We start from the raw sequence: 72089 nt of genomic DNA, 5'->3' as shown, positions 1-72089 counted from the left end.
CTAGTAAGAGAGTAAAGTTTACAATTCATTTAAGTTTAAAAATAATGGAAGAAAAGGCTATTTACTGCGTGTAGCCTCCCTGCCCCCATTCCACATTCACATGGATCAACCTGACCACAATGCCTGCTTCAATATACGCATACACTTTCGGCCATTATTCATTTACTCAGTACCTGGCGGAAAACACAGTTTGTCCATGGTCCTGTGTTTAAATGTGCCTGCATACCCAAGAATTTTAAAATGTGATCTCTGATTTATAAGCTCATACAGTAATGGAATACTTTCAAAGCCAATTAATTCCGTGGAAACAAATGCATCTGGAATGAATGGTTGTTCATAGTAATATCAATTATAATCCATATTAACTTCACCCTTCAAAAGAATTTATCAGATATCTAAGCAAGTTACAACAGTTAATCCCAATAAGCATATATTAACACCTGGCGGAGTAAATTTTCCGAGGCTCCTTGCCTAATTAGGGCTCCATAAGCAGCATGTGGTGGTAAGAAAATTGAACTTCCAAACTTGAATGCTACGTTCAACAATGTCCAATTTTCCAATGGCCAAGTTGAACCCACTTGTAGCCCCTTCAAACTCTCATTTAAATATCTAAATTATGACAACAAGATCCTGTACTGGATTTTCCATCTTTGGGTGAGGCTCTGCCCACAAATGGTTCCTAGCGCATATAAAATGGTCTATTACTGTTTTCTCTGTAGAGATTTCAGAGGGATTTTTCTGATTGATCATTTTTGTATAGCTCAGTGGACATGCTGCACATTGTATGAAGGTTCCCTATTTGGACATTTTTGCTGAAGCATGCTTTCTGTTCCTGTTGCTGGATCTTCAAAGTCCCTGCAACAGCTTGAGCCACAAGCACCAATGTTGTTATCTCCAGTTTGCACTCTGTCAACTCCTTATTCCTTTGAGGGATTGGCAGGAGAAGGAACTTCTGAGCCTCATTGGACCCTTGCGTGGTGCTGGGTCACTCAACTGCATGTCCCACAATCTGCATGGGAGCAGTCCATAATGCGTTTCTGATTTGGGCAAAGCCTGCCATCACTGCTCTTTCCAATGATCATCAATTTAACTCAATCAGATAGAGACAGACTCTTGTAACTGGATGCCCAAGGTCTCAATGGTTCCAGTTATAGTGCTCCTGAAAGAACTCTGTCTTGTAGTTATTCCTTGTGTGTTTTGGGGTTCCCCTGCAGAGGGCCACAAGGATGTCACTCACTCATGGTACTGTGCATTTGAGTAAATCCCCCCCTCAGGTCCTCTCTGAGTGAGGGCTGGGGGTTGGTCAGTAGGAATATGTGTGTGTACTAGGTCCATGCAGCAGAGCCTGGTCTCCAATCATCTTGGATCCCCTTACCATTGGACCAAGACCCTGCTCTGTCAAGTTCGTGTGGTAGCTGGTGTGCAATGGCTGCCCCATGTTAAAAGAATTCACGCACAGGCATCTTTCACCCTTTAAAATTAATTTCTGGATCTGGAACTTCAGGATCCTCATGAACAACCCCAACAGCGACAGACCGGAACGTCATACTGCTATCATTGCCCGGGAACTCAGAAGCTATGATATCGCCGTTGTGAGCAAGATACGGCAGGAAGGAGAAGGTCAGCTTAAGGAACAAGGCGGTGAATACACCTTCTTTTGGAAAAGCAAATCAGAAGAAGAACGCCATCTTAATGCGGTTGGCTTTGCCATCAAAAATGAGCTAATTTGGTGCCTTAGAGATTCCCCCATGGGATAAACGAACGCCTCATGACCCTGCGGCTCACCCTATGCCACGGTCATCAGTGCTTACGCCCCAATCTTGGAAACTACGGACGAGACCAAAGTGGAATTCTACTCCAGCCTTGACCAATCTCTGTCCCAAGTCCCAACAGGTGACAAGCTGATTATCCTTGGCGACTTTAATGCCAGAGTTGGAAGGGACACAGACCTATGGAGAGGGGTGATTAGCAGAGAAGGGGTAGGGAAAACCAACTCCAATGATATCCTTCTCCTGACGAAATGCTCAGAACATGGTCTTGTCATAACCAACACCTTGTTTCGTCATAAAGATAAGTACAAGGCTTCCTGGCAACACTCTCGCTCCAAACACTGGCATCTGCGGAGGCGCTACAGCATTGCGCCCCGATCTCCTGCATCCGGAGAGCGTGACGTCATCGGTGGGCACATTGCCCCGGTAGCGCGCTGGACCCAAAATTGACTTCTGACCATTGCAGCAGCACCAGGCGAAAGCACCGACAGCTGCAGGAGGTGTGCATCGGGCGGCCAGCGCTTCGGGGGCAATGCTTAAAGGTGAGGTGAGTAAAACAAAACTTACCTTTCTTGGTTGCTGTTTTTTTCACGGGCTCCTGACCGCGATTGTTCAGCCCAGCATTCTGCTTGAGTGCCAAGCTGATTGCACGGGATTACCGCTTCCTTGGTGGTCCAGGTAGGTGCCTTTTATATTGCAGACCCTGCGGTGATGGCCCTTCCCTTTAAGGGAGGAAAGGATCCATTGAACGCGGCAGCGCTGCATGGCCCAGTGTGCAGCACTGCTGAAGTTACTACCCCGCCTGCTGCCGTTAGTGCTCTACAAAGGAAGTGAAGCGCTTGAGCGTTCCAATTCCTTCTTGGAGCGCAAATGGTACATTTTTTTAAAGTTTGAAATTGTTAGCGCCTGCTGGGCCGATAATGAATTTCTCCCCCATAGCCTGTCCAGATATTTCCACTTCTGTCACATTCAGTTGCCCCTCCCCACTTGTGAGTTCTGTTTCACCTATTCCTCAAACTCACTAACTACAGTCTCCAGGGTGCTCGTACCTGTGCCTGGATTTGTAAACAGAGCACATTGATAAATATGTTAGCTTATGATTGAGCAAAGAAAACTTTACTCTGTATCTTGAGCACTTTACTCCCTGGCCCAAAGTTCTCTCATTAATTTATGCAGCTTTTTCTGCCACTATTCGGTTATAGCTGACCTGTGAAGAGCTCTGTACGTGGAACTCTATTCTCTAATATCAGTGTGTGAAGACATTCACAATGTACACATTGCTCATTTATTGCCATTTGTTTAGGCTAATGCAGAGGGTAAGAAACAGCATGTATAGTGAAGTATCCAAGCTGGTGTCTGCCCTCAAGTCTCTGGGATGCTAAGCTGGGGGCAGGGGCAACAGACCAGTTGGTGTGTATATACAGCTCTCATTTTCCAGCCAATGAAAGTCTAGATTTGGAAGATGTCCAAGTCAACCACTAATGTCATAATCATATCTAAACATGGAAGTGCTTCGAGGGAAGTTGGAGAGTGAAATTCAGTCCTTGCACACCCGTAGTTCTCTACACAGTGAGCTCTCAGTTCAGCTGGGTTGTCTGGAGGAGATGCCAAATAAACTCATGTCCGACCACTTCATGGCACAGCGCATTGGTCTACCATGGAAAATGTGGAATTTAACTCCGATAGTGCTGGTCTGCATAATACGCTTTGTAAATTGCATTTGTAAATATACAGTATTCAAGGAAGAAACAATCTCTGTACAGCTCAACTTTAATATTTTGTCACATTATAATTGCATCTTGTATAAAAGAAACAATTATTAAAATCATCATGTGGCAGAAAGCATTTTATTTGAGTCCAGTGAAGCACACACTTCTTATAAACCTGGTGGAACATGCAATCACTATTTATGTTCAAAGTGTCATTATATTAAATTAGGGCCTATTACTTTCTATCTTGAGAGAAGGCCAGCATACACACTGTAGGAAATGAGAAAAAAAATGAAATGTTCCACCAAAAACAAATACACTAGACAACCCGGGACTTATTAAATCTGATTAATAAGATGAACGTATGATTTACCAGCAGTTTAAATTGTGTCTAGCTGTTTATTTGTAATGTACTGTACATTTTCCTTTTGCTTTTTTTAAAAAAAGGAAACACTGACTTCATTAGTCGTTTGAAGGGGAATTGTAAAAGAATATGCGCATAGCGTTTTCAAAACCTGTTTCAAGCAGCAGGGGCAGTACATCAAGTGAAAGTGACAGATCTGCAAAATGTAAACTTCCCATCACACTGGCACACTAACCACTGCATCACTTTGCTGAGGCACTGACTATTCTTTAATGAGCCCCTTTGGTGACTGTAAAGAAGGGGATTATAGGGGTTACACCATCTAAGTCTATTTGTCTTACAAATATCACACTAACTACCAATTACATTGTCATAAAAGTTGAAGTGAGGTTTTCTTTTGCACAATGTTTGCAGAACTGATGAAACGCCATGAGCTGGGAAAGTTAGCCAGTAATAATTATCCTGGACTATTAAATTGGCTCCAATTGCTAATAAAAAATATAACCGTTTTATTTAAGCACAATACTTTAGTAAAGAAAGGAGAGAAGTGAAGAGAAAAAAAATTATATTGAAATTAATATCCATGCAATACTCTCCAAGTTCTACTTCAACTTCAATAAAAATTAATGATTTTTAATGAGTACAAATCACACTTATGCAATGAGGTTAATATTGCTAATACTGTAAGGAGGCTTAGTGTTACTTGGTTGAGAACAAGAATAGAATTGATGCACTCAGACTTAATCAGAATCTGCTCATCTATAGAGAGAAAGCATGGTCTCAGAACAGGATTCAATTAATTATTAAAGATGGCAGTTGAAGGCATTTGACTGTATAATCAATATTTGAAACAATAATGGTGCAATTTTTTTTTAAAGCATGAATGTCAGTGGGCAGTAATGCATTCACTTCTGTATGTAATCCATCATAGGTCTAACAAGCTTGCAACGATTACGTTGCGAGCTCCCAGAAAGCACGCACCATATAATTTGCAGTGGAATCCTGAGCAAATGCATTCCTGCTCCAAGCTCAACCACAAAGCTTGCAAATTCCGATGCCCATCCCCATGCATTTCTATTATTATCGATAGAAATCGTTATCTAAATAGCAACCCAAACAAATTAGAAGATTCCTCGGCAAATTCATTTTTACGATTCAGTGGCACTGAAATATAAATTTGAACACACCTGCCAAGTAGGAACATGGCAGCCATGCAGTTAAAATCATCCCTCTAATCCTACCATTCCGTTACCGCTTGAGCGGAAGTCCTATGATGTTATTAGGACCCCGATTATATTTTAATGGCCTACTGAGCATAGGCAGTCCCTCGAATCGAGGATGACTTGCTTCCATGTCAAAAAGTTCACAAGTGTTTCAATGAAGGACCTAAAATTCCAGGTCCGAACTAAATCTTGAAGGGTGGAAGATGCCTGTGCGTGGATTTTTTTAACGTGTGGTGGCCGTTGCACACCAGCCACCAGACGGGCTTGACATAGCCAGGTTTTGGTCCAGTGGCAAAGATTAACCAAGACGACTGGAGACCAGCTCTGCTGCATAGACCTAATGCGCACACATATCACAATGTGGGCTGGCCCGTGCTGCCCCTGGGCCCTCGCCTCTCCTGGGCCCTGATCACAATCTCTTGCTGCTCCTTCACCCTGACCTTGTCGCTCCTGCAGTATCTGGCATGCTCCAATCACCGACCTGGACCTTGATAACGTCCCTTTTCTCTGCCGTTGCTCTCCTGCTCCAGCATGTGCTGCTCCCTGGAGTGGAATGTCGCCACGCTGCTCCTTCCACTCCTGAGCCTGTTCCAATGGTGTTCCTGAGCAGGGCAATTTTGACCTCCCCAAAGCCAGTAAGTTGCATCTTTCTACTTGTTTTAGGTGGGCAGCTGATCAGCAGAAGATAAACAAATGACATTGAGTTGGTTTGACGCTTGCCCTGTCCCCATCGCCCGAAACCCGCTTCCAGTTCAAATCCCCCCCATCAAGTCCTTGTGCCAGTAAGCTAATCATCTCTCTGCTGTATATTATTCTATCCAATGTGTTAAATCAATCATATCTGTGTGTGTTGGACTTTCACATATATTAAGCGTATGTTACACACAACTCATGGAAACTCAAGCATATGTAACACACAACTCAAGGGTAAAAAAACAAACTTAAATGCACTTTGTCTAAATGCACGTAGCAGTTGTAACAAAATAGATGAGTTGACGGCACAAATTGAGACAAATGGGTATGATCTGATAGCCATTACAGAGACATGGTTGCAAGGTGACCAGGACTGGGAATTAAATATTCAGGTGTACTTGACAATCCGGAAGGACAGACAGAAAGGAAAAGGAGGTGGGGTAGCTCTATTGATAAAGGATGGAATACTGCAATTGTAAGAAATGATATTGGCTCAAATGGTAAGGGTGTTGAAACAGTTTGGGTGGAGCTAAGGAACAATAAGGGGAAAAAGTCACTGGTGACCATAGTCTATAGGCCCCCTAACAGTAGCAACTCTGTTGGTTGCAGCATAAACCAGGAAATAGTGGGGGCTTGTAAAAAAGGAACAGCAATAATCATGGGTGATGTTAACCTCCATATTGATTGGACAAATCAAATTGGTCAGGGTAGCCTTGAGCAGGAATTCATAGAGTGCATAATGCTTTTATACTCCATCCCCTTTATTGCAAAGGGGATGGAGTATAAAAGCAGGGAAGTCTTGCTACAGCTATACAGGGTATTGGTGAGGCCAGATCTGGAATACTGCGTGCATATTTACTGCGTGCATATTTGGAATATTTACGAAAGGATATACTTGCTTTGGAGACAGTTCAGAGAAGGTTCACTAGGTTGATTCCGGAGATGAGGGGGTTGACTTATGAGGAAAAGTTGAGTCTCTATTCATTGGAATTCAGAAGAATGGGAGGTGATCTTATCAAAACGTATAAGATTATGAGGGGGCTTGACAAGGTGGATGCATAGAGGATGTTTCCACTGATGAGGGAGACTAGAACTAGAGGGCGTGATCTTTAAAACTGAGATGAGAAGAAATTTCTTCTCTCAGAGGGTTGTAACTCTGTGGAATTAGCTGCTCAGAGAGCTGTGGAAGCTGGGACATTGAATAAATTTAAGACAGAAATAGACAGATTCTTAAATGATAAGGGGATAAGGGGTTATGGGGAGCAGGCGGGGAAGTGGAGCTGAGTCCATGATCAGATCAGCCATGATCTTATTGAATGGCGGAGCCGGCTCGAGGGGCCGTATGGCCTACTGCTGTTCCTATTTCTTATGTTCTTATAAGGGGCGGGTTCCTTGAGCAGTATGTAATGGAATCAACCAGGGGGCAGGCTATCTTAGATCTGGTCCTGTGTAATGAGACAGGATTAATAAACAATCTCCAAGTAAAGGATCCCCTCGGAATGAGTGATCATAGCATGATTGAATTTCAAATTCAAATGGAGGGTGAAAAATTTGGATCTCTAACCAGCGTACTAAGCTTAAGTAAAGGAGACTATGAAGGTATGAGGGCAGAGTTGGGTAAAGTGTTCTGGGAAAATAGATTAAAGTGTAGGACGGTTGATGAACAGTGGTATACATTGAAGGAGATATTTCACAACTCTCAAGAAAAATATATTCCAGTGAGGAGGAAAGGGTGTAAGAGAAAAGATAGCCATCCGTGGCTAACTAAAGAAATAAAGGACGGTATCTAACTAAAATAAGGGGTCGCCCATTTGAAACTGAGCTGAGGAAGAATTTCTTCTCTCAGAGGGTTGTAAATCTGTGGAATTCACTGCCTCAGAGAGCTGTGGAAGCTGGGACATTGAATAAATTTAAGACAGAAATAGACAGTTTCTTAAACGATAAGGGGATGAGGGGTTATGGGGAGCAGGCAAGGGTATACAAAGTGGCCAAAACTAGTGGGAGAATAGAAGACTGGGAAGCTTTTAAAAGTCAGCAAAGAATGACTAAAAAAGATGATTAAGAAAGGGAAGATAGACTATGAAAGTGAATTAGCACAAAATATAAAAACAGATAGCAAGAGTTTTTATAGGTATATAAAAAGGAAAAGATTGGCTAAAGTAACTGTTGGTCCCTTAGAGGACGAGACCGGGGAATTAGTAATGGGGAACATGGAGATGGCAGAAACTCTGAACAAATATTTTGTATCAGTCTTTAAGGTAGAGGACATTAACAATATTTCAACAGTGGATAGTCAAGGTGCTATAGGGCGGGAGGAACTTAACACCATCACAATCACTAAGGAGATGGTACTCAGTATGTTAATGGGACTAAAGGCAGATAAATCCCCTGGACCTGATGGCTTGCATCCTAGGGTCTTAAGAGAAATAGCAGCAAGGATTGTGGATGCATTGGTTGTAATTTACCAACATTTCCTGGATTCAGGGAAGGTCCCAGCAGATTGGAAAACTGCAAATGTAACACCCCTATTTAAAAAAGGAGGCAGACAAAAAGCAGGAAACTATAGACTATTTGGATAAGCAAAATTCAGCCAGGCAGAGTCAGCATGGATTTACAAAGGGGAAGTCATGTTTGACAAATTTGCTGGAGTTCTTTGAGGATGTAACAAACAGGGTGGATAAAGAGGAACCAGTGGATGTAGTGTATTTGGACTTCCACAAGGCATTTGACAAGGTGCTACATAAAAGGTTACTGCACAAGATAAAAGTTCATGGGGTTGGGGGTAATATATTAGCATGGATAGAGGATTGGCTAACTTAGAGAGTACAGAGATTCGGGATAAATGGTTCATTCTCTGGTTGCCAACCAGTAACTAGTGGGGTGCAGCAGGGATCAGTGCTGGGACCCCAACTATTTACAATCTATATTAACGACTTGGAAGAAGGGACTGAGTGTAACGTAGCCACATTTGCTGACGATACAAAGATGGGAGGAAAAGCAATGTGTGAGGAGGACACAAAAAATCTTCAAAAGGGCATAGATAGGCTAATGAGTGGGCAAAAATTTGGCAGATGGAGTATAATGTTGAAAAGTGTAAGGTCATGCACTTTGGCAGAAAAAAATCAAAGAGCAAGTTATTATTTAAATGGAGAAAGATTGCAATGTATTGCAGTACAGCGGGACCTGGGGGTACTTGTGCATGAAACACAAAAGGATAGTATGCAGGTAAAGCAAGTGATCAGGAAGGCCAATGGTATCTTGGCCTTTATTTCAAAGCGATGGAGTATAAAAGCAGGGAAGTCTTGCTGCAGCTATACAAGGTATTGGTGAGGCCACACCTGGAATACTGCGTGCAGTTTTGGTTTCCATATTTACGAAAGGATATATTTGCATTGGAGGCAGTTCAGAGTTGATTCCGGGGATGAGAGGGTTGACTTACGAGGAAAGGTTGTGTAGGTTAGGCCTCTACTCATTGGAGTTCAGAAGACTGAGAGGTGATCTTATCGAAACAAGGTGGATGCAGAGAGGATGTTTCCACTGATGGGGGAAACTAGAACTAGATGGGGGAAACTAGAACTAGAGGACATGATCTTAGAATAAGGGGCCGCCCATTTAAAACAGAAATGAGGAGAAATTTCTTCTCTCAGAGGGTTGTAAATCTGTGGAAATCGCTGCCTCAGAGAGCTGTGGAAGCTGGGACATTGAATAAATTTAAGACAGAAATAGACAGTTTCTTAAACGATAAGGGGATAAGGGGTTATGGGGAGCAGGCGGGGAAGTGGAGCTGAGTCCATGATCAGATCAGCAATGATCTTATTGAATGGTGGAGCAGGCTCGAAGGGCCGTATGGCCTTCTCCTGTTCCTATTTCTTTTGTTCTTATGTTCTTATGAGACTGCTTGTCTTCATGCTGAAAGCATTTGCATCACACAACTGAAAAGAAAATAAGACATTTAATAATACGACAATAAGAATAAAAAGTCTTCCAGAGAGGGAAGGAAAGACCAACATTTATATAGCAGCTAATCACTTCTCTCAGAAATGTCCCAAAGCTTCACATATACTGAATAACTTTTAGGTGACATTTGTCATGAGGGCCCAATAAATACTAAAGGTACCTCTTTGACACAGGTACTCTTTTTAGAGCATTATGAGCAGACAGCACTGCTTCACTTATCCAGTGGGGCCAATTATATTATCTTGGCCAAGCAGCACGAGGCCCACTGTTTGTGTGGTACTGGCCGTGCCTGTCCTGAATGAGCTGACCATGCCCCATAATGCTGTTAGCTCATTAATATAATTTTGTGCGCTGAAGGGGGCAGACCTTTGGGCACCTGCAGTATTTTGCAGAGCAACGAGAGCAGGGGCAACTGTTTCCTTGTATGGATGTTACATGGCTTCCTCATGGAGTGGACAGTATATATATTGTGATGTGCAAGAGGTATTACAACTGTATGGGACAGGCTGGATGGACCAGTAGGTCTTTTCTTGTGTCATTTTTTTGTATGTTAGTATGGCAATTGGTATGAGGCTAAAACGATGTGACACTGTCTTCATTGTCCAGCACAAAATACAGAATTGAAGTTTGTTCGGCTGCAGTTATACTGCTCATCTTGCTTTCAATGATATTGAGATCTAACATTCCTGTTCTGTTTGCTTTCAATGTTGGCCCCTCAGAGCTCGGGCTGGCTGTTTACAGGCAGGCTGCTTTCAGCTGCTTTTTGGCTTCCACTAGGAATTTGAAGTGGCTGGAAACCATCACGGGGGAACTCGCCAAAATAATCCACTGAAATTTAACGAGAGGGTACTAAATGGCCACCAGCATAAATTAACATTTATTTCAGAAACATATTCTCTAGTTCCTTCTCAGAATAGAAAGCAAAGGTAGATGACATGCATATGGAAACAGGAATAATGACGAACAGAAAAAGACCCTCTGGTCCACCCAACCATGTCCTTTTAATGTGAAACCTCTTTAAAAATTAATGTTTTTCATATTTCGAGTGATTGTTTAAATCCATTTTGGTTGTGAGACTTGTTTTGGATGAACATGCTGGTGGTGTGTCATTAAAGTGAACTCACATCAAAATAAGGCTGCTTCCATAACCCACTTCAATGCTGGTTTTCAGCAGCGAAACCTATTATACATTTGATTACTTTATATATGCTTTGAAGCATGAATTTTCATTTCCAGTGGAACATTCTGCAGGTTTGAATGAATTCTAATAAAGTTCTAAAGTTCCATCTCCAGTTCTAAACCACTTCTCTGCCAGATTACAGAGGACAGTGAACTGGCACCTCACCATGGTAATTAGATAGGAAGATCTTTCAGATGGCGCTCAGTGATGGAAGGTAAAGGCCATCCATCAAACTTTCCAAAATGATAGGAGCGCTGGCATTATAGAATCATAACAGTAGTGCTCTCTTTCACTGATGAGCATGGCCTATTCCTGTTTAATGAACACTGTAACATTCACACCAGCAATTCTCTTTGAAATATTGGCAAGAATTTTCTACACAGATTTTTAACAACAATTTATAGAACTAAAATAAATCATATTTTTTCGATGATGGAAAAGGATATGGCTTCATCCTTATCCCTCAAGGCTCTGCTCACCTGTCAGGAATACAAGATGCAGGTAGAGTCATTGATCTTGAAATTCCCATGGGTTATCTATGCCAGGGTTACGCCCTTTAGCCAGCTCTGACCCCATCGTGATTTGCAAGTTCATCTCAGTTGCATGTCCTGTGGCAATTCATTAGTGCAATTCCCATGTGACACTGGAGTATTGTGATGGAGGAGCATGGATATTAGCAGTGCAGCCTTTAAAGCCAAGAATGGCTGAAGATTGCAATTGCAGCAGATAAGTGGTAAACTGCTTGCCAGGCTGAGTTCACTCTCAGGTAGATGTCATAGAGGACCTATGTGATTTTGTGCCACTTTTATAGCATATAAGGATCCCCCTGCCCTAGCACTGACATCACATTTTTCTCCAGTTTCTCTCCGAACTCCCCTCATGACCTCTCCAAGCTCAACTTGTCCATGAGACCACTTCCTGCTCCCTCATTCCTATTCCCACAAAACTGCTGACCACCCAACTTTTCTGACTCCCATGTTAGCTGATATTGTGAACGGTTCTCTCTCCTCAGGTACTGTCTCCCTCTCCCTCAAATCTTCCGTCATCACCCCTCTCCTAAAAACAATCCTTGACCTCTCCATCCTTGCAAACTACTGCCCAAACTCCAACCTCCCTTTCCTCTTCAAAATCCTTGAGCGTGTTGTCCCAAATTTGTGCCCATCTTTCCTGCAACTTCATGTTTGAATCCCTCCAATCCCGTTTCCGTGCCTGCCACAGTACCAAAACAGCTCTCTTCAAAGTCACAAATGACATCCTTTGTGACTGTGACAAAGGCAACCTATTCCTCCTCGTCCTTCTTGAATTGTCTGCAGCCTTTGACATGGTTGACCACTCTATCCTCCTCCAACGCCTCTCCACGGTTGTCCAGCTGGATGGGATTGCACTCGGCTAGTTCCATTCTTATCTATCGAATCGTAGCCAGTGAATCACCTGTAATGGCTTCTCTTTCTGCTCTCACATCATTACCTCTGGTGTCCCCCAAAGATCTATACTTGGCCCTCTTCTATTTCTCATCTACGTGTCATCCCTTGGCAACACCATCCGAAAACACAGCGTCAGTTTCCACATGTACGCTGATAACATCCGGCTCTGCTTCACTACCATTTCTCTCAGTCCCTCCACAGTCTCTAAATTGTCAGACTGCTTATTTGAAATCCAGTTCTGGATGAGCAGAAATTTTCTCCAATTAAATATTGGGAAGACTGAAGCCATTCACTAGCCACTGACTCCATCCCTCTCCTCAACTTCTGTCTGAGACTGAACCACACTGTTCACAACCTTGGTGTTATATTTGGCCCTGAAATGAGCTTTCATAGAAACATAGAAGATAGAAAATAGGTGCAGGAGTAGGCCATTTGGCCCTTCGGGCCTACACCACCATTCAATAAGGTCATGGCTGATTATTCAACCTCAGTACCCCTTTCCTGCTTTCTCTCCATACCCCTTGATCCCTTTAGCCATAACGGCCATATCTAACTCCTTTTTGAATATATCTAATGAATTGGCCTCAACAACTTTCTGCGGTAAAGAATTTCACAGGTTAACAACTCTCTGAGTGAAGAAGTTTCTTCTCATCTCAGTCCTAAATGGCCTACCCCTTATCCTTAGACTGTGACCCCTGGTTCTGGACTTCCCCAACATCGGGAACATTCTTTCTGCATCTAACCTGTCCAGTCCCGTCAGAATTTTATATGTTTCTATGAGATCCCCGCTCATTCTTCTAAACTCCAGTGAATACAGGCCCAGTCGATCCAGTCTCTCCTCATGTGTCAGTCCTGCCAACCCGGGAATCAGTCAGGTGAACCTTCGTTGCACTCCCTCAAAAGCAGGAACGTCCTTCCTCAGATTAGGAGACCAAAACTGAACACACTATTCCAGGTGTGACCTCACCAAGGCCCTGTACAACTGCAGTAAGACCTCCCTGCTCCTATACTCAGATCCCCTAGCTATGAAGGTCAATTGCCTTCTTCACCGCCTGCTGTACCTGTTGGCCAACTTTCAATGACTGATGTAACATGACACCCAGGTTTCGACCACATATCTGCAGCATAACTAAGACCGCCTATTTCTACCTCCGTAACATCGCCCGTCTCCGCCTCTGCCTTAACTCATCCGCTGCTGAAACTCTTATCCATGCCTTTGATACCTCTAGACTTGACTATTCCAATGCATTCCTGACCTGCCAATTCTACCTTACATAAACTTGAGGTGATCCAAAACTCGGCTGCCTATGTTGTATCTCACAACCCATCATCCTTGTGCTCGCTGACCTACATTGGCTCCCGTTTAAGTAATGTTTCGATTTCAAAATTCTCATCCTTTTTTTCAAATCCCTCCATGACCTCACCCCTCCCTATCTCTGTAATCTCCTCCAGCCCCACAACCCTCCGAGATATCTGCGCTCCTCTAAATCTGCCCTCTTGAGCATCCCTGATTATAATCGCTCAACCATTGATGACCATGCCTTCTGTTACCTAGGCCTTAAGCTCTGGAACTCCCTGCCTAAACCTGTCCGCCTCTCTTTCCTCCTTTAAGCTGTTCCTTAAAACCTACCTCTTTTACCAAGCTTTTGGTCACCTGCCCTAATTTCTCCTTATGTGGCTTGTTGTCAATTTTTTTGTTTCATAATACTCCTGTGAAGCGCATTGTAACATTACACGTTAAAGGTGCTATATAAATACAAGTTGTTATTGTTGTTGTTCTTATGTTCAATGTAGGACATGGCAGAGGCACCCAAAGAAAGAAGCAAGGGTACTGACTTGAAAAGTTTATAATTTCTTTGAAGGTGGGGGAAAAGGGGTTATGGGAGTTGTGACAAATTTACTTCAAATTGTTAAATAATTCATTGATTATTTGTGTCTGAAGTTCCTTGAGGCAGTCACTGAAGAGTCCTTGGGGCCGAAATTGACCCTTTCCCTCTTAACATCGGAAAGCGGCGGACACGCTGCAGAGTGCAATGGCTGCCGAATTCTCGTGTAATGGCCGCCATTATTAAAATTCCGCTTCTGTGTTATCCCTACTGCTCCGCTGCTGTCGATCGTGCTAAGTGCGTTATCACAATGTGCATCACCGATCTATCCGCCCGACGGCGAAATTCCGCCATGAAAATCTTCGGCCCACCCGGCAATGCCAAAACAAACCTTTTCGCGGTGGTCCAGTGAGGCTGAGGCCTTCTGCAATGGTGGCATGGCTCCCCTTAAAGGGATAGGCCTACTGCCACTGTCGTCAAGTTTTTTTTTGTCGGCCGACTGCCACGACGGTCCAACAATTATGCCCCCGGGTTCGGGCAGGCCACCAACAGGCAGCCTAGCACCCCCTCTTGGGTGCTAGGCAGCTGGCTCAGCCAAAATCCTTCCTGGTGGCCCAGTGGACCCAAGTTTAAAGATTGCGCAGGCTCCCCACTTTAAGTGGCGGGGAACGCTGTGATGACGTCATCGCTGCGGCCACTCCGCAACCCCCAACTTCCGCCCCTCAGGTGATGCCACGTGTCCGCCCCCATTAAAAGTGACTACTGGATCTGAGTGAAAAAAAAACAAAGAGCGGAATTTCGCTCTAGAGGCAACCTCAACTACCGCGGCGGTAAAAACCATAAAAACTGTGTGCGTGCGCCCCGTTTCAGGTGGGGGGGCAATTTTGGCCCCCTTGTGTGTTATTCATCCTGGGGTAGGGGTACAGTAGCATAATGGTTATGTTACTGGACTAGTAATCCAGAGGCCTGGAGTCATGAACTGGGGACGAGCGTTCAAATCCCACCATGGGGAATTTAATTTCAGTTAATTAAATAAATCTGGAATTAAATCAATAATATATAACATATATCAATAATGATGACCATGAAACTACTGGATTGCTGGAAAAACCCAACTGGTTCACTAATGTCCTTTAGGGAAGGAAATCTGCCATCTTTACCCGGTCTGGCCTATATGTGGATCCAGACCCACAGCAACATGGTTGACTCTTAACTGCCCTCTGAAATGGCCTAGCAAGCCACTCAGTTGTACTAAACTGCTACAATGAAGTCAGCACAGTGGGACTCCCTTCACCACATGGACTGCAGCGGTTCAAGAAGGCAGCTCACCACCACCTTCTCAAGAGCAATTCGGGATAGACAATAAATGCTGGCCTTGGCAGTGACGTCCATATCCCATGAACGAATAAATGAAAAAGAGATCCTGATGCTCTCTTCCATGTTGTTCTGCTTCCAAAGCAGCTAAAGGAATGTCCATATTTAGGGCATTTTAGATTACAAAGTTGTGCAGGGCACAGCAGAATGCAATAATGCTGTATATAAAATGAAGCAAAACAAAACACTTCAGAAAATGTTGCCCAGCTCCAGTAATCTGGTGTGTGTTAGCACTCTTCAGGATCAAAAGCTCCTCTTTTCTGCCAGTCTCAGCTGATCCTGGAGATATATGCCTTCAAACACGTGTTCTGAGTTACCACCAACTTTGCCGCTGACCTGCATGGCTGCCTGGCTGCACAGCGGTCCGCAAATTCAGTACTGACACCTCACCAGTTTTTCAATGGAAATAACCATGCATGCACAAACAACTGAATGAGCCACGCAGGCAGATAAACGACCTGCACACCAAAACAAATTATAGAGAATATTGGTTACCACTGGTGCAACTATAACTGAAATCTGGCAACCCAAAGCATTCGCCTTTAGTTAAATAACTGTAATGAGATTTACGGGGATTGAGCAGGCAGACTGGGGGAAGGCCCAAAAGGTAATTGATAATTCAGGTACTTTGATTTTGGGTGGAAATGGCTTCTACTTCAATTTGCAAACCAGGATATGGAGTTGCCCAGATTTTAGATGTCAGAAATGCTGAAAATGGCAAGGAATTTCAGGGTGATTATTTTCACTGTAAGTATAAGTAGAAAATGTGACTTTTATAACTACTTTTACAATTCCACCACATCCTCAGGGTAAAGTAGCTCTGAGAGTAACCACAAGTTTAAAAAAATATACTTTCAGTTCTGTAGAACAAGCTCTACTTTTCAATTATAAGCCATTAAACAACATTCACAGGCAGGTGTTCTTTGTAGCACAAGTACCCTAAACTAAATGCAAATAATCTAATTTTAGTATCCGTGGTGTTTGAGGTAAATTTACTGATCAGTGATGCATTCCCTACAGGGAGGAAACAATCAGCGTGAGCCTTCAGCTGCTTTAGCCTATTAAAGCAGGAAGGCTTCACTTTGCTGTTAGTTAAGCACTCAAAGGCAGGCCTAAGAGGTGGGGACAATGACAAGTCTGCAGTAGGCTGCACTGTACATGTTGAGATATTGTTTTCCGCTTAACTGAGCGGCAGTGAATTGATATGTTAGCAATGAAATGCAATGACAATTAATTTGTAACTGACCTAGTTGTTACCATCATTATGCTTTCCTTTTTTACAGCTTTCACCGTTATTCAAACCAATGTGCTTAGAGATGACATCGCAGGAAAATTTCACTTATACTTCTATATTGAAGTAATTATCCGTTTAGACATAAGTTTGATCAGCTGTCTCTTTGTGTTCTTAGACTTGCAGAAATGGTGCAAACAAGATAGTTTTGCTAAATCATTGTATGCTTGTTGGTGACACAATTTATCGATAACAATGTCTTTGAAACTGTTCTATTATCCCCAGTTATGTTCTGAGGTCTCATTTATGCATCTGTTACAATAGCAATTTGCATTTTATACAGTTCCTATAATGTACGAAACATCCGAAGGCACTGAACTAGTGAGATAAAAATGGATGCCAACCAATGTTCCCTCTAATTTTTTTCCCTTTTGCGATCCCATTAAATTTGCTGCAGCTGCGCATGTGCCTTATCTCTTCCAGCAATAGCAGCTGGTGAGCAGCCTGTGCGGGACCTCATGATCAGCGAGCAGTCACACACCTTAGGGGGAACATTGATGCCAACCATTAGTAATAGAAGAGAAAGGGGAGGTGACCAAACACATGGTCAAAGACACAAGTTTTGAGGAGACATTTGAAGATGGGGTGTGAGGTCAAAGGGTGGAAGGGTTTAGGGCAAGAGTAGGGATAAGGTGGCTGAAAACTTTGCACCAGAGGTGATGTGGAGGGAGAAGGAGGTCGGAGTCTGAACAGCGAAGGACATAAGGCAAGAGCAGATTGCAAAGATTGGGAAGGAGGAAGTTGTGGAGAGACATAGCAAGGATAGGGATTTTGAATTTGATGCATTGTGGGAATGGAAAGCTAATGGATGTCAGTGAGTACAGGAATTCTAAATGTGCGGGACTAAGTGTAGGATAGAATACAGTTTGACAACAGTACCTCCTGTACAATGGTGTAAGTCAGCTGTGTTAAGCTGTACTATTAGTTCTACACTATGTTTAATTACCTTCACAGAAGTTTGCCGAATGACACCAAAGCACTGCTGTGTTTTTACAAGTTTGTGAAAAGTAAAGTATCATGTTGGTTCTTTACTGACATTTTTAGTGGACGCCTGGGATCTTTTTAAGCTTCATTTGTAAAGTTTGACTTCCCAAATGGTGAGAGATTACCTCCTGAAGGTGGCACCACACAGTTTACCAAAATTCAAAATACTCTCAAATCAATGGCTGGACTCTGTAATTATACCACATTATGTTGACACAGAAACTGCAATGTAATTGGCCTTTCAAACAACTGGATTAGAATAGACTTCTGGTAATCGAGCACCAGAAAACTGTATTAGACTGCCAGTCATGTGGTGCTAGGTATCCCTGTCACACCTCACTGTTTTCATCATTACTCTTTCACTCACATGATACTCTGTCTACTGAACTCAGCACTTTTGCTACAGTTTTTTTTCCAAAATTCAAAGATTGAAACGTATTACTTTAAATAAACATTAGACTATATGTTATAAAGAATAACAAATCACTGCAGTGAGCTTAAGGCACCAATCTGATCTTGCTGTTTTGCTGACATTCATAAACTGCTTGAGGTTTTCACTGGTGGTTTACGATGCTATTCAAGATGCTGAGTTGAATTACTGCCTTGCAACTCACAGTCATCGATTATCCTTTATTTATTGGCCCCTTATTTATTCTGCATGATAATATATTAACCTTGTAAGACGGATGGGTGAAGATTAAAAAAGCAGTTTCGAGAAGGTGCTTTTGACGATTTGAGTTTTAGTCAGTGGTCAGTAGCCAACTCATGCAAGCATCATTTCAGTTAGTTAGTGCAGTGTTCAAGGATATGTTTTGGTGGTATTTTCATAGTTTACTTGAAATTACATTGGTGTTCCAAAATTCCATGGCTTTATAGGACCTGACCTAAAATTACATAGATATTGCAATGCAGAAACAGACCGTTCAGCCCAACCAGTTGTGTTGGTGTTTATTCTCCACAGTAGCCCTAATCACAGTTGCCTGCTCTGATCCCATATCCCTTTATCTCCCTTTGCTTCAACCATCTATCTACTTATTCTTAAATGTTGACATGGTCTCAGCTTCAGCCACTAACTCCAGTAGTGCATTCCACAGCCTCACAACCCTCCTACTTTGACCTAGACCCCTTGCATTTAATCATGTATCGATGTCCCCTCATTCTAGATGCCTCAATCACTGAAAACTGTCTGTTTCTATCTACACTGTCCCATCCTTTCATAATTTTAAACTCTTCTATCAAATCATCCCTTAATCTCCCCTAATCTAATCAAAACAGCCCTAGAGTAGAACTCTGAACGTGGTGACTGACATTCATTCCAGTAAATTCGAGCTACCTTTTGAACTATGTTCAGTCACTCACTGCAGATCAAATCATTACAAAGCATGCAAAGAGTAAAATTCATTTCGTTCAATGAGCAACAACTTTTTGTATATACAATATATTGATAACATTTATCCTTTATATAAGGTACATTTGCTGTTTGACCAATGGGATGCATTATCTAAAAGAGGTGAAATTCGAGTAAAATGTACTTAAATTAGGCAGTTGGATGTAAAGGTGTAAACTGAAGAGGAAGGAGGATTTCAACAATGACGATGCAAAACTCCCTGTGGAAAGAGATATCTTTGTTTTGGGAGTAGGAGTCAGAGATCAGAAATGTGTGTGTGTGTGTGTGTGTGTGTGTATGTGTGCGTATGCTTCAAAGATTTGGCCAGGTATGACTTCTGTTACTATTTCACCATATCTGGAAATATTCTGCCTGCTGTTTCCATTAATTCAATAGGCAGCTGTGCTTTTATGGGTGGGACATTTGAGCACAAATAGGGCCATCTTCCTTTGGTGCACCTTCTCCAGACGCACCACCAACTTTCCGGCGTCAAAAGGAGCGGTGTTTGCTACATGTCAAAATAGTTCACTTTTCTGCCATCAAGATAACTTCCCTTTTTATGATGAGTTGCAACCCTTTAAGAGCTTTTGCCTCATTTGGCTTTTACGCTCCCCCAAATTGCGAGAGGCCAAGCACCCTGGGCAAGCTTTGGCTGTGCCTATAGCCTATTCAAAATATGGGACAGAACTTATATTGTGCCAGAACAACCTGATTTTGCCAGGATTGCAAAATTGACACCATAAGGTTAATGTTCCTCTGCATTTCTCCACCAACATCTGAACTACAAACGCAAATGAAAAGCTACAAGACAGGTGTTAATTTTTCACTATTTTACCAGATATCCTTATGGCATTGCCAACTTCATGCTGAATTTTAGGAATTGTGCTGTGAACTATGGTGGTGACAACTGAGAGTAAGACAGCCCTAACTAATTCCACCTAGGATTCTTACAGCCTTCAAACAGATACGTTCATTCCATCATTCTAAGCAGGATTTGAACCCAGTGAAAAGATGAGGTTAATTCACTGCTCCAGCCCATCTCACTCTGAAAAAGGCTGCGGAACTAGGGCCTCAATTTTGGCCCAGCCCATTTTTTGGCGCACTTACCGGAGTTGCGCTGCTTTTCTCTGTTCCGAGGTGTGCTGAAAAATGTTGTTGCCACTTTGGCCGCTGTCCGGCCTCTTCACTGCAGTCACGCAGCATGACCAGTCGAGTTGGGGGTGGAGCCAGTGTTCTGCGCCGAAAACTGTGCCGGGACGTCTGCACATGTGCAGTGGAGTCCACTGGTGATGTCCGTGCATGAGCAGTAGTGCTGAAAGTTGGCAATCGGCCATTTTTAAGGAGCGAGGTAGTTGTTTGTGTTTTGGTGCCAGAAGGAGTGCTGTGGTAGGAAATTAACTGTTGAATTCAAGAAGCAGTGCTCTGTTTGATAAAGTCAGTGCTGCACGCCTGCAAAAGTGCCAGAAGGAGTGCTGTATTTATAAAAATCACTGCTGCATGCAAAATAAGGACTGTATGTTTGGAAACATCACTGTGTGTCTAAGAGATTGGAAAAGTGCTGTGAGTGTCTCAGAGCAGCTGCAGCAATACAGCAATGCAGCAACGTGCACCAAGAACAAAGAATTTCTTGCATAACAAAGTGGAGATACTAGTTAATGTCATTGAGAACAGATGGCAGGAGCTGGATACCAGCAGAGGTCACATAAAAGTGCCACCCAAAGAAATGAAGAAATGCTGGAACCAAGTTGCAGAAGATTTCTGCACATTGGTGAATACCAAGAGATCGGGAAGCCAGTGTAAAAAGAAATGGCAGGACCTTGGTCAAGTAGTTAGTGTATGTTATATTTTCATTTATTCAATGCAATTGCAATTGTAAATGTGACCACTGTATATGTCCCACCCAGCACAAAGACACCCTCTCTAAAAAGTTGCATTTTCATCTTTGCAGAATAAATTGTCCCACAACAAAAGGGAAAGAACTAGAACAGGAGAAGGCCCGCCAAATCTGCACCCACTGACCCCCTTGGAAAAGAGGGTCGCTGCTTTGATGGGTCCTGCCTGGAGAAAAACAATCAGCACTGTACAAGCTGGGCCCACACTCGAGGGAGAGGGTAAGTCCTGAAAAGTCATCGTGGCCCTTCAAATCAAGCTGCTACCTGGCTTGCTATGTGTGAGCCTACTCATGCCACCCACCAATCCTGTCCCATCCTCTGCTGCTGAACATTTGACTGTTCTGTTATATTTTGCAGAACCTGATACCAATCCTGAAGATCCAGAAGAAGATTCAGATGCGGATGCGAACGAGCCTTAGCACGAGAACATCTTCGAAGCCACACTTCCATACCAACATGGGGGTGAGGGGGAGTTGTGTCAGCTAGATGCAACTACTACCACTTATATACTGAATTTGGATTATGAGCCGTTATCGGAGGTGCAAGCCCCTTCCATGACTAATGATTTGAGATCTGTTGCGACATTCCTTGGTTTCAGCCAGTCCATGACGAGGGGTTTGAGTTCTGGTGGGAAATTCCATTGTTTCTCACCATCCGAGGTTGCGGGTCCCAGTAGTGGGATGCAGCATGTAACACCCAGGGCCCCACCATCTGAGGTTGCGGGTCCCAGTAGTGGGATGCAGCATGTAACACCCAGGGCCCCACCATCTGAGGCTGCAGGTCCCAGTGGTGGGATGCAGCATGTAACACCCAGGGCCCCACCATCTGAGGCTGCAGGTCCCAGTGGTGGGATGCAGCATGTAACACCCAGGGCCCCACCATCTGAGGCTGCAGGTCCCAGTGGTGGGATGCAGCATGTAACACCCAGGGCCCCACCATCTGAGGCTGCAGGTCCCAGTGGTGGGATGCAGCATGTAACACCCAGGGCCCCACCATCTGAGGCTGCAGGTCCCAGTGGTGGGATGCAGCATGTAACACCCAGGGCCCCACCATCTGAGGCTGCAGGTCCCAGTGGTGGGATGCAGCATGTAACACCCAGGGCCCCACCATCTGAGGCTGCAGGTCCCAGTGGTGGGATGCAGCATGTAACACCCAGGGCCCCACCATCTGAGGCTGCAGGTCCCAGTGGTGGGATGCAGCATGTAACACCCAGGGCCCCACCATCTGAGGCTGCAGGTCCCAGTGGTGGGATGCAGCATGTAACACCCAGGGCCCCACCATCTGAGGCTGCAGGTCCCAGTGGTGGGATGCAGCATGTAACACCCAGGGCCCCACCATCTGGGGCTGCAGGTCCCAGTGGTGGGATGCAGCATGTAACACCCAGGGCCCCACCATCTGAGGCTGCAGGTCCCAGTGGTGGGATGCAGCATGTACCAACCAGGGCCCCACCGTCTGAGCCTGCGCCTCCCACTGGGGTGCCGTGAGGCAGACCCAGGGTGAGGGGAAGGAGAAATCGACCACACAGGATGCAACAGATGTGGTTCAGATCATGGCATTGAGTGCGGAGAGCATTGACCTTACCCGATCACTCCTGGACACTATCAGTGGGGTGAGTGATGAGGTAGCGGGACTGTCGGGAGAAGTAACAGCAATGGCACGGAAATAGGAACGATGTCCGGGAACATCAGTGAGGGAATAGTGTCCATGAGGGAGGGAATGTCAGAGGTAGTGGAAAGGACGACATTGGCAATGACACAGGCCATCAGGGAAGGCATGTGTGAGTTAGCTACTGCAATAAGGGAACACACCTAGACCATGCGCCCATTGACAGAATCAACTGTCGCTCCCACTACAATTCACACACCAGCCTCTGAAGAGACCCAAGCCGGGCCCTCCACATTAACACCTGACCCCCCCCCCCGAGCCCGCCCACCCCCACCAACACCACACATGAAGAAGTGCACATTCACCGAGATGTTAGAAGGTCTAAGCTTGGTACCAAGCCCAAAAACACTGCACCACCGCCTGCGGGCAGGGGTGGTCCAGAGTCCAAGACCAAGCGTGGTGGGCGGTGTTGGACTAAGGGGGATGAGGGATGGGTGCAGCCTTTCTTTGTTGTTGATGTTACTGTTATAACTGTTTTCAAATTGAAAGTTTTTTGTAAGTTATGTAAATTTACAACTTTATAAGTGATCTTAAAGATTTTAAGTGATCTTAAAGAGTCATATTAAAGTAAAGTTTGATACAAGAATAATTTTATTACATTAAAGTTAAGTGCATTGTAAAGTTTTGAATGAAATATATTTTACATTAAAACTGAATCATGTTCCATTAACACAACACAACGTTATGGAACAGCTCCAAAAAATAAACATGTCCATGCAGAATAGTTGTCGCTGAGCCCTCGGGCATCAGTAAAGCGTTCATGGCTCGAGCAATCATTAAAGGAGCACAATGGCCCGCCCTCTTCCGCCGTCGTGCTCTGGCCTCAGGCACTTGCATGGTTTCCTCATCCTCATCATCATCCACCTCCACCACCGCCTCCTGCTCATCACCTGCATCTTCCCCAGCATTATCATCAGCCACTCTCACCGCAGGTGGGTCTTCTTCCACTATAAGCTGCTGCTGCCTTATGATGGCTAAGTTATGCAGCATGCAGCTCACAACAGTAAACTAACTGACAATCTCAGGGGAGTATTGCAAGTAACCTCCGGAATAGTCCAGGCATCGGAAACGCTGTTTCAAGATGCCAATGGTCCTCTCTATGATGCTGCGTGTCGTAATGTGTGACATGTTGTATTGATGGTCAGCTTCCGTCTGGGTTACGCGTAGGGGCGTCATGAGCCAGGTGGCGAGGCCATACCCTCTGTCTCCCAATAGCCAGCTCTGCACCTCTGGCTGCTGCTCAAACATGGCAGATATAACGTTGTCGCATAGGATGAATGCACCATGGGTGCTACCAGGGTATCTTGCATCGACTGACATGATGCGATGCATGTCGTCACACACGAGCTGCACATTAATGGAGTGGAAGCCTTTTCTATTCCTGAACAGCTCGGCATTCTCCAAAGGTGCTCGCAAGGCAATGTGGGTACAATCAATGCAGCCCTGTACCTTTGGGAAGCCAGCAATCCTTGAGAACCCCACAGCCCTGCCATGGATTGCTTGGGCGACATTGGGAACCTGATGAAGTCATTCCTCCATGCATACAGTGCAGCCGTGACCTGGTGAATGGAGACATGTATTGCATGTTGAGAGATGGTGCACACATCTCCAGTTGTAGCTTGAAACGATCCGGAGGCATAGAATGAAAGTGCAGCTGTAACCTTCACTTCAACTGACAAAGCAGTCCACCTGCCGCTTCTCAGCTGTAGGTCTGGTCTCAGCAACTCATAGATCTCACAGACAACTTCTCTGCGGAAACGCAGCCTTCTGACACATTCTGCATCACTCGGGTGCAAGTACAAATGCCTGACTCGAAATTGCCGAGGTAGGTAAAGCCTCCTGCCCAGCAGCTTATGGGCTCTGATGTTCCTGATGTGATGAGCTCTAATCAATTATCTCCTACATAGCACAATGATGCAGAACGCTTGCAAAAGATATGGCATTGTCAGTATTGCCCCCATACTTAAAGTTAAACTTTCAAAGAAGGTCAAAACGGCAGGAAAGCAGGCAGCACACGTTTGCAGTTCTCTCTCTCTCTCTCTTCCCCCCAAGACCTGCCTTGCGAGCACCTTTGGAGAATGCCGAGCTGTTCAGGAATAGAAAAGGCTTCCACTCCATTAATGTGCAGCTCGTGTGTGACAACATGCATCGCATCATGTCAGTCGATGCAAGATACCCTGGCAGCACCCATGGTGCATTCATCCTATGCGACAACGTTATATCTGCCATGTTTGAGCAGCAGCCAGAGGTGCAGAGCTGGCTATGGGAGACAGAGGGTACGGCCTCGCCACCTGGCTCATGACGCCCCTCTCCCCCTCCCCCCCTTTGAGTCTTGTGACCTCTCTACCTCCCCCCACCCACCCCCAGTCTCTCCATTGAATTACAGCCTCTCCATCTCTGTCCCCTGATGCTTGCCAGCTCCCTTCATCCCTTCCTCCCACCCTCCCCCCCCCACCCCCCCAAACCCGGCCCCAGTCTCTCCATTGTTTTGCTTGCTGCAGCCGCTCTGTGGGCCCCGATGCCGACCAGTTGAATCGCTCCTGTCCCTAGACCAGGCTGAGTGGCCTCCCAGGGTGTTGTCCCGCCCCTAGCCGTGGCCAAGTGGCCTCCCAGGGCGTTGTCCCGCCCCTAGCCCAGGCCGAGTGGCCTCCCAGGGCATTGTCCCACCCCTAGCCCAGGCCGAGTGGCCTCCCAGGGCGTTGTCCCGCCCCTAACCGTGGCCGAGTGGCTTCCCACACCGGCCGGCCTGCTGTCATCCTGGGCTGAGTTTGAAGATGAAGGTAGGACTTACTTCAATATTTTATTTCTTATTGAATTCTTAGAACTTTTTGTTTGCAAGGTTTGGTGGTTTGTAAGGCTTGGGGCTTTAGGTGCAGGTCCTCGCCGCTTCCCTTCCCGCCTCTATCCCAGGCCGAATGGCCTCCGATGTACCAACCTGCGCTGATTTCTTTAACTCTCCGCAAGGGTTTTCTGAAGTGGCCACATTCGCTGGCCTAAGTATAAATGGAGTAACTATTAGCTGGCCAAAGTTGCCTAAATGGGCAGAACTGGCGTAGGTGGCTGGTAACGCCCCCTTTTGAGAAAAAAACTAACCTAAAAAAATCATAACTAACTCAGTTACACTGGTGCAAATTGATTGGGAAAATGGGGATTTTTAAGTTACGCCAGAAAAATCAAGTTACTCCAAAAAAAAACGGAGCAACTCCTGGCCAAAATTGAGCCCTAGAAGAGGAGATTTTACTGTGAAATAACATATGGCCCTTTTACAGAAGCATAGTGGACATAATACAGTAGTATTTTTGAAACTTGCGCATTGAATCAGCTCATTTGTTCTGTCAAGACTTCTTCTTTTGAGTCTTGGCTAACATGCAGGTTTGATACGATGCAACTTTTCTTTTGGGTGCAATAATTCTCCATTTACCATTTCTTACAGGTCTTAACTGCAGCTAATAATACCTAATTAAATTATAAGTGGTCTGAGTAACAAGGAGGTTAAAGATTTAACATATAAACTGACTTGTTTAAATACCCTTGAGTGATCATTTGTGATGAGATGCCAATTCATAATTCACCCCATTAAAACTGGTAAGTCTGAATGCCAATATTCAAATATTCCCCTTATAAACATCACTGTGGGATTGTCAATGCAGTGGCGGGACTGGTTTGGATGCTCTAAGATTCTCTTGTTACTAATATTTTCCAAATTTTACAAATACTATAAGATTCTCTTATTTCCTTGATACGTCATACTTTGCAAGGATGCACAGTTTCTGCTACAAGAATCAGCATCTCCTTGCAACATCCAACATGATGGAAAAATATTTAATGCTACTGTTTTTCCAGGAATGACTAACCATGGTGTAATTTCATTATGTGGACTCTCAAAAAAATGTGGCTAATAACTTGATTTACTGTAAATAAACCCCGTGTGTATTTATTTACGTATTGCAGCAATTTGTAGAGTTTGAGGGAGTTAAGTTCAACAAAAGGTCAAATAATGCACGCTTCTTAATCCATCCAAAGATATATGCTTCTTAGAACACTCAAGAATTTACTTGAGCTCCTAACTCATCTAACACTTATTAACTTCTCTGAGGATATACTAAACCATACACAAGTATTAACTTAGCTGAAGTTCATTGTAAAGTACAAACTCTTCACTTTTCCAAGGATTGGCTTGTACAATACAAATCTCTTAACAGGACCACAATTAATTTATTATAGTGCAGAGAACAAAAATCAAAAAAGGATGTTCAGGCACAAGGCACATCACTTGCGGGGGGTGGGGTGGGGAGGGTGGTAGGTGGGGGGATTAGTTAGATTGCTATATGAAGCAATATCATCAATATTTGGGTACTGCTACAACACTGGCATCTACTCAACAATGTGGAAAAACTGCCCAGATCTGCCCTGTCCACCAAAAGCAGGACAAATGCAATCCGGCCAATTACCATCCCATCAGTCCACTCTCAATCATCAGCAAAGTAATGGAAGATATCATGGACAGTGCTATCAAGCGGTGCTTACTCACCAATAACCTGCTCATTTATGCTCAATTTGGGTTTTGCCAGGACTACTCGGCTCCAGACCTCATTACAGCCTTGGTCCAAAAATGGACAAAAGAGCTGAATTCTAAAGGTGAGGTGAGAATGATTGCCCTTGACATCAAAGCAGCATTTGATAGAGTGTGGCATCAAGGAGTCATAGTAAAATTGAAATCAATTGGAATCAGGGGGAAAGCTCTCCATTGGCTGGAGTCATATTTAGCACAAAGGAAGATGGTTTATTGGTGTTGGAGGTCAATCATGCCAGCCCCAGGATATTGCTGCAGGAGTTCCTCAGGGCAGTGTCCTATACCCAACCATCTTCAGCTGCTTCACCAATGACCTTCCCTCCATCATAAGGTCAGAAGTGAGGATGTTCACTGATGATTGCACAGTGTTCAGTTCTATTCGCAACTCCTCAGAAAATGAAGCAGTCCGTACCTGCATGCAGCAAGAATTGGATGACAATCAGGCTTGGGCTGATAAGTGGCAAGTAACATTCACATTACACAAGTGCCAGGCAATGACCATCTCCAACAAGCGAGATTCTAACCACCTCCCTTTGATATTCAATGGCATTACCATCGCCGAATCCCTCAACATCAGCATCCTGGGAATTGACCAGAAATTTAACTGGACCAGCCACGTAAATACTGTGACAACAAGAGCAAGTCAGAGGCTGAGTATTCTGTGGTGAGAGTCTCACCTCCTGACTCCCCAAACCCTTTCCATAATCTACAAGGCACAAGTCAGGAGTGTGATGGAATATTCTCCATTTGCCTGGATGAGTGCAACTCCAACAACACTCAAGAAGCTTGACACCATCCAGGACAAAGCAACCACTTGATTGGCACCCCATTCACCACTTTCAACATTCACTCCCTCCACCACCAGCGCACTGTGGTTGCAGTGTGTATCATCTACAAGATGCACTGCAGCAACTCGCCAAGGCAGCGGCCTCTATCACCTAGAAGGACAAGGACAGCAGGTGCATAGGAGCACCATCACCGGCAAGTTCCTCTCCAAGTCACACACCATCCTGACTTGGAAATATATCACTGTTCCTCCATCATCACTGGGTCAAAATCCTGGAACTCCCTCCCTAACAGCACTGTGGGAGTACCTTCACCACAAGGACTTTAGCGGCTCACCACTACCTTTTCAAGGGCAATTAGGGATGGGTGATAAATGCTGGCCTTGCCGGTGACACCTATATCTCGGAAGGACTAAAAATATATATATATAACCCAAAAACACATTTCCAATATAATTTCACCAGAGTAATTCTTCGTTCTAGTTCCATCTTGAAAATGCTTCACAAAGCTGCGTGGAGACAAGTATGCAGGTCTGACACAGTAGTAAATGTTTGGATTGTAATTGTTGATATATCAGGTACTCCAAGAGTGCAGGTACAAGCAATTGTAACAAGCAAGGATGTCTCATTATATTCTAACAATAGTAGAGCGGGTTCAAATTTTTTGAGATTTCCACTTTTTTACCAGTTTTAACATGTGTTTGGCTCAGCCTCAATCAGTAACTGAAGAGTATTGCAACTCCTATGGAATAGAGGCGGTTGGGCAGCATCATAGTTTTTCAGCAAAATTATTCACTTAATCTTCTTAATGATGAAGATAATATTGCCTCGGACTATTGGTCAGCGGTGAAGGAACAGCACTCACCGTTCACCTTGCTGACAGCTGCCCACAAAGTTTTTGTGGGCTTTTGAGCACAGACTTGCTCTAATTTGGCGACCGATGCAGCACAGCGCCCTCTACAGGGGATCTGTGGCAAGTAAAAGCAAGGCTCATCAACCAATCAGATTGAAGAATTCTCACTGAGACACACAGAATCTAACCAACAATAACAACTTGTATTTAACATAGTAAAACATCCCAAGGTGTTTCACAGGAGAGTTGTAGGACAAAAATTTGACACCGAGCCACATATGAAGAAATACGGCAGATGACCAAGAGGTAGGTTTTAAGGAACATCTTAAAGGAGGAAAGAGAGATAGAGAGACGGAGAGGTTTAGGGAGGGAGTTCCCAAGCTTAGTGCCCAGGCAGCTGAAGGCACGGTCACTGATGGTTGAGCGATTATAATCAGGGATTCTCAATAGGGAAGAATTTGAGGAGTGCAGATATCTGTTGTAAGGGGGTTGTAAGGCTGAAGGGGATTTCAGAGATAGGGAGGGGCGAGGCCATGGATGGATTTATAAACAAGGATGAGAATTTTGAAATCGAGACATTGCTTAACTGGGAGTCAATGTAGGTCGGCGAGCACAAGGGTGATGGGTGAACGGGACTTGGTGTGAACCAGGAAGTATAAAGCAGAAAATATAAATTAGAATTAAATGAAGTACAGAAAGTGAAATAAAGATTGGGAAATACAGATAGGATTAAGGGAGAGAGATAAAAGAGACAGACAGAAAAATTAAAAATGTAAAAAAATGTATTACATTTTTTTTGAAATCTCCAGGACTAATTTTGTTCTGAGGGAATGCGACTCCACACTTGTAAAATTAAATTTTCAGGGCCAGAGAGGCTGTTCAGTGGTAATTATCACTTATCTCACCGTTAAAAAGTAACTTACTCCTGAATGCACCAGCCCTAGCTTCTTCAGTTGTTTTTAGTGCAGAACTAGTAGATAGGTGCCCCAAGTTCATGCCATTTGCAGTCATTTCAGTGCCAAGTCTATTAGTGAGGACAGTAACAGTGCACCCTGTGGAGGAGCGGGTATCTCTGACAGCAACTTCTGGATTTGCATGTTTAACTGCGTGCGTGTGGATGCCAGAGGTTACTGTCAGATTTAACCCTTTATAACGGTGAGCTCTATTAATCTCACCATTATTCTTATTGCAAAATCAGGCCATTATTTGCCTCCCCACTGTCAAATTCTACCAATATTTGCATGCATTCAGTCACTGCTGGTCCTTCAGCTGAGGTGTTCATTTTTGTGGTATAGCTCATCCCTTGTTGCGTTGAGGGCATTAAGAGTCAATCACATAGCATGGCACTGGAAAGCATGTAGGCAAGACCAGGTATGGGTGGCAGGTTCCCTTCTATAGAGGAGATCAACAACTTGCATTTATATAGCACCTTTAACATAGTAAAAAAATCCCAATGCGCTTCCAGGAGCATTGTCAGAAAAATTTGACACAGACCCACGTAAATAGATATTAGGACAGGTTTTAAGGAGTCTTAAAGGAGGAAAGAGAGGTAAAAAGGCTCTGTGTCAAAAGGTTGAGGGAGGGAATTACAGAGCTTAGGGCCCAGTGAACCAACTGACTTTTTACCGCAATCCGTGGTCATTTTCTGCTGCTAGCCACAAATTTATTGAATTCAATTTCACAACTTGCCACATCAGCAGGCATATTTAAATAAGCAGCAATGACAGAGAGACATCATATATCACATTTTCCATCATTACTACCTTATCAATGCGAGATACGAGTCATGCCAGTAATTTACTACCCTGCATTGTTAGGGATGCTGGAGGGGATTTAAAATTCACAAGGCCCATCCAAGTGAATGCAATTGATCATGAGGAACAGCATTAAAGAGGTTTATGAACATCGCATAGACTCTAAAATCAGAATACAGACTTGGGTTTGTATTCTGATACCTGTTATTCCATACAATATGCACATTTTTGTGAGATGAGAAGTTACTTTTGTTTCCTATCATTGGAAGAATGCCAAGTGTGGATTGTCCTTGCATTCTTTGTGCACATTCTAACACCAACACTAGTGCCATTGTGCTACAATGATCGAATAGCATGACCACTGAAATAATATTCATCAGTTTTCAATACGTTTCCTGTCCACTCATCAAGAACCGCATTTCAGATGGAAGACTGGAGCAATGGTACCTATGATTACAGCAGTCATTCCCCTGCCCTGGCCCCCATACTTTAAAAGTGAAAACGAAACAAATTTATGAATAATAAAAATCTTCAGAACTCATTTCCTGACAGGATAAAATAATTTGGTAAAATCAGGAAAACATATTTTGAAGTATACAATAAAAAAACTAAACATTTAAAACTTAATTAATTAAATTAAATACATTAGAGATATCAGGGGAAACGATGTGTTACTGCGACTACATGTGGGAACTAGTGGACACCATTGAGGTTCACGGCGGCCACATCTGCAGTAAATGTTTGGCTGCTTGAGGAACTTTGGCTCCGTGTTGATGAGCTGGAGTCTGAACTTCAAACACTGTGACATATCACGGAGGGGGAGAGTTAGCTGGACATGATGTTCCACGAGGCAGTCACACCCCTTAGGTTAAATAATTCAAATTTGGTCAGTGGTCAGGAACAGGGGTGTGTGACTACAAGCGAAGTAGGTATGGGGATCCAGAAGGTAGTATTGGAGGAGCCCCAGCCATTGCTCTTGTCCAACAGGTTCGAGGCTCTTACTCTGAGTGGACAGGAGCACAGACTGCAGGGTGGATGAGCAAACTGACCACAGCACCGTGGTACAAGAGGCCATTCAAGTCGGGGAAGTAAAAAGAAACGTAGAAACATAGCAACATAGAAAATAGGTGCAGGAGTAGTCCATTCGGCTCTTCATCATACATTTCAGTACTCCATTCCTGCTTTCTCTCCATACCCCCAATCCCTTTAGCCGTGAGGGCCACATCTAACTCCCTTTTGAATATATCGAACAAACTGACCTCAACAACTTTCTGTGGTAGAGAATTCCACAGGTTCACAATTCTCTGAGTGAAGAAGTTTCTCCTCATCTCGGTCCTAAATGGCTTACCTCTTATCCTTAGACTGTGACCCCTGGTTCTGGACTTCCCCAACATCGGGAACATTCTTCCTGCATCTAACCTGTCCAATCCCATCAGAATGTTATATGTTTCTATGAGATCCCCTCTCATTCTTCTAAATTCCAGTGAATATAAGCCGAGTCGATCCAGTCTTTCTTCATATGTCAGTCCTGCCATCCCAGAAATCAGTCTGGTGAACCTTCGCTGCACTCCCTCAATAGCAAGAATATCCTTCTTCAGATTAAGAGACCAAAACTGTACACAATATTCAAGGTGTGGCCTCACCAAGGCCCTGTACAACTGTAGTAAGATCTCCCTGTTCCTATACTCAAATTCTCTTGCTATGAAGGCCAGCATGCCATTTGCCTTCTTCACCGCCTGCTGTGCCTGCATGCCAACTTTCAATGACTGATGTACCATGACACCCAGGTCTCGTTGCACCTCCCCTTTTCCTAATCTGTCACCATTCAGATAATATTCTGCCTTCCTGTTTTTTCCACCAAAGTGGATAACCTCACATTTATCTACATTATACTGCATATGCCATGCATTTGCCCACTCACCTAACCTGTCCAAGTCACCCTGCAGCTTCTTAGCATCCTCCTCACAGCTCACACTGTCATCCAGCTTAGTGTCATCTGCAAACTTGGAGATATTACATTCAATTCCCTCATCTAAATCATTATTGTATATTGTAAATAGCTGGGGTCCCAGCACTGATCCTTGCGGTACCCCACTAGTCACTGCCTGCCATTCTGAAAAGGACCCGTTTATTCCTACTCTTTGCTTCCTGTCTACCAACCAGTTCTCTATCCATGTCAATGCATGACACCCAATACCATGTGCTTTAATTTTGCACACTAATCTCTTGTATGAGGCCTTGTCAAAAGCCTTTTGAAAATCCAAATACACCACATCCACTGGTTCTCCCTTGTCCACTCTACTAGTTACATCCTCAAAAAATTCCAGAAGATTTGTCAAGCAAGATTTCCCTTTCATAAATCCATGCTGTCTTGGACCGATCCTGTCACTGCTTTCCAAATGCGCTGCTATTACATCTTTAATAATTGATTCCAACATTTTCCCGCTACCGATGTCAGGCTAACCGGTCTATCATGCCCTGTTTTCTCTCTCCCTCCTTTTTTAAAAAGTGGGGTTACATTAGCTACCCTCCAATCCATAGGAACTGATCCAGAGTCTATAGAATGTTGGAAAAATGACCACCAATGCATCCACTATTTCTCGGGCAATTCCTTAAATACTCTGGGATGCAGACTATCAGGCCCCAGGGATTTATCGGCCTTCAATGCCATCAATTTCCCTAGGACAATTTCCTGACTCATAAGGATTTCCTTCAGTTCCTCCTCTCGCTAGACCCTCGGTCCCCTAGTATTTCCGGAAGGTTATTTGTGTCTTCCTTAGTGAAGACAGAACCAAAGTATTTGTTCAATTGGTCTGCCATTTCTTTGTTCCCCATTATAAATTCACCTGATTCTGACTGCAAGGGACCTACATTTGGCTTCACTAATCTTTTTCTCTTCACATATCTATAGAAGCTTTTGCAGTCAGTTTTTATGTTCTCTGCAAGCTTACTCTCATACTCTATTTTCCCCCTTCTAATTAAACCCTTTGTCCTTTTCTGCTGAATTCTAAATTTCTCTCAGTCCTCAGGTTTGCTGCATTTTCTGGCCAATTTATATGCCTCTTCCTTGGTTTTAACACTATCCTTAATTTCCTTTGTTAGCCACGGTTGAGCCACCTTCCCCGTTTTATTTTTACTCCAGACAGGGATGTACAATTGTTGAAGTGCATCCATGTGATCTTTAAATGTCTGCCATTGCCTATCCACCGTCAACCCTTTAAGTATCATTCGCCAGTCTATTCTAGCCAATTCACGTCTCATACCATTGAAGTTACCTTTCCTTAAGTTCAGGACCCCAGTCTCTGAATTAACTGTGTTACTCTCCATCTTAATGAAGAAATCTACCATATAATGGTCACTCTTCCTCAAGGGGACTTGCACAACAAGATTGCTAATTAATCCTCTCTCATTATACAACACCCAGCCTACGACGCCCTGCTCTCTAGTTGGTTCCTCTGAGCTGGAGAAGATTGGCTAACTAACAGAAAACAGAGAGTCGGGATAAATGGGTCTTTTTCCGGTTGGCAAACCGTAACTAGTGGGGTGCCACAGGGATCTGCTGGGGCCTCAACTATTTACAGTCTATATTAATGATTTGGATGAAGGGACCAAGTGTAATGTAGCCAAGTTTGCTGATGATACAAAGATGGGTGGGAAAGCAAGTTGTGAGGAGGACACAAAGAATCTGCAAAGGGATATAGACAGGCTAAGTGAGCTGGCAAACATTTGGCTGGTTGGAATATAATGTGGGAAAATGTGAGGGTATCCACGTTGGCAGGAAAAAGAAAAAAACAAATTATTATTTAAATGGAGAGAGGTTACAAAATGCTGCAGTACAGAGGGACCTGGGGGTCCTTGCGCATGAAACACAAAAAGTTAGCATGCAGGTACAGCAAGTAATCAGGAAGGCAAATGGAATGTTGGCATTTATTGCAAAGGGGATGGACTATAAAAGCAGGGAAGTCCTGCTACAACTGTACAAGGTATTAGTGAGACCACACCTAGAGTATTGCGTAGAGTTTGGTCTCCTTATTTAAGGAGGGATATACTTGCTTTGGAGACAGTTCAGAGAAGGTTGACCATGTTGATTCCTGAAGAAAGGTTGAGCAGATTGAAGCATAGAAACATAGAAACATAGAAAATAGGTGCAGGAGTAGGCCATTCGGCCCTTCGAGCCTGCACCGCCATTCAATGAGTTCATGGCTGAACATGCAACTTCAGTACCTCATTCCTGCTTTCTCGCCATACCCCTTGATCCCCCTAGTAGTAAGGACTACATCTAACTCCTTTTTGAATATATTTAGTGAATTGGCCTCAACAACTTTCTGTGGTAGAGAATTCCACAGCTTCACCACTCTCTGGGTGAAGATGTTTCTCCCTATCTCGGTCCTAAATGGCTTACCCCTTATCCTTAGACTGTGACCCCTGGTTCTGGACTTCCCCAACATTGGGAACATTCTTCCTGCATCTAACCTGTCTAAACCCGTTAGAATTCTAAACGTTTCTATGAGATCCCCTCTCATTCTTCTGAACTCCAATGAATACAAGCCCAGTTGATCCAGTCTTTCTTGATATGTCAATCCCGCCATCCTGGGAATCAGCCTGGTGAACCTTTGGTGCACTCCCTCAATAGCAAGAATGTCCTTCCTCAAGTTAGGAGACCAAAACTGTACACAATACTCCAGGTGTGGCTCACCAAGGCCCTGTACAACTGTAGTAACACCTACCCCTGTACTCAAATCCCCTTGCTATGAAGGCCAACATGCCATTTGCTTTCTTAACCGCCTGCTGTACCTGCATGCCAACCTTCAATGACTGATGTAGCATGACACCCAGGTCTCGTTGCACCTCCCCTTTTCCTAATTTGTCACCATTCAGATAATAGTCTGTCTCTCTGTTTTTACCACCAAAGTGGATAACCTCACATTTATCCACATTATACTTCATCTGCCATGCATTTTCCCACTCATCTAACCTATCCAAGTCACTCTGCAGCCTCATAGCATCCTCCTCGCAGCTCACACTGCCACCCATTGTCTAAATTCATTGGTGTTTAAAAAAATGAGATGTGATCTTATTGAAATATATAAGATACTGAGGAGGCTCGACAAGTTGGATTCAGAGAGAATGTTTCCACTCGTGGGGGAATCTAGAACTAGGTGGCATAGTTTAAGAATAATCATTTAGAACTGAGATGAGGAGGAATTTCGTCTCTCAGAAGGATCTGTCGAATTCTCTGCCCCAGAGAGCTGTGGAGGCTGGGTCATTGAATATATTTAAGGCGGAGATACACAGATTCTTGAAAGATAATGGAGTGACGGGTTATGGGGAGCGGGCAGGGAAGTGGAGCTGAGCCCATGATCAGATCAGCCATGATATTAAATGTTGGTGCAGGCTCGAGGGACCAAATGGCCTACTCCTGCTCCTATTTCTTATGTTCTTATGTTCCAATGTATACTGCTCTGGGCTGTGTACTGTTGCCTTACCTTTTGCTCAAGTGTAGAAAGTGAAAAATTGTACCAAAGAGTTGCACTGGGAACTGATCCTGCCAGTCATTAAATGTTGCATAATTAAACAACCCATTTAACGTCTTTGGATAGTACATCAGTGGAGAGATATCGCCAGAAGACGTAAGGAAATAAGAATACAATACTACAGGTCTTTTGAACTATAGAGCCTCCTCCTAACTAGCTTCATTTAATAGAGATATTAAAATAATTATGCAATGTTCACTGAAAGGGAAATGAGCTCTGAATACAAACCCTTGCTACAAATAACTTACTTTCTGTATTTGAGCTGCTATTTGAAAGTGAATGTGAGGAAAAAAGCAGGAAAAAAGTGCAAAACACAGAAGAACTTTAAATTCTCGGTTGAGTTGACTTATATATTGTTACTTTTAAAAATGGCACTTTCTGCAATCTTGCTTGAGAAATGATTGTCAATTCTAACTGGTGCAGGTTAGATCAGCAGCATAAAAAATAAGAAATATGTGGACAAGAATTAATCTTACAGCACAAGGATTTTGCAAATAATCAGTTTATGCCAGAAATATATTTAGTTAAGCAGGATGGGTGATTTTAACCTCCATATTGATTGGACAAATCAAATTCATCAGGGTAGCCTTGAGGAAGAGTCCATAGAGTACATAAGGGACGGTTTTCTTGAGCAGTACGTAATGGAACCAACCAGGGGGCAGGCTATCTTAGATCTGGTCCTGTGCAATGAGACAGGATTAATAAACAATCTCCAAGTAAAGGATCCCCTCGGAATGAGTGATCATAGCATGATTGAATTTCAAATTCAGATGGAGGGTGAGAAAGTTGGATCTCTAACCAGCATACTAAGCTTAAATAAAGGAGACTATGGAGGTATGAGGGCTGAGTTGGCTAAAGTGGACTGGGAAAATAGATTAAAGTGTAAGATGGTTGATGAACAGTGGTATACATTGAAGGAGATATTTCACAACTCTCAAGAAAAATATATTCCCGTGAGGAGGAAAGGGTATAAGAGAAAAGAAATAAAGGACGGTATCCAATTAAAAACAAGAGCATACAATGTGGCCAAAACTAGTGGGAGGACAGAAGACTGGGAAGCATTTAAAAGCCAACAAAGAATGACTAAAAAAATGATTAAGATAGAAAAGATAGACTATGAAAGTAAACAAGCACAAAATATAAAAACAGATAGCAAGAGTTTCTGTAGGTATATAAAAAGGAAAAGAGTGGCTTGAGTAAATGTTGGTCCCTTGGAGGACGAGGCCGGGGAATTAGTAATGGGGAACACGGAGATGGCAGAAACTCTGAGCAAATATTTTGTATCAGTCTTTACGGTAGAGGATACTAACAATATTCCAACAGTGGATAGCCAAGGGGCTATTGGGGGGGAGGAACTTAGTACAATCACAATCACTAAGGAGGTGGTACTCAGTAAGATAATGGGACTAAAGGCGGATAAATCCCCTGGACCTGATGGCTTGCATCATAGGGTCTTAAGAGAAGTAATGCCAGTGATAGTGGATGCATTGGTTGTAATTTATCAAAATTCCCTGGATTCTGGGGAGGTCCCAGCAGACTGGAAAACTGCAAATGTAACGCCCTTATTTAAAAAAGGAGGTAGACAAAAAGCAGGAAACTATAGACCAGTTAGCCTAACATCTGTGGTTGGAAAGATGTTGGAGTCCATTATTAAAGAAGCAGTAACAGGACACTTGGAAAAGCAAAATTTAGTCAGGCAGAACCAGCATGGATTTATGAAGGGGAAGTCATGTTTGACAAATTTGCTAGAATTCTTTGAGGATGTAATGAACAGGGTAGATAAAGGGGAACCAGTGGATGTAGTGTATTTGGACTTCCAGAAGATATTTGACAAGGTGCCACATAAAAGGTTACTACACAAGATAAAAGATCACGGGGTTGGGGGTAATATATTAGCATGGATAGAGGATTGGCTAACGAACAGAAAACAGAGAGTAGGGATAAATGGTTCATTCTTGTGTTGGCAATCAATAACCAGTGGGGTGCAGCAGGGATTAGTGCTGGGACCCCAACTATTTATAATCTATATTAACGACTTAGAGGAAGGGACTGAGAGTAACATAGCCAAGTTTGCCGACGATACAAAGATGGGAGGAAAAGCAATGTGTGAGGACACACAAAATCTGCAAAAGGACATAGACAGGCTAAGTGAGTGGCAAAAATTTGTCAGATGGAGTATAATGTTGGAAAGTATGAGTTCATGCACTTTGGCAGAAAAAAAATCAAAGAGCAAGTTATTATTTAAATGGAGAAAGATTGCAAAGTGCTGCATTACAGCGGGACCTGCGGGTACTTGTGCATGAAACACAAAAGGTTAGTATGCAGGTACAGCAAGTGATCAGGAAGGCCAATGAAATGTTGGCCTTTATTGCAAGGGGGATGGAGTATAAAAGCAGGAAAGTCCTGCTACAACTGTACAAGGTATTGGTGAGACCACACCTAGAGTACTGCGTACAGTTTAGTCTCCTTATTTAAGGAGGGATATACTTGCTTTGGAGGCAGTTCAGAGAAGGTTCACAAGGTTGATTCCAGAGATGAGGGGGTTGACTTATGAGGAAAGGTTGAGTAGGATGGGCCTCTACTCATTGGAATTCAGAAGAATGAGAGGTGATCTTATCGAAATGTATAAGATTATGAGGGGGCTTGACAAGGTGGATGCAGAGAGGATGTTTCTGCTGATAGGGGAGACTAGAACTAGAGGGCATAATCTTAGAATAAGAGGCCGCCATTTAAAACTGAGATGAGGGTTGTGGATCTGTGGAATTCTCTGCCTCAGAGAGCTGTGGAAGCTGGGACATTGAATAAATTTAAGACAGTAATAGACAGTTTCTTAAACAATAAGGGAATAAGGGGTTATGGGGAGCGGGCAGGGAAGTGAGCCCATGATTGGATCAGCCATGATCGTATTAAATGGCGGAGCAGGCTTATGGGGCTGTATGGCCTACTCTTGCTCCCATTTTTATGTTCTTATGTTCTTATGCATCTATTAAGAAATATTGGTCCGGAATTTGTGGTCAGCAGCGAAGTGAAGGAATTTGTTGCTGGCCCCAAATTATGCTCCGCACAAGGATATCGCAATCTCTGTGTCGAGAACTTCGGGTTTTCCGACCATCAATTCAATACAACGGACTGTTGTGGGAATCCCCTTGTTGGAACTGCTGTGATATCAACAGGCTGTTGAAGGAGCCAATCAAAATGCAGAATTTTCACAGACAGTGAACAAGGAAGTGAATAAGCTCTTAAAATTCTAACTTTTAAAATAGTTTGAGTGAGCAAAAGAAAGATTGGTGCTCTCACATATGGAAAAGGCCAACGTGAAATAACGATGGACAGACTTCAGAAAGGTTTTAAAACATGTTTTGAAAAGTTTAACATTTTTATTAAAATGGACAATTTCAAACTGCACAAAATTAAAATTAGCAATCAATGCACTGTTAAAATCCCAGTTACACCTAATGCCTTTGTGTCTAACCTTTAATGGGGAATTTAACAGCGTAATTACTGCGAAGAGCTAAAGTTTTTGTTAGTTTCAATGATTTACGATATTTCGCTGATTGCTGGCTCTATGGGTGGCGGGAGTGAGGGGCGGGGCGGGGGGGGGGGTGGCACAACGCAGCCAGTTTCGGAGGTGTCAGTGACTGACCGCAACTTCAGGATTTCCCCATGCGCCTGCACCAAGTCCCGAAGTTGTAGTCAGTTTCAAAGGCGTAATGACAGCGAATGGTGCCAGTTCGCCTGCATCCCGACCACATACTCTGGGCCAATAGAAAAAATATATGGACGTTTTACTTGTATAATTATGTAGGCTACACAATTATGCACCATATAAGTACATGAAAGATATTGTGTACTTTTTTATTGAGAAACTAAGAGAGTTAAAGCTCTTAGTGCAAAAAACTCCAAGGATAACAATGGGGAAAATTAGATAAATTAGCCAGTCGCAAACAGATGACCTAAGCTTGTCAATACATAAACAAAGACAACTAATAGGATGAACAGATCTATGCTTCACCACCTAATGCCAGTTGATCTTGTAATATTTAATATTTAATATAGAATAATGAATATTCTGGAGTGATTACAAGGAACTCATCAAAGATTTCATGTGATATAAATTGTAGGAATGATACTCAAACAGTTTACAATTCTCATTTGAACCAATCGCTGCAGATCTCCTCGGCATTTATTTCAGAGTTCATGGAGTAGTTTTATTCAATGTTCAGCACACGTTTGATCTGACTGCATGTTTGTTTTTATTGTCATTGCCAGTGCTATAGATAACCAGCACACTTCGAACATAAGAACATAAGAAATAGGAGCAGGAGTAGGCCAATCAGCCCCTCGAATCTGCTCCACCATTCAATAAGATCATGGCTGATTTTCTTCCTCAACACCACTTTCCTGCACTATCCCCCTATCTCTTGATTTCCTTAATATCCAAAAATCTATTGCTCTCTGTCTTGAATATACTCAACAACTGATTCTCCATGGCCCTCTGGGGAAGAGAATTTCAAATATTCACCACCCTCTAAGTGAAGACATTTCTCCTCATCTCCGTCCTAAATGGTCGACCCCTCATTCTGAGACTGTGATCCCTGGTTTTAGACTCCCCAGCCAAGGGAAACATCCTCCCTGCAACGGCCCTGTCTATCCCTGTAAGAATTTTGTATGTTTCAATGAGATAACCTCTCATTCTTCTAAACTGTTGAGAATATAGGTCTAGTCTACTCAATCTCTCCTCATCGGACAATCCTCCCATCCCAGGAATCAGTCTGGCAAACCTTTGATGTAGTCTCTCTCTGGCAAGTATATCTTTCCTTAGGCAACAAGACCAAAATTATACATAATACTCCAGGTGTGGTCTCACCAGGGTCCTATATAATTGAAGTAAGGCATCTTTACTCTTGTACTCAAATCCTCTTGTAATAAAGGCCAACATATCATTTGATTTCTTTGTGACGTGTGTCAACACTTATTTGTTGTGGTATAATCACTGCAAGTTTATTACATGATGATTAATATTTAATTAATAGGAAATACGTTTATCTGTATAGATAATATATATAGGATAATACGTTAGTTGGAGTGAATAACAAAGGAGAAAGATTGATATAACATGAATTATAGAAACTTACATCACAGAAAGAGGCCATTGGGCCCATTGTGCTTGTGCTGGTTCTTTGAAAGAACAGTCCTGTTTAGTCTCACGCCTCTGCATTTAGGTCATAATCCTGTCAGTACCTCATCCTCAAGAACCTGTCCAACTCCCTTTGAATAATTATTATGGAATCAACTTCCACCATTTTTACAGGTTCTAGATCCCGACAACTCTCTGTGTGAAAAAAATTCTCCTCATCTTCTCTCGAGATCTTTTGCCAATGATTTCAAATCTATGACCTCTGGTTATTGACCAACATGTGAGAGCAGTTTGAGCAGTTAACCAACATCATCTCAAAGCCAAGACGTTTTACTTCTTTGAAGGATATTCTACACTATTTTAATCTGTATAATAGCCTAGAAATTACTGTTGGTATCATTAGCAGATGAGCAATTGATATGTTCATTTGACATTCCTCTGTCCACTATTTTGGTACAGGTACTAATTCAATTAAAAGAAAGAGTATTTCATAGGCTAATATGTACAGGTGAATCATGGATATGTTTTCTTCCATTTTCAGTAAAAATAGGTATGGTGGTGGGTGATAATGGAGAGTAAGTTCTTGCAGTTGAAAGCCATAGTTTGAATAAAAACAGGAAATGCTGGAAATACCCTGCAGATCAGGCAGCATCTGTGAAGAGAGAAACATAGTTAATGTTTCAGGTCGATGACTGCCTGACCTGCTGAGTATTTCCAGCATTTTCTATTTTTATTTCAGATTTCCAGCAGCCGCAGTGTTTTGCTGCTGTACTATGTAATTTGAATGGCAGGGATATTGGGTTCTACTTTACTGTACATAAAGTGGAATAGCATATTCTGTTTACATAATATTATTCCTATTTTCTCCTTACTTGTCACCACAAATCTTCCATTAGCTGGGACAGAAGATAGTTGGTGTGGCGTTATTCTCCGTCAATGCTGTTCTGTGATTGGCTGGAAGCAAGTCAGACATCCCAATGATATGACTTTCCCTGCTGACCTGATGTGGAAGAGTCTGACTTCCACACGGTGCTTCATCTAGTAGCCCAGCAAGAAGTGACATAGATTGGACTTAGTTTGCAGAGTCAGGAGATAATCAGCAACAACCTGCATTTATATAGCACGTTTAACATTGAGTAATGTGCCAAGGCATTCACAGAGGCGTAATCAATCAACTCTAGAACTGAAAACTAGGACCATTGGTCAGGTTGGAAATATGCTATGCCTGAGGCTAGCAGTCTTGTATTATATTTATTAATTGTTTTATTGATAGCAGATGAACAGACCATTATTTTAGTTTAGCATCTGACAAAAGCAGTACTGAAAGAGTTAAGTTGTCCAGAATTCATATATGTGGAAACCAATCTTTCAGTGAAGGGGCCTACTTGCAGAAGGCATACCGTGGCATGTTAAAACATATTTAGCCTTCCACAAGCTATTCATAAGATATGCTGCTTCCCTGCTTAATGTTTAGTGGAGCAAACACAATTTTAGACTCCAAAGAAACATCTCCACTCAAATATTTTTCTTCAAAATTATAGTCTGAAAAAAGGCAGCATAGTGATGAGTGCCAGGAAAGAAAATGGAAAAAATAATAAAAACTATTACTGAATATTTATAGAACATGTAACAATGAGCCAAAATCTGCAGATTAAAAATGCCCCTGCTTAATGCATACGGAACAAAATGGAAAATCGAATCTTATTTTCTAGATGCAGTCCTAAAATGCACGCTGCAGTTCTCAAAAGGTAAATCTGTTAAATAATTATGTTGAAGCAATTCCTTGACCCCGAACTTGGTGGACTTACCGCCCCCTGCCGCCGACTGCCGTCGCGTTTTCTGGGCGGTGTCCCCTCCGAGCGAGCTTTGTGGAGGCCTCCCACCAACGGGGAGGGAAGACTGCTGGAGACTGCCCCGCTGGCATCTGCTGGCACACAGCGCGCGTAAGTGTCCTCCCGCCCACCGAGCTGCCAATTTGGTCCGGGCGGGAGTCCGCTGCAGCAGGGGGAAAGACGGCCGCATGGAGGCAGGTCTAACCTCAACGGTAAGTAAGAAGACCTGCAAAAAAAAGGTTAGTAAACTTCTTTTCTTTATTTTTTTTTCCAGCGATTCAGGTGGATGGGGGTCCCCTGAAGGTTTTCCATTGTTTTTTTTATATTTTTTGAAAATTTGCGGTACTTTGACGAGGATTGCATTTGCCGCCGAGATTGGGAGCTCCTGCCCGCTGCCGCCCAGATTCAGGGCGTAAGTTGCTTTTTTGCCACCAGGTGGTCTTTCCAGGACTTTTCCACGAAACTCCCGCCCAAAGTACCGTCAGGATCTCAGTGATCCTTTGGGCGGCACTTGGGAGGAACTTAGTTTCCACCAAGTTCGGCCCCATTAAGTTCCTTACCTTGTGTAATGAAATAGGGAGATTTGTACATAAGTTACCACCGTAGTAAAGAACACACACAGAAGTCATGAATTGTATACTGAACATGAATTTAAGCTGCCAAGTGCCCTTGGATTATAAAGTCAAGAGTGAATGCATTCCTTATCCCTATTGGTCATTCTATATTCCATTTATCCAAACACGCAACTCTATAATAGATCAAGGAATCTGCAGGGTTGTGAAAAAAAACTTTTTCTTTTCATCATTCTTGTTCCAGATGTTTATTTTATGCATAAAAAGCAAAAGGACTTCGGAATTGAGAAAATGAAATCAATCCCGTCTGGGAGACATGTATGGCTTAATGTATCCTACATTTTGTGTCTACAATTCTCAGTCTTCATTACCAGATCAAACAGAACTCTAGTATGAGTGAAAATGGCTCATTTAGTTTCTCATCGCAAAAAGGGTTTACTTGCAGACTTTGATTACCAACATCTAGGGTCTGATATTACTAGCAAAAATTATTGCAATGTAGGATGTTCCCACATGCTGTGAGATATATGAATTCAGAAGTGGTAACAAAAACTTTGCAGCAAATCACAATGCACATGTAATAATAATCTTTCCATTCTTCTGACACAGCTAATGAAGCAGCTGATTCTTGTACATTTTGAAAAATCCAAGAATGCAAGAATCTAGCTGTAAATGTGAAACAGGTGGAAAATGACTCAACAATAGCACAAATCTAGTTTCAGCAAACACGCTCGGCAATTGATGGTAAGATGGAAAGAGGGCAGCACATTTTAGTCAGTAGATTGACACTTTAAAATGCAAGGAAGTGCCAAGCATGACAATTTGGCATTGATCATGTCAACATTACCTCTTCCATTTGAAGGTTCTGGCAGTCAGACCAGAGACACCACAATTTAACAGATACTGCAGTGGACACAGAAATATGTTCACAAGAAGGTTACAAGTAAGGAATCAGAAGTGAAAATACCAGGCCTGTAAACTACATTACACATGCCACGATGGGAGAATGAATACACTGCGGAAGGAATTTCCATAGCCAAACAACACTACTCAAATGTTCAAAGGCAAATTCTCAAATAAAAGGGCATTGTATGCAACATGTGGTGGAGTCCCAGACATTGAAGAATGCATACAACATGAAGAAAGAATAGTAGATTTGTTTAACAGGGAGTGCTGAAATGGACTGATCTGTGAAGCTTCGAATACCACAAAGAACTCATGGTAAGTACCTTTATTAATCAGATATTGTATGATTTACACTATATGTTACAACAGTTTGCATATATACTAATTGTGCATAAGATATAGTAATGCATATAATAACAGAATATCATGGAAATAGGTCATTGTGTTTATGTACTCACAATGTAACATTTGTTCTCTTCACAGATTAAAGAGAAACCAATTAACCATCCGCCACACCCGAAGAGCACCACGCCCTGAAGACCAATTGTCACTGCCCACATTTTGAATTGGCACAGAGATGCCTGCCCTGGTATTTGTTCCGATGGATGAAGAGTAAGAAGCAGAAGATGAGGTACCAACGTTGATGAGGGATAAGCCGGCACATGGTACAGGACAAAATTGCTGCATGCCTTTACTCAGAGTTGTATCAGGATACAAACTTTATTGGACCTGCGTTCAAATGGATAGCAATAATTTACGGAAGACCACATTGCAGAATCACTAATCTCCTTGTAGAAGATACTGGAAGATGTTCTAAGTAGTGTGGGGGGGACCAGCAGCCAAATATCTATTGAGTGAAGTAACGGAGAAAAGTGTATCTGTATTGTAGTCAACAGCGAGCAGGTGGCAACAGCAGGACAATCTCAGTTCTACAGGCACAAACATGGGGCAATAGAATCTCTCATCAATTATCACACTACTTTGATGGAGGCTTTGGGATCAAATCTCTTAGATGCAGCCATGTCCAGTTGGGTTATAGCCAACCATAACAAAGGGTTTCAAATCTCCCACAATGTTCACAAAGATCAGTTTACATCACGACAAATTGCCTTCCTGCAAGGAGTAGCTTACCTGCAGCCAGTAGGCCCTCACTCTAGCAGTAGTTCTGTGGCATCCTGTAGCCTGCACAGGTAACGGTCAGTGCCATCTTTGAAAGGACTGAGCCCACAGTGGCTACAGGAGCAGACTTTGTGCTATTGATGCAGGTCCTTCATGGTTAATTGCATATAACGGTAATGGGACTTCTGCATTCCTAAGTAAGAACAAGGCAGATAATCAGAGCTACAAGGTTCATCATTCTCTTCCTATGAGTGTGGCTCCCTGCTGAGGGGATAGGATTTGTAAATTTATCCTTATATCTGCAGTCGGCTGTTCACTCATTCACTCAATTGTACTTCATATGTGCAACCAATACAGAGATGTTTATGACATACAAGGGGCATAAGCAACACCAAATGTCATTAAACACTAGCAGTGTACAACTTAATAAAATTAATGAACTGTGACTAGGTGTTGCAATCTCTCATTCTTTCATTGTGCAGAAAATAAACCGTCAGTTGTCTCTCCACCAGCAGTGATTAGTCTGCTGTTGCTGGTTCTTGCTGAGGTGTATGGAGTGGGGTGCAGTGCAAGACTTCAGTTACCTCCTAATCAAGAGGTTGAATGTAGGGGGTATGATTAAGAAGTTTACAGATGATACTAAAATAGGCTGTGTGGCTGATAATGAAGAAGAAAGCTGCGGACTGTAGGAAGATATCAATCAACTGGTCAGGTGGGCAGAACAGTGGAATTTAATCCGGAGAAGTGTGAGGTAATGCATTTGGGGAGGGCTAATAAGGAAAGAGAAAACACGTTAAATGGTAGAATGCTGAGAAGTGCAGAGGAACAAAGGGGCCTTGGAATGCATGTCCACAGATCCCTGAAGGTAGCAGGCCAGGTAGATAAAGTGATTAAGAAGGCATATGGAATGCTTGTCTTTATTAGCCGAGGCTTAGAATATAACAGCAGGGGGGGTTATGCTTGAACTGTATAAAACACTGGTTAGGCCACAACTGGAGTACTGCATGAAGTTCTGGTCAGCACATTACAGGAAGGATGTGATTGCACTGGAGAGGGTACAGAGGAAATTTATGAGGATGTTGCTGGGAGTGGAGAATCTAAGCTATGAGGACAGATTGGATAGGCTGGATTTCTTTTTATTGGAACAGAGGAGGCTGAGGGGAGACCTCATTGAGGTGTACAAAATTATGAGGGGCCCAGATATAGTGGATAGAATGAGCCCATTTCCCTTAGCAGATGGATCAACAACCAGGGGGCATACATTTAAAGTTATTGGTAGAAGGTTTAGAGGTGATTTGAGGGGAAATTTCTTCACACAGAGGGTTGTGGGGGTCTGGAACTCACGGCCTGAAAGGGTGGCAGAGGCAAAAACCTTCACCATATTTAAAAGGTACTTGGATGTGCACTTGAAGTGCTGTAACCTACAGGGCTACAGACCTAGAGCTGGAAAGTGGGATTAGGCTGGATAGCCTCTTATTGGCCGGCACGGACACGATGGGCCGAAATGGCCTCCTTCCATGCTGTAAACTTCTATGATAAGGCTGAGGCACAGACATCCCCTGTGGGTGTCTTGAAGATCCCTACGATCCGTCCATGAGTAGCACATTGCAGATGGTTGGATGTCTTTTCAGGACTTTGTGGACCAGGTGACACATTTCAGCCACTGTACTCATAATCTCGATGGTGAACCTGAAGGTTTTGCTCATTGTGCCTCAGGTAACAGAATCTATTGCTTTAGATCCATTGCTACGGGTAGTATTGGTGTGATTTGTATCACTCCATGCTCATTGAGTTGCAAAGCCTTGCTGTCCTCCTTCACCACCAAGATGTACCCAGCAATGCCTGCTATCATGTTCACAAACAGAATTCTATACATTTCTTTTTCCAGTCTGTACCTCTGTGAAAGGTAATGCCTTTGATGTGGCTATGGAATTTTGCATGGGTTGCTCATTGACATTTAACACGATCTCAACAAATTCAATTATCTTTTTACTACTAAGCATAAATATTTCGAACAGTTCACCACTTTTTCCATACATATTTTACATGTAACTTCACAAACAGTGGAATGTTTGCCCCTTAGTTCCAATGACCCCCTTGGGTATGCAGCAGCACGCCTGCGCACCAATCACCAGGTCCGTGTGGGCCGCTCACCAATTGCTGAGCTGGAAAAGATGCTGCACTTGTGCAGTGGTGCAACAAATGTAAAGGAACCGCGCACCAAAATAGAATTAAAAGGAACATTGCTTAGTACTCTATATAGGGCTGGATTTTCAGCTAAACTGCACCTGTTTAGCGTCTGGGCGGGGCCCAAACACAATTTTTTGGGGCCTGAGACGAGGTACACAAGATTTTGCGCCTGGGGCGGAACTTTCGGTAATGGTTTTGCGGTGGCGCTCAAACTTAGCGCCCGCCCGCTGTTTTCACCGTTTGGATGACGTAAATCCTCGTGCGTCGCTGCGCTAGCGACCCGGGCAGAACTTTCGGCCATGTCGCCTGATTTAACATCTGACCGGGAATCCGCCAGCAAAAAGCAGTCGAACCCCGGGTGCATCATGCGCTAACAGCGCCATCTTATAAACGGAGGAGAAAGTCAGAGTTCTGAGTGATTAAAAGCATTGGGAGGAAAACGCTGCGTGACTGCATACTTTTCATTGTGAGTTTATAATTTGTTTTAAAGGACATTTAAGGACATTTTAAAAGATGGGGGCTATACTATGTCAGCCATTATTCCTGGCTGCTATATTTATATGGCTTCGAGCTGCAAGAAGGCTTATTGATGATCATTTTGAATGTAATCAAAGAAGTCGCAGACATTTGGGGAGGAGGCCTTACCCCCAACGACTTTACAGGGTACATCGCTCATACCTCCAGCTCTCTGAGGCACAGTGCATTAGAAGGCTGCGCTTCTGAAAAGAAGTGCTGGCAGAGACATGCCAGCTCGTACAGGCAGATCTACAGTCTACCAGCGTTACCAGGACTGCACTGCTCGTCGAGGTGAAGGTGACTGTGGCACTTGCCTTCAATGTCTCCAGCTCCTTTCATGCATCAGCGGGGGACATAGAAACATAGAAACATAGAAAATAGGTGCAGGAGTAGGCCATTCAGCCCTTCTAGCCTGCACCGCCATTCAATGAGTTCATGGCTGAACATGCAACTTCAGTACCCCATTCCTGCTTTCTCGCCATACCCCTTGATCCCCCTAGTAGTAAGGACTTCATCTAACTCCTTTTTGAATATATTTAGTGAATTGGCCTCAACAACTTTCTGTGGTAGAGAATTCCACAGGTTCACAATTCTCTGGGTGAAGAAGTTTCTCCTCATCTCGGTCCTAAATGGCTTACCCCTTATCCTTAGACTGTGACCCCTTGTTCTGGACTTCCCCAACATTGGGAACATTCTTCCTGCATCTAACCTGTCTGAACCCATCAGAATTTTAAACGTTTCTATGAGGTCCCCTCTCATTCTTCTGAACTTCAGTGAATACAAGCCCAGTTGATCCAGTCTTTCTTGATAGGTCAGTCCCGCCATCCCGGGAATCAGTCTGGTGACCCTTCGCTGCACTCCCTCAATAGCAAGAATGTCCTTCCTCAAGTTAGGAGACCAAAACTGTACACAATACTCCAGGTGTGGCCTCACCAAGGTCCTGTACAACTGTAGCAACACCTCCCTGCTCCTGTACTCAAATCCCCTCGCTATGAAGGCCAACATGCCATTTGCTTTCTTAACCGCCTGCTGTACCTGCATGCCAACCTTCAATGACTGATGTACCATGACACTCAGGTCTCGTTGCACTTCCCCTCTTCCTAATCTGTCACCATTCAGATAATAGTCTGTCTCTCTGTTTTTACCACCAAAGTGGATAACCTCACATTTATCCACATTATACTTCATCTACCATGCATTTGCCCACTCACCTAACCTATCCAAGTCACTCTGCAGCCTCATAGCATCCTCCTCGCAGCTCACACTGCCACCCAACTTAGTGTCATCCGCAAATTTGGAGATACTACATTTAATCCCCTCGTCTAAATCATTAATGTACAGTGTAAACAGCTGGGGCCCCAGCACAGAACCTTGCGGTACCCCACTAGTCACTGCCTGCCATTCTGAAAAGTACCCATTTACTCCTACTCTTTGCTTCCTGTCTGACAACCAGTTCTCAATCCATGTCAGCACACTACCCCCAATCCCATGTGCTTTAACTTTGCACATTAATCTCTTGTGTGGGACCTTGTCGAAAGCCTTCTGAAAGTCCAAATATACCACATCAACTGGTTCTCCTTTGTCCACTCTACTGGAAACATCCTCAAAAAATTCCAGAAGATTTGTCAAGCATGATTTCCCTTTCACAAATCCATGCTGACTTGGACCTATCATGTCACCTCTTTCCAAATGCGCTGCTATGACATCCTTAATAATTGATTCCATCATTTTACCCACTACTGAGGTCTGGCTGACCAGTCTATAATTCCCTGTTTTCTCTCTCCCTCCTTTTTTAAAAAGTGGGGTTACATTGGCTACCCTCCACTCGATAGGAACTGATCCAGAGTCAATGGAATGTTGGAAAATGACTGTCAATGCATCCGCTATTTCCAAGGCCACCTCCTTAAGTACTCTGGGATGCAGTCCATCAGGCCCTGAGGATTTATCGGCCTTCAATCCCAGCAATTTCCCCAACACAATTTCCCGACTAATAAGGATTTCCCTCAGTTCCTCCTCCTTACTAGACCCTCTGACCCCTTTTATATCCGGAAGGTTGTTTGTGTCCTCCTTAGTGAATACCGAACCAAAGTACTTGTTCAATTGGTCTGCCATTTCTTTGTTCCCCGTTATGACTTCCCCTGATTCTGACTGCAGGGGACCTACGTTTGTCTTTACTAACCTTTTTCTCTTTACATATCTATAGAAACTTTTGCAATCCGTCTTAATGTTCCCTGCAAGCTTCTTCTCGTACTCCATTTTCCCTGCCCTAATCAAACCCTTTGTCCTCCTCTGCTGAGTTCTAAATTTCTCCCAGTCCCCAGGTTCGCTGCTATTTCTGGCCAATTTGTATGCCACCTCCTTGGCTTTAATACTATCCCTGATTTCCCTTGATAGCCACGGTTGAGCCACCTTCCCTTTTTTATTTTTACGCCAGACAGGAATGTACAATTGTTGTAGTTCATCCATGCGGTCTCTAAATGTCTGCCATTGCCCATCCACAGTCAACCCCTTAAGTATCATTCGCCAATCTATCCTAGCCAATTCACGCCTCATACCTTCAAAGTTACCCTTCTTTAAGTTCTGGACCATGGTCTCTGAATTAACTGTTTCATTCTCCATCCTAATGTAGAATTCCACCATATTATGGTCACTCTTCCCCAAGGGGCCTCACACAACGAGATTGCTAATTAATCCTCTCTCATTACACAACACCCAGTCTAAGATGGCCTCCCCCCTCGTTGGTTCCTCGACATATTGGTCTAGAAAACCATCCTCCACCATATTGCTTCCAGTTTGGTTAGCCCAATCTATGTGCATATTAAAGTCACCCATTATAACTGCTGCACCTTTATTGCATGCACCCCTAATTTCCTGTTTGATGCCCTCCCCAACATCACTACTACTGTTGGAGGTCTGTACACAACTCCCACTAATGTTTTTTGCCCTTTGGTGTTCTGCAGTTCTACCCATATAGATTCCACATCATCCAAGCTAATGTCCTTCCTAAATATTGCATTAATCTCCTCTTTAACCAGCAGTGCTACCCCACCTCCTTTTCCTTTTGTTCTATCCTTCTTGAATGTTGAATACCCCTGGATGTTGAGTTCCCAGCCCTGATCATCCTGGAGCCACGTCTCTGTAATTGTTAACATCTATTTGCACAGTTAATTCATCCACCTTATTACGGAAACTCCTTGCATTAAGACACAAAGCCTTCAGGCTTGTTTTTTTAACACCCTTTGTCCTTTTAGAATTTTGCTGTACAGTGGCCCTTTTTGTTCTTTGCCTTGGGTTTCTCTGCCCTCCACTTTTCCTCATCACCTTTCTGTCTTTTGCTTTTGTCTCCTTTTTGTTTCCCTCTGTCTCCCTGCATTGGTTCCCATCCCCCTGCCATCTTAGTTTAACTCCTCCCCAACAGCACAATCAAACACTCCCCCTAGGACATTGGTTCCGGTCCTGCCCAGGTGCAGACTGTCTGGTTTGTACTGGTCCCACCTCCCCCAGAACCGGTTCCAATGCCCCAGGAATTTGAATCCCTCCCTGCTGCACCACTGCTCAAGCCACGTATTCATCTGCGCTATCCTGCGATTCTTACTCTGGCTAGCACGTGGCACTGGTAGCAATCCCGAGATTACTACTTTTGAGGTCCTACTTTTTAATTTAGTTCCTAGCTCCTTAAATTCGTAGGACCTCATCCCTTTTTTTACCTATGTCGTTGGTACCAATGTGCACCATGACAACTGGCTGTTCTCCCTCCATTTTTAGAATATCCTGCACCCGCTCCAAGACATCCTTGACCCTTGCACCAGGGAGGCAACATACCATCCTGGATTCTCAGTTGCGGCTGCAGAAACGCCTATCTATTCCCCTCACAATTGAATCCCCCATCACTATCGCTCTCCCACTCTTTTTCCTGCCCTCCTGTGCAGCAGAGCCAGCCACGGTGCCATGAACTTGGCTGCTGCTGCCCTCCCCTGATGAGTCATCCCCCTCAACAGTACTCAAAGCAGTGTATCTGTTTTGCAGAGGGATGACCACAGGGGACCCCTGTACTACCTTCCTTGCACTACTCTTCCTGCTGGTCTTCCATTCCCTAGCTGGCTGTGGACCCTTCTCCTGCGGTAAGACCAACTCGCTACACATGCTACTCACGTCATTCTCAGCATCGTGGATGCTCCAGAGTGAATCCACCCTCAGCTCCAATTCCGCAACGCGGTCCGTCAGGAGCTGGAGGCAGATACACTTCCCACAGATGTAGTTGTTAGGGACACCGGAAGTGTCCCTGAGTTCCCACATGGTACAGGAGGAGCATATCACGTGACCGAGCTCTCCAGCCATGACTTAACCCTTAGATACACTTAAATTTGCAACAACAATGCTAAAGTTTACTCACTGTTATAGAAGAGAAAAAAGAAAAACTACTCACCAATCACCAACCAATCACTTACCCCCTTGGCTGTGACGTCACCTTTCTATTTCTTTCTACTTCTTTTTTGCCTTCTCCTTGTAGCTGTACAAGCTCCGCCTCCTCCTCGCACCTCCTCGACGCTGGGCCCCGGACTCCCTGCTGTGCCTTTTATAGGCCTCTCACTGAAGTCCTGACTGCCCCTCCACGCACCTCCTCGACATATACTCCATCTCGCAGCAAGCTGCACATTGCTGCATTCACCAGGTGACAACTGCACTGTACGCACGCAGGATGGACTTCATAAACTTCCCAATGAGCAAGGAGGCACAGAATGAGAGGGCTGTAGGTTTTGGATGATTTGCTGGTTTCCCCAAGGTTCAGGGTGCCCTTGACTGTACGCACATCGCCCTGCGAGCACCTTTACAGAATGCAGAAGTTTACTGAAACCGGAAGGGATTCCACTCCATGAGTGTACAGATCGTCTGCGACCATCATGGCAGTCAATGCCCAATATCCAGGGAGCATCCATTATGCTTTCATCTTGCGTGAGAGCAGTGTCTCAGACCTGTTCCAGCTTCAACCAACCACAAGGTCAGAGCTGGAAGCTCGGGGACAAAGGTTATGGCCTCACCGCCTGGCTCATGACCCCCCTCTGGAACCCTCAGTCACAAGCCGAACATTGCTATAATGAGAGTCATATAGCCATCCGAAGCATCATCGAACAGACAATTGGAGTGCTCAAGCAGCGCTTCCAATGCCTGGACCACTCTGGAGGCTGCCTGCAATACTCCCCTCAGCAGGTCTCGGAGTTTATTGTGATGTGCTGCATGCTACAAAACTTAGCCATCATGAGGGGACAGGAATTGCCTTTGGGGATTGCAGGACCACTTGAGGAAAGAGGGGGGGAAGAGGAGGAGGAGGAAGATGAGGAAGAGGAGCCTGGCGAGGAACCTATGGCACCACTACCCCTACCACCACCACAGGGGAGGCATCGTGGAAATTTTGCCGCTGCAAAAGCCTTAGTCAGCAGTTTATAATTGAACGCTTTGCTTGATGAGTGAACGGCAGGTTTGACCATTGGCTGGCCATTCTATCCCACCATGTTGACTATTCCCCCTCTTATTCTGCAAATGAGACACTACACAGGAATGGTTAAGGTGAACAAAAAAATTTATGAAACATTGTAAAATGTTATAACTTTGTTAACATAATTTGAAAACATTGAAACTTTAATAAAATAACATAAATTGTGATAAAACTGTGATTAAACAACAACAACATTATAATCAACACCCCTGCGCCCTCTGTCTTTTACCACCAGCTTTTCTACCCCTTCCCCTTAGCCCCTTCCCTCGCCTGCTCCTCATACCCAAAGTGGCACCACGATAGCGTGCAGCATCGTTGTCAGAGCGCTGCTGTGTTGCGGGGAGAGAAATTGGAGACGACTCCTGGGGAGACACTGGATGAGCACGTGACATGGAAGGCCCGGCTTCTGACTGGCGAGCCTCTTCATCGGTGTTGCCAGTCACAGGTGGTGTGGGGGTGTGTCTGGGTGTCACACTCGGGAACTCGGAAAGGCTGTGTTATATACGTGGACTTGTATTTGCTCTGTACAGCCACCAGAGGGCTCATCCCCAGGAGCCTCAAGGGATCACATAGTCCCTTGGGATCACAGGTATTTAAGGAGGCTTCACAGGTTGGAGAGGCACTCTGGAGGCCTGCAATAAAAGACTAAGGTCACACTTTACTTTGAGCTTACAGTGTTCAGTCTACTCTTTCTCCATACACAACAACTGGCGACGAGATAAACACAGTGAACCTAAAGATACAGAGAATAGTGGAGAAATTCTCGGAGGGAGATGATTGGGAAACTTTTGTGGAGCGACTCGACCAATACTTCGTGGCCAACGAGCTAGATTGGGAAGAACATGCTGCCAAACAAAGGGGGATCCTCCTCAGCATCTGTGGGGCACTAACCTATGGCCTCATGAAGAATCTGCTCACTCCAGCGAAACCCATGGTAGAAATCATACGATGATTTGTGCACACTGGTCCGAGAGTATTTGAACCTGAAGGAAAGCGTTCTGATGGCGAGGTACTGGTTCTACACCTACAAAAGGTCCGAAGGCCAGGAAGTGGTGAGTTATGTCGCCGAGCTAAGACGCCTTGCAGGACATTGCGAATTTGAAGGACATTTGGAGCACATGCTCAGAGACTTTTTCATACTTTGCATTGGCCACAAAACCATACTTCGCAAGCTTTTGACTGTAGAGACCCCAACGATGAGTGAGACCATAGCGATAGCCCAGGCATTCATTGCCACCAGTGACAATATTACGCAAATCTCTCAGCACACAATTGCTGCTACAGGTACTGTGAACAAAGTGATGTTGTTTTTGAATCGTAACATACAGGGCAGGTAACACATACCTGCAGCTGCACGTCCACAGATGTCTCAGAGATAACCATCAAGGGTGATTAATGCAAAGCTATTAACACCTTGTTGGTGCTGTTGGGGTGATCATCGTTTCCATTCATGCCGATTCAAAGAGTATGTTTGCAAGGGCTGTGGAACAATGGGACACCTCCAATGAGTGTGCAAGCGAGCTACAAAGCCTGTTAAACCTGCAAACCACCATTTTGCAGAGGAGGACAGATCCACAGAGGATCATGATGAACCAGAGCCTCAGATCGAGGAGGCAGAGGTACATGGGGTGCACACATTTACCACGAATTGTCCCCTGATAATGCTGAATGTTGAACTAAATGGACTCCCGGTGTCAATGGAGCTAGACACAGGTGAAAGCCACTCCATCATGGACAAAAAGACTTTCGAAAGGTTGTGGTGCAACAAGGCCTCAAGGCCAGTCTTAACTCCAGTTCGCACGAAACTTACACAAAAGAACTGATTCCTGTAATTGGCAGTGCTATCGTAAAGGTCTCCTGCGATGGAGCAGTGAACAAGCTACCACTCTGGGTGGTACTAGGCGATGGTCCCACGCTGCTCGGCAGGAGCTGGCTGGGAAAGATACACTGGAACTGGGACGACATCCGAGCGCTATTGCCCACTGACAACACTTCATGTGCCCAGGTCTTAAACCAGGCATCGGGAAATTCCAAGGAGCAAAAGTGCAGATCCATCTAATTCCGGGGGGGGCGAGCCATCCATCATAAGGCGAGAGCAGTACAGTACATGATGAGAGAAAGGATAGAGATCGAGCTAGACCGGCTGCAAAGAGAGGGCATTATTTTATTGATTTGTTCAGCGAGTGGGCCAGTCCTATTGTTCCAGTCCTCAAGGGAGACAGCACCGTCAGAATCTGTGGCGATTACAAAGTAATTATCAATCATTTCTTCTTGCAGGACCAATACCCACAATACCGAAAGGCCGACAACCTCTTTGCAATGCTGGCGGGAGGAAAGACATTCACAAAGCTGCATCTGACTTCAGCCTGCATGACGCAGGAACTGGAGGAATTATCGAAGGCCCTCACCTGCATCAACATGCACGAAGTACTTTTTGTTTATAACAGTTGCCCATTTGGAATCTGATCAGCGGCGGTGATATTCCAGAGAAACATGGAAAGTTTACTGATGTCAGTCCCGCTCACCGTGGTCTTCCAGGACGACATCGTGGTCACAGTCGAGTACCTGCAGAACCTGGAGGAGGTTCTTATTCGACTCAACCGCGTGGGGCTCAGGTTAAAACGTTCAAAGTGCTTTTTCCTGGTGACTGAAGTGGAGTCCTTGGGAAGGAGGATTGCGGCGGACGGTATCAGGCCCACCAACGCGAAGACGGAGGCAATCGAGAACACACCGAGGCCACAGAACATGACGGAGCTGTGGTCGTTTCTGGGACTCTTGAACTACTTTGGTAACATCTTACCGGGTCTCAGCACACTGCTAGAGCCACTACATGTCTTACTATGAAAAAGGGGCGAATGGGTTTGGGGCAAAAGCCAAGAAAATGCCTTTGTAAAAGCCAGAACATTGTCATACTCAAACAAATTGCTTGTGTTGTATGATCCATGTAAGAGTTTGGTACTAGCATGTGATGCGTCGTCATATGGCGCGGGTGTGTATTGCAACAAGCGAATGATTTCGGGAAACCGCAACCGGTTGCTTATGCATCCAGGAGTCTGTCTAAGGCCGAGAGAGCCTACAGCATGATTGAAAAAGAAGCGTTAGCGTGTGTCTTTGGGGTAAAGAAAACGTATCAAGACCTGTTTGGGCTAAAATTCGAATTGGAAACTGACCATAAGCCACTTATATCCCTGTTTTCCAAGAGTAAAGGGATAAATACCAACGCATCGGCACGCATCCAGAGATGGGCGCTCATGTTGTCCGCATACAACTACACCATCCACCACAGGCCAGGCACAGAAAATTGCGCCGATACTCTCAGTAGGCTGCCATTGCCCACCACGGCGGTGGAAATGGTGCAGCCCGCAGATCTAGCCATGGTTATGGAAGCATTTGAGAGTGAGCAATCACTCGGCACTGCCCGGCAGATCAAAACCTGGACAAGCCAGGACCCCTTATTATCTCTAGTCAAAAGCTGTGTGCTTCACGGGAGCTGGTCCAGTGTCCCAGTGGAAATGCAGGAAGAGATAAAGCTGTTCCAGTGTCGCAAAGATGAAATGTCTATACAGGCAGACTGTCTTCTGTGGGGCAATCGAGTAGTGGTCCCCAAGAAGGGCAGAGACACCTTCATCAATGACCTCCACAGAACCCATCCAGGCATCGTAATGATGAAAGCGATAGCCAGATCGCATGTGTGGTGGCCTGGTATCGATGTGGACTTAGAGTCCTGCGTTCACAGATGTAACACATGCTCGCAGTTAAGCAATGTACCCAGGGAGGCGCCATTAAATTTATGGTTTTGGCCCTCCAAACCATGGTCCAAGGTACACGTCATATGCAGGCCCATTCTTGGGTAAAATGTTCCTTGTGGTTGTAGATGCGTACTTCAAGTGGATTGAATGTGAGATAATGTCGGCTAGCACGTCCGCTGCCATTACTGAAAGCCTGAGGGCTATGTTTGCCATTCGCGGCTTACCTGATGTCCTGGTGAGCGACAGCGGGCCATGTTAGACAGGTTAGATGCAGGAAGAATGTTCCCAATGTTGGGGAAGTCCAGAACCAGGGGTCACAGTCTAAGGATAAGGGATAAGCTATTTAGGACCGAGATGAGGAGAAACTTCTTCACCCAGAGAGTGGTGAACCTGTGGAATTCTCTACCACAGAAAGTTGTTGAGGTCAGTTCGTTAGATATATTCAAAAGGGAGTTAGATGTGGCCCTTTGGCTAAAGGGAACAAGAGGTATGGATAGAACGCAAGAATGGAGTACTGAAGCTGCATGATCAGCCATGATCATATTGAATGGTGGTGCAGGCTCGAAGGGCCAAATGGCCTACTCCTGCACCTATTTTCTATGTTTCTATGGTTTACCAGTGCTGAGTTTAAAGAATTCATGAGCCGTAATGGGATCAAACATGTCACATCTGCACCGTTTAAACCAGCGTCCAATGGTCAGGCAGAAAGAGCAGTGCAAACCATCAAGCAAGGCTTGAAGAGGGTAACTGAAGGCTCACTGCAGACTCGCCTATCCCGAGTCTACTGAGCTACCGCACGAGACCCCACTCACTCACTTGGATCCCACCTGCTGACTTGCTCATGAAAAGAGCACTTAAGACAAGGCTCTCATTAGTTCACCCTGATCTACATGAACAGGTAGAGAGCAGGCGGCTTCAACAAAGTGCATACCATGATAGCGCAAATGTGTCACGTGAGATTGAAATCAATGATCCCGTATTTATATTAAATTATGGACAAGGTCCCAAGTGGCTTCCCGGCACTGTCGTAGCCAAAGAGGGGAGCTGGCTGTTTCGGGTCAAACTTTCAAATGGACTCATTCATCGCAAACACTTGGACCAAATCAAACTCAGATTCACGGACTATCCTGAGCAACCCATCTTGGACTCTACCTTTTTTTGATCCCCAAAATACACACCAGTGGCAACCGGCACCACGGTTGACCACGAAGCAGAACCCATCATCCACAGCAGCCCTGCAGGGCCCAACACACCAGGCAGTCCAGCAAGGCCAGTTTCACAGCAACCCAGCAAGGGCCTAACAAATGATTCAACAACACCAGCTTTCACACCGAGACGATCAATCAGGGCAAGAAGGGCCCCAGATCGACTCACATTGTAAATAGTTACACTATTGACTTTGGGGGAGAGTGTTGTTATATTTGTGGACTTGTATTTGCTCTGTACAGCCATGAGAGGGCACATCCCCTGGAGTCCGAAGGGATCCCATAATCCCTTGGGAGCACAGGTATTTAAGGAGGCTTCACAGGTTGGAGAGGCACTCTGGAGACCTGCAATAAAAGACTAAGGTCACACTTTACTTTGAGCTCACAGTGTTCAGTCTGACTCTTTCTCCATACACAACAGGCTGCTCGCCACATTCTCCGGGACTCCAGTGTGACTGGTGGAGGCCACCTGCCTCATGTGGGCAGTGATGGCATCGCATGATTTTGCAGCTCGTAAAGACAATCTCTGTTGTGGTCGCAGTGAAATTTTCGATGGTCGCCGGAATCCTACCCAGGACATCAAGGAGCTGACGGGTGAGCCTGATGCTCTCCCTGGACAATCCCACCATGTCCAGTTCCGCGTCTGCCTGTTTGTCAACAGACCAACTTTGCTGACTCACCCTCTGGAGAGATGGCATACGGGATTCGACCCTGGAACTGTATTGCTGCACACCACTAGTCCCAGGAGCCTCAGAGATCTCAGAGGTGGAGGAGGATTTCCTGGAGTGCATAAGGGATGGTTTTCTAGACAATATGTCGAGGAACCAACTAGGGGGGAGGCCACCTTAGACTGGGTGTTGTGCAATGAGAGAGGATTAATTAGCAATTTCATTGTGCGAGGCCCCTTGGGGAAGAGTGACCATAATATGGTGGAATTCTGCATTAGGATGGAGAATGAAACAGTTAATTCAGAGACCATGGTCCAGAAATTAAAGAAGGGTAACTTTGAAGGTATGAGGCGTGAATTGGCTAGGATAGATTGGTGAATGATACTTAAGGGGTTGACTGTGGATGGGCAATGGCAGACATTTAGAGACCGCATGGATGAATTACAACAATTGTACATTCCTGTCTGGCGTAAAAATAAAAAAGGGAAGGTGGCTCAACCGTGGCTATCTAGGGAAATCAGGGATAGTATTAAAGCCAAGGAAGTGTCATACAAATTGGCCAGAAATAGCAGCGAACCCGGGGACTGGGAGAAATTTAGAACTCAGCAGAGGAGGACAAAGGGTTTGATTAGGGCAGGGAAAATGGAGTACGAGAAGAAGCTTGCAGGGAACATTAAGGCGGATTGCAAAAGTTTCTATAGGTATGTAAAGAGAAAAAGGTTAGTAAAGACAAACGTAGGTCCCCTGCAGTCAGAATCAGGGGAAGTCATAACGGGGAACAAAGAAATGGCAGACCAATTGAACAAGTACTTTGGTTCGGTATTCACTAAGGAGGACACAAACAACCTTCCAGATATAAAAGGGGTCAGAGGGTCTAGTAAGGAGGAGGAACTGAGGGAAATCTTTATTAGTCGGGAAATTGTGTTGGGGAAATTGATGGGATTGAAGGCCGATAAATCCCCAGGGCCTGATGGACTGCATCCCAGAGTACTTAAGGAGGTGGCCTTGGAAATAGCGGATGCATTGACAGTCATTTTCCAACATTCCATTGACTCTGGATCAGTTCCTATCGAATGGAGGGTAGCCAATGTAACCCCACTTTTTAAAAAAGGAGGGAGAGAGAAAACAGGGAATTATAGACCGGTCAGCCTGACCTCAGTAGTGGGTAAAATGATGGAATCAATTATTAAGGATGTCATAGCAGCGCATTTGGAAAGAGGTGACATGATAGGTCCAAGTCAGCATGGATTTGTGAAAGGGAAATCATGCTTGACAAATCTTCTGGAATTTTTGGAGGATGTTACCAGTAAAGTGGACAAAGGAGAACCAGTTGATGTGGTATATTTTGACTTTCAGAAGGCTTTCGACAAGGTCCCACACAAGAGATTAATGTGCAAAGTTAAAGCACATGGGATTGGGGGTAGTGTGCTGACGTGGATTGAGAACTGGTTGTCAGACAGGAAGCAAAGAGTAGGAGTAAATGGGTACTTTTCAGAATGGCAGGCAGTGACTAGTGGGGTACCGCAAGGTTCTGTGCTGGGGCCCCAGCTGTTTACATTGTACATTAATGATTTAGACGAGGGTATTAAATGTAGTATCTCCAAATTTGCGGATGACACTAAGTTGGGTGGCAGTGTGAGCTGCGAAGAGGATGCTATGAGGCTGCAGAGCGACTTGGATAGGTTAGGTGAGTGGGCAAATGAATGGCAGATGAAGTATAATGTGGATAAATGTGAGGTTATCCACTTTGGTGGTAAAAACAGAGAGACAGACTATTATCTGAATGGTGACAGATTAGGAAAAGAGAAGGTGCAACGAGACCTGGGTGTCATGGTACATCAGTCATTGAAGGTTGGCATGCAGGTACAGCAGACGGTTAAGAAAGCAAATGGCATGTTGACCTTCATAGCGAGGGGATTTGAGTACAGGGGCAGGGAGGTGTTGCTACAGTTGTACAGGGCCTTGGTGAGGCCACACCTGGAGTATTGTGTACAGTTTTGGTCTCCTAACTTGAGGAAGGACATTCTTGCTATTGAGGGAGTGCAGCGAAGATTCACCAGACTGATTCCCGGGATGGTGGGACTGACATATCAAGAAAGACTTGATCAACTGGGCTTGTATTCACTGGAGTTCAGAAGAATGAGAGGGGACCTCATAGAAACGTTTAAAATTCTGACGGGTTTAGAGAGGTTAGATGCAGGAAGAATGTTCCCAGTGTTGGGGAAGCCCAGAACCAGGGGTCACAGTCGAAGGATAAAGGGTAAGCCATTTAGGACCGAGATGAGGAGAAACTTCTTCACCCAGAGAGTGGTGAACCTGTGGAATTCTCTACCACAGAAAGTTGTTGAGGCCAATTCACTAAATATATTCAAAAGGGAGTTAGATGAAGTCCTTACTACTTGGGGGATCAAGGGGTATGGCGAGAAAGCAGGAAGGGGGTACTGAAGTTTCATGTTCAGCCATAAACTCATTGAATGGCGGTGCAGGCTAGAAGGGCTGAATGGCCTACTCCTGCACCTATTTTCTATGTTTCTATGTTTCTATGTTTCTAAGCCCTGGGAATGTAACATCACCCGCAGTCTTACCACAGGTAAAGGTTACGCAGCCAGATAGGGCATGGGTGACCAACAGGAAGAGCAGTGGAAGGAAGGTAGTGCAGGGGTCCCCTGCGGTCATCTCACTGTAAAACAGATATACCGCTTTGAGTACTGTTGAGGGGGATGACTCATCAGGAGAGAGCAGCAGCAGCCAAGTTCATGGCACCGTGGGTGGCTCTGCTGCGCAGGAGGGGATGAAAAAGAGTGGGAGAGCTACAGTGATAGGAGATTCTATTGTAAGGGGAACAGATAGACGTTTCTGCGCCCACAACCGAGATTCCAGGATGGTGCAAGGGTCAAGGGTCAAGGGTGTCTTGGAGCGGGTGCAGGACATTTTGAAGGGGGAGGGTAAACAGCCAGTTGCCGTGGTGCATATTGGTACCAACGATATAGGTAAAAAACGGGATGACGTCCTACGAGACGAATTTAGGGAGCTAGGAGCTAAATTAAAAAGTAGGACCTCAAAAGTAGTAACCTCAGGATTGTTACCAGTGCCACATGCTAGTCAGAGTAGGAATTGAAGGATAGCTCAGATGAATACGTGGCTTGAGGAGTGGTGCAGAAGGGAGGGATTCAAATTCCTTTGACATTGGAACCGGTTCTGGGGGAGGTGGAACCAGTACAAACCAGACGGTCTGCACCTGGGCAGGATCAGAACCAATGGAGTGTTTGCTAGTACTGTTGGGGAGGAGTTAAACTAATATGGCAGGGGGATGGGAACCTATGCAGGGAGACAGAGGAAAGTAGAATGGGGGCAGAAGCAAAAGATAGAAAGAAGAAAAGTAAAAGTGGAGGGCAGAGAATCCCAAGGAAAAAAGCAAAAAGGGCCATATTACAGCAAAATTCAAAAGGGGCAAAGGATGTTAAAAAGACAAGCCTTAAGGCTCTGTGCCTTAATGCGAGGAGTATTCGCAGTAAGGTGGACGAATTAACTGCGCAGATAGCAGTTAACGGATATAATGTAATTGGCATCACGGAGACATGGCTCCAGGGTGACCAAGGCTCAGAACTCAACATCCAGAGGTATTCAACATTTAGGAAGGATAGACAGAAATGAAAAGGAGGTGGGGTGGCATTGCTGGTTAAAGAGGAAATTAATGCAATAGTAAGGAAGGACATTTCCTTGGATGGTGTGGAATCGGTATAGGTGGAGCTACGGAATACCAAAGGGCAGAAAACACTAGTAGGGAGTTGTGTACAGACCACCAAACAGTAGTAGTGAGGTTGGGGACAGCATCAAATAAGAAAGCAGGGATGCGTGCAATAACGGTACAGCAGTTATCATGGGTGACTTTAATCTACATATTGATTGCTACCAGTTTGGTTATCCCAATGCGGTGGAGGAGGATTTCCTGAAGTGTATTAAGGATGGTTTTCTAGACCAATATGTCGAGGAGCCAACTAGAGGGCTGGCCATCCTAGACTGGGTGATGTGTAATGAGAAAAGGCTAATTAGCAATCTTGTTGTGCAAGGCACCTTGGGGAAGGGTGAGCATAATATGGTAGAATTCTTGATTAAGATGGAGAGTGACACAGTTTATTCATAGAATAGGGACCTGAACTTAAGGAAAGGTAACTTCGATGGTATGAGACGTGAATTGGCTAGAATAGACTGGCGAGTGATACTTAAAGGGTTGACGGTGGATAGGCAATGGCAAACATTTAAAGATCACATGGATGAACTTCAACAATTGTACATCCCTGTCTGGAGTAAAAATAAAACGGGGAAGGTGGCTCAACCGTGGCTAACAAGGGAAATTAGGGATAGTGTTAAATCCAAGGAAGAGGCATATAAATTGGCCAGAAAAAGCAGCAAACCTGAGGACTGGGGGAAATTTAGAATTCAGCAGAGAAGGAAAAAGGGTTTACTTAGGAGGGGGGAAATAGAATATGAGAGTAAGCTTGCTGGAAACAAAAAATTGACTGGAAAAGCTTCTATAGATATGTGAAGAAAAAAAGATTAGTGAAAACAAATGTCGGTCCCTTGCAGTCAGATTCAAGTGAATTTATAATGGGGAACAAAAAAATGGCAGACCAGTTAAACAAATACTTTGGTTCTGTCTTCACGAAGGAAGACACAAATAACCTTCTGGAAATAGTAAGGGACCGAGGGTCTAATGAGAAGGAGGAACTGAAGGAAATCCTTATTAGGTGGGAAATTGTGTTAGGGAAATTGATGGGATTGAAGGGCGATAAATCCCCAGAGCCTGATAATCTGCATCCCAGAGTACTTAAAGAAGTAGCCCAAGAAATAGTGGATGCATTGGTGATCATTTTCCAACAGTCTATCGCGTCTGGATTGGTTCCAATGGACTGGAGGATAGCTAATGTAACAGCACTTTTTAAGAAGGGAGGGAGAGAGGAGGCGGATAATTATAGACCGGTTCGCCTGACATCAGTAGTGGGGAAAATGTTGGAATCAATTATCAAAGATGAAATAACAGTGCATTTGGAAAGCAGTGATGGGATCGGTCCAAGTAAGCATGGATTTATGAAAGGGAAATCCTGCTTGACAAATCTTCTAGAATCTTTTGAGGATGTAACTTGTAGAATGGACAACGGAGAACCAGTGGATGTGGTGTATTTGGACTTTCAAAAGGCTTTTGACAAGGTCCCACACAAGAGATTGGTGTGCAAAATTAAAGCACATGTTATTGGGGGTAATGTACTGATGTGGATAGAGAACTGGTTGGCAGACAGGAAGCAGAGAGTCAAGATAAACGGGTCCTTTTCAGAATGGCAGGCAGCGACTAGTGGGGTGCCGCAGGGCTCAGTGCTGGGACCCCAGCTATTTACAATATACATTAATGATTTGGATGAGGGAATTGAGTGTAATATCTCCAAGTTTGCAGATGACACTAAGCTGGGTGATGGTGTGAGCTGTGAGGAGGATGCTATGAGGTTGCAGGGTGACTTGGACAGGTTAGGTGAGTGGGCAAACGAGTGGCAGATGCGATATAATGTGGATAAATGTGAGGTTATCCACTTTGGTGGCAAAAACATGAAGGCAGAATATTATCTGAATGGCGGCAGATTAGGAAAAGGGGAGGTGCAACGAGACCTGGGTGTCATGGTACAACAGTCATTGAAAGTTGGCGTGCAGGTACTGCAGGTGGTGAAGAAGGCAAATGGCATGTTGGCCTTCATAGCTAGGGGATTTGTGTATAGGAGCAGGGAGGTCTTACTGCAGTTGTACAGGGCCTTAGTGAGGCCCCACCTGGGATATTGTGTTCAATTTTGGCCTTCTAATCTGAGGAAGGATGTTCTTGCGATTGAGGGAGTGCAGCGAAGGTTCACCAGACTGATTCCCAGGATGACAGGACTGACATATGAGGAGAGACTGGATCGACTGGGCCTTTATTCACTGGAGTTTAGAAGGATGAGAGGGGATCTCATCGAAACATATAAAATTCTGACGGGACAAGACAGGTTAGATGCAGGAAGAATGTTCCCGATGTTGGGGAAGTCCAGAACCAGGGGACATAGTCTGAGGATAGGGGTATGCCATTTAGGACTGAGATGAGGAGAAACTTCTTCACCAGGAGCGTTGTTAACCTGTGGAATTCCCCACTGCAGAGAGTTGTTGATGCCAGTTCATTGGATATATTCAAGAGGGAGTTGGATATGGCCCTTGCAGCTAAGGGGAGCAAGGGGTATGGAGAGAAACCAGGAAAGGGGTACTGAGGTGAATGATCAGCCATGATCTTATTGAATGGTGGTGCAGGCTGAATGGCCTACTCATGCACCTGTTTTTTATATTTCTATGTTTCTATCCTTGGGCGAAGTGTTTTCCAGTAGTAAAAGAGATGTAGACTGCATCTACCCTTCCCACCCCTCCTGGAGTCGGCTGCTCCGTCATCTCCTCTTCTTCACATTCCTCCTCCACATTATGGCCTGATGTGGAAGGTTGATCCCAGGGATGCAGTGCCTGTGACTGGTCATCTGGAAGTAGAAAGCGACAGACGAGTGGTTAGCAGCAGGGGAGGGGGCAGCGTGACATGAGGAAGGTCACATAGCACGGGCTCATTTGAAGGACCACCGCTACTCATTATATCTAGTCCAGAGGCACAGCATCACATTGCCCCAACCCAGCCCAGGCAATGTGCAGGACTTACCCTCAGGACGCAAACGGGGGTCAGCGCCACCATTGGTAGTTGCCCGACCTGAAGATGCCGTTGAGGCCTGCCACTTGCTCCTCCAGGTCTGTAGGTGGCAGGGTGTGAGCTAGACTGCCGCCGCCTGTCCTCATCTGCTCGCGCCGATTGTGGGACTTCTTTGCCTGCAAAGATTAAAATGGGAATGGTTACCAGAGGGTCCATCTGCACTTATGGCACACACAGATAGCCACCAAAGCACTTATACCCTCATCATCATCATAGGCAGCCCTCGGAATCAAGGAAGACTTGTTTCCACTCCTAAACTGAGTCCTTTGGTCCAATATGAGAGCCACAGACCCTGTCACAGGTGGGACAGACATTCGTCGGGGGAAGGGGGGTGGGACTGGTTTGTCGCACACTCCTTCCGCTGCCTGCACCTGACCTCTTCACGCTCACTGCGTTGAGATGCACTTTCTTCACCTAGAGCGGTCTTCGGCCAGGGACTCCCAGGTGTCACACTTTACCAGGGAGGCTTTGAGGGTGTCCTTGTAACGTTTCTGCTGCCCACCTTTGGCTCGTTTGCCGCGAAGAAGCTCCACATGGAGCAATTGCTTTGGGAGTCTCGTGTCTGGCATGCGAACCGTGTGGCCTGCCCAGCGAAGCTGATTGAGTGTGGTCAGTGCTTCAATGCTGGGGATGTTAGCCTGGGTGAGGACACTGATGTTGGTGCGCCTGTCCTCCCAGGGAATTTGCAGGATCTTGCGGAGACATCGTTCGCGATGTATCTCCAGCGACTTGAGGTGTCTTCTGTACATCGTCCATGCCTCAGATCCATACAGGAGGGTGGGTATTACTACAGCCCTGTAGACCATGAGCTTGGTGGTAGGTTTGAGGGCCTGTACTCCTCAGGCGGCCAAAGGCTGCACTTGTGCACTGGAGGCGATGTTGAATCTCCACATCAATGTCTGCCTTTGTTGACAAGAGGCTCCCGAGGTATGGGAAGTGGTCCACGTTGTTGAGGCCGCGCTGTGAATCTTGATGACTGGGGGGCAGTGCTGTGCGGCGAGGACAGGCTGATGGAGGACCTTTGTCTTAGGGATGTTAAGCGTAAGGCCCATTCTTTCATATGCCTCAACTATATCCTGGAGTTCAGTCTCAGAACGTGCGCAGACGCAGGCATCGTCCATGTACTGCAGCTCACGACAGAGATTGGGAGGGATCTTGGACCCGATCTGGAGGCGGCGTAGGTTAAACAGCTTCCCATTGGTTCTGTAGTTTAGTTCCACTCCTGCAAGGAGCTTGTTGACTGTGAGGTGGGAGCATGGAGCGAGGAAGATTGAGAAGAGAGTTGGAGTGATGACACAGCCCTGTTTGACCCCGGTCCGGACGTGGATTGGGTCTATAACTACTGGTAAGGATCATGGCCTGCATGTCGTCGTGGAGCAGGCGAAGGATGTTGACAAACTTTTGGAGGCATCCAAAACAGAGGAGGATGCTCCATAAGCCCTCATGATTAACAGTGTCAAAGGCCTTTGTAAGATCGAAGAAGGCCATGTATAAGGACTGGCGCTGCTCCCTACATTTTTCCTGCAGCTGTCGCGCTGCAAAGATCATGTCCGTTGTGTCCCATAGGGTTCGAAATCCGAACTATGATTCCGGGAGGGGCTCCTCGGCCACAGGGAGAAGATGGTTGAAGAGAATTCTAAAGACAACCTTCCCAGTGGCTGATAGCAGGGAGATTCCACTGTAGTTGCCGCAATCGGATTTGTCCCCATTTTTAAAGATGGTCACGATCACTGCATCTCTGGGATCTCCCAGCATGCTCTCCTCCCTCCAAATGAGAGAGATGAGGTCATGTATCCACACCAACAGCGCCTCTCCGCCATACTTTAGCGCCTCAGCAGGAATTCCATCCGCACCCGTAGCCTTGTTATTCTTGAGCTGTTTTATGGCTTTGCCTACCTCGTGCAACGTTGGGTCTCACTGAGGTGGTGGCGGGTCGCATGCTGTGGGATGAAGTTGAGAACACTCGAGTCAAAGGCAGAGTCTCAATTGAGGAGATCTTCAAAGTGCTCCTTCCAGCGGGCCCTGACAGGTTCGGTGTCCTTGATGAGTGTTTCCCCGTTCTTGGCCAGTAGTGGGCTGTGGCCTTGGGAGTTTGGACCCTAGGTGGCATTGACTGCAGTGAAGAATTCTTGTATGTCGTGGCTGCTGGCTAGTTGTTGTATCTCCTGTGCTTTCTCCATCCACCACCTGTTCTTTCGGTTCCGGGTTTTTTGTTGGACCTCAGCCTTGAGCCGTCTGTAACGTTGCTTTGCAGCTCCTGAGATGGGTTGTTGCTTGAGGCTCAGAAATGCTCTGCACTTACGATCTATTAGTTCTTGAATCTCCTGATCATTTTCATCAAACCAGTCCTGTTGTTTCCTGATTGAGTAACTAAGTGTCTCTTCACAGGCACTGGCTATGGAGACCTGGAGGGCAGACCAAGCGCTGTGGGCATTGTGCATTTCAGGGTCATCAAGGCACGCCAGATTGGCTATGAGGCGCTGGCTGTATAGGGCTCTCTTAGCTGGGTCTTTAAGTGCCCTGGCATGAACTTTTTTGCGGCACTGCTTCTGCTGTCCCCTCTGCTTTGGGGCTATGCATTTTAGGAGGCAAAGTGCTCAGAGACTGCAAAAGCATGAGAACAAATAGTATGGCAGATTTATAATCTAATTAATAAAAGAGTGCATAAATAAAAATTGTACTCATTCTAACGACACTCGAAAGATCATTGAACTTTTTCTGGCTCAGTGTGGAAGTCCTTATCACAGTATCTGAGACAGAGACCTCCTCGGCAATCTCCCTTCAGATTCTATTAAAAATGGCTGTCAAGGGTCTAGGTCCATCCCTCCTGTACAGTTCCTGCCAACTCCTCTCCACAGCCCCCACAAGAGCTTCATTTGCCTCCTGTGTAAATCATCTCGCACGCTGATTGCTGCCCTCATCCTCCATCATCAAAATCGAATAATAAAATGGCTGATTCAGCCCTGGGTGTACTGCGCATGTGCACGGCCACGCCCTGCATTAGCGTTTGTGATCGGACAGCAGACCAGAAGCGCGGGAAAAAATAAAAATAAAATAATTCGCTCGTGTGCAGAACGGACGATCTTTATGGTCGGAACTTTCGGCTCCGCCGCACAAATTCTGCCGTGCAATGCCAGAGTTAGCGCTAGTGCCCGCCGTGAACTTTCATTTGGCGAAAGTTGTGCACTCTGATGCTAATGCTAACCCGGCACTAAAATTTTGATTTTGCCACGATTTGTGCCCAGAAACGGGCAAAAGCGCAAAAAGCCGAAAATCCAGCCCAGTGGCTGTGCAAGTTGTGTCGGCCATTAAGGCTGATTTGGTAAAATAAATGGTGGTCGCCTCGCTTTCACCCAGTTCCACTTTGGGCAGGTCAGCAGTGCTGCTGTTGACTGTACACGTTCCAGATATGGAAATAAGTCAGGTCGTGATGTCAATCGGCATGCAACGCTGAATTGATGCACGATCTGGTCATCATCATCATCATAGGCTGTCCCTCGAAATCGAGGAATACTTGTTTCCACTCTAAAAGTAAGTTCTTAGGTGACTGAACAGTCCAATACGGGAACTATAGTCTCTGTCACAGGTTGGACAGACAGTCATTGAAGCAAAGGGTGGGTGGGACTGGTTTGCCGCATGCTCCCTCCGCTGCCTGCACTTGGTTTCTGCATGCTCTCGGCGATGAGACTCGAGGTGCTCAGCGCCCTCCCGGATGCACTTCCTCCACTTAGAGCAGTCTTTGGTGAGGATGTTGCATTTTATCAAGGAGGCTTTGAGGGTATTCTTGAAACATTTCCTCTGCCCACCTTGAGCTCGCTTGCTGTATAGGAGTTCTAAGTAAAGCGCTTGCTTTGGGAGTATTGTGTCAGGCATGCGAACATTGTGGCCCGCCCAATGGAGCTGATTGAGTGTGATCAATGCTTCAATGCTGGGGATGTTGGCTTGATCAAGGATGCCAACAGTTGTGTATGGAGAAAGAGTCAGACTGAACACTGTGCACTCAAAGTAAAGTGTGACCTTAATCTTTTACTGCAGGAGTCCAGAGTGCCTCTCCAACCTGTGAAGCCTCCTTAAATACCTGTGCTCCCAAGGGATTATGGGATCCCTTGGGGCTCCAGGGGATGAGCCCTTTGGTGGCTGTAGAGAGTAAATATAAGTGCACATATATAACAACACTCCCCCGCAAAGTCAATAGTGTAACTATTTACAATGTGAGTCGATCTGGGGCCCTTCTTGTCCTGATTGATCGTCTCGGTGTGAAAGCTGGTATTGTTGGATCATTTATTGGGCCCTCGCTGGGCTGCTGTGCAGCTGGCCTTGCTGGGCTGCCTGGTGTGTTGGGCCTTGCAGGGCTGCTGTGGATGACGGGTTCTGCTTCATGGTCAACCGTGGTGCCGGTTGCCACTGGTGTGTATGTTGGGGGATCAAAAAAGGTAGGGTCCAAGGTGGGTTGCTCAGGGTAGTCCGTGAATCTGAGTTTGATTTGGTCCAAGTGTTTGCGATGAATGAGTCCATTTGAAAGTTTGACCAAAAAAACCCTGCTTTCCTCTTTGGCCACGACAGTGCCGGGAAGCCACTTGGGACCTTGTCCATAATTTAATACAAATACAGAATCATTGATTTCAATCTCGCGTGATACATTTACGCTATCAAGGTATGCACTTTGTTGAAGCCACCTGCTCTCTACCTGTTCACGTAGATCAGGGTGAACTAACGAGAGCCTCGTCTTAAGTGCTCTTTTCATTAGCAGTTCAGCAGGTGGGATCCCAGTGAGTAAGTGGGGTCTCGTGCGGTAGCTAAGCAGGACTCGGGATAGGCGAGTCTGCAGTGAACCTTCAGTTACCCTCTTCAAGCCTTACTTGGTGGTTTGCACTGCTCTCTCTGCCTGACCATTGGACACTGGTTTAAACGGTGCAGATGTGACATGTTTGATGCCGTTACGGGTCATGAATTCTTTGAACTCAGCACTGGTAAAACATGGCCCGTTGTCGCTCACCAGGACATTGGGTATGCCGTGTGTGGCAAACATGGCCCGCAGGCTTTCAGTAGTGGTAGCGGACTTGCTAGCCGACATAATCTCACATTAAATCCACTTGGATTCCGCATCTAGGAACATTTTACTCAAGAATGGGCCTGCATAGTCGAAGTGTACCCGAGACCACGGTTTGGCGGGCCAAGACCATAAACTTAGCGGCGCCTCCCTGGGTACATTGCTTAACTGCGAGCATGTATTACATCTGTGAACGCAGAACTCTGAGTCCGCATCGATACCTGGCCACCACACATGGGATCTGGCTATCGCTTTCATCATTACGATGCCTGGGTGGGTACTGCGGAGGTCATTGATGAAGGTGTCTCTGCCCTTCTTGGGGACCACTACTCGATTGCCCCACAGAAGGCAGTCTGCCTGTATAGGCATTTCATCTTTGCGCCGCTGGAACGGCTTTATCTCTTCCTGCATTTCCACTGGGACACTGGACCAGCTCCTGTGAAACACACAGCTTTTAACTAGAGATAATAAGGGGTCCTGACTTGTCCAGGTTTTGATCTGCCGGGCAGTGACGGGTGATTGCTCACTCTGAAATGCTTCCATAACCATGGCTAGATCTGTGGGCTGCACCATTTCCACCGCCATGGTGGGCAATGGCACGGTGCTACTGAGAGCATCGGCGCAGTTTTTTGTGCCTGGCCTGTGGCAGATGGC

Source organism: Pristiophorus japonicus, chromosome 9, assembly GCF_044704955.1.
Source record: "Pristiophorus japonicus isolate sPriJap1 chromosome 9, sPriJap1.hap1, whole genome shotgun sequence".
Lineage (NCBI taxonomy): Eukaryota > Metazoa > Chordata > Chondrichthyes > Pristiophoridae > Pristiophorus > Pristiophorus japonicus.
The sequence above is the reverse complement of the archived record's forward strand: the minus strand, read 5'-3'. Positions refer to the sequence as shown.